At 37.1% G+C, this 66,151-nt stretch overlaps 1 long non-coding RNA gene and 1 pseudogene across 1 annotated transcript; both read left to right on the plus strand.

Moving 5' to 3' along the window:
* Window positions 1–28,531: 28,531 nt before the first annotated feature.
* On the plus strand, window positions 28,532–31,660 carry LOC131396655 (uncharacterized). The gene is made up of 3 exons (XR_009216607.1): window positions 28,532–28,635; window positions 31,148–31,227; window positions 31,528–31,660. It is a non-coding gene; the product is annotated as an uncharacterized LOC131396655 (long non-coding RNA).
* A 7,300-nt stretch (window positions 31,661–38,960) lies between these two features.
* On the plus strand, window positions 38,961–57,984 carry LOC131396627 (etoposide-induced protein 2.4 homolog; annotated as a pseudogene).
* The last annotated feature ends 8,167 nt before the right edge of the window (window positions 57,985–66,151 follow it).

Raw genomic sequence — 66,151 nt, forward strand, 5'->3', positions numbered from 1 at the left:
ATCCATCTTCTCCTGTCATCCTCAGACATTCCTGGTTCTCAGGCCTTCGGACTAATATCTGGACTTATGCCATCAGCCAATCCCCCTCCTAATTTTTGTGCCTTTGGACTTGGACTTGCACCATTGCCTTTCCTGGTTCTCAAGCTTGCAGACAGCAGATTATGGGACTTCTCTGCCTCCATAACCATGTGAGCCAATTCCTGTAATAAATCTCTATCTATCTATCTATCTATCTATCTATCTATCTATCTATCTATCTATCCTGTTTCTCCAAAGAACACTGACTAATACAGTACCTTTCTGTGTTACATAACATAGGGGTTTCAGGAGTTATCCCTGAACTAATGGAATTTGGTAATTTTCCAAAATTACCCAAACTTGTCCCATGTGAGGATACCAATTCTCTTAGGTAAGAATGAACTGTCTATCCACAAGCATATAAGAAACGAGAAACTTGAAGTTGAGGTGAGGAAAGGTATGCATTATTTCCTGCAGACTGAAGTTCTCTGATCTCTAAAAGTCCTAGAATGTCAGATGAAATGGAGCAGTTCTGGAGACTGAAACCTCAAGAGACTTATTAGGCCCTTGTGTATTCAAGCAGTGTAATGTATTTTGTGTTTAACATTGTTAACTTTCAGCAAATGGACAGCTAGTTATTTCTCCAGCAAAAATGGATTTATTTGGGATCAGCAAAGAATTGCAATTTGGGGTCTGCAACTATGGTGAGCCACTTGCAATTCCCCCAGCAGGAATGGAGGAAAAATTCTTTTACAGAGGGAAAGAGGAAGTTGGGAGGGCTATTGTAAATAAAGAGTTTGAGGTATAGTGGCTCTTCATTGGCTGAGTTGTGACAACCTCTCATTGGCTGAACTTCTTTCCAGTCAAGAAGAGGAAGTCTTTCTTCTTCCTGTTGGGCTCTGCAAATGTCATAGGGTGTGAGAGCTCCCCTTTTGGCCTCCCAATTCCAATCTAATGAGGTTTCTGTCTATTAATTTCCACATTTTCCCCTTTTGATGGAGATCCTTCTCTGAAAGCATAATTAATCAAGAGTCAGATTTTTCTGGTTTAACTGGCCTTTTGTCCCTCAATGCCAGGAAGGACCTTTCCTGGGTGTCATAGCCCACATCAGAGGGAAAGTGCACAGATTGGAAACCTATTGTGACCACATTTGAGTAACAAGGAGGGGGAGGAGGGAGAACTCTCGGGAATTTTTCTTTTCTAAAGTCCATATATTATCAAGATCATAGGCATTGGAGATCATCTGAAGTGTTAGGTAATTATCAAAGGTTTGGCAGACAAACTTCCAAGAGGCCTGGTCTGGATAGCTTGGGAAAGCTGTCTCATCAGATGTCATCTGCTTCAATTGCAGGAAATCTTTCCTTTCAGGTCACCAGATGGTGTGCAGGTCCACTCAGGGTTTGGTGCTTTCTTTAGGAGTGTCATGTGAATCCAAGAGTCTATTCCCTGGAGTTTTGTGGTGCAAGGGTTAGTTAGCAGTACCCGAAAGAGGCCTTTCCAGTGAGATTGAGGAGAGTCCATCTGGAGATGTCTTTTCCAATAGACAAAATCTCTAGGTTGCAAGATGTGATGCTTAAGGTCTTTGTCTCCCTGGAGCACATTGTGAAAAGATTCTTCTATCAAAACTTGGTTATTTTTAATAAAAAGAATTAGGTCTTTGCAATATTGGAATATATCTCCTTTTATCAGCTGTGGATCAAAAGAGGCAGGAGCCAAGTGCATCAGGTGTCCTGCGACTATCTCAAAGGGTGAGAGTTTATGAGTCCCAAAGGAGGTGGATCTGAGATTTAGAAAGACCAACAGCAATGCTTTTGGTCAAGGTATTTGGAGAATCTCTACAAAGTTTACCAATTGAGTCTTAATAATGCCATTGTTGTGTTCAACTAAACCAGAAGAGTAAGGCTTGAAAGTGCAGTGAAAGTGTTGTAAAACTAGCCAAACAGCACAGACTTGTCAAAGTATCTGACCTGTAAAATGGGTTTCTTGATCACTATGGAGCTCGAGAAGAGTTCCTCAGGTAGGGATAATCCTTTCTAAAAGGACTTAGCTACAGAAGAGGCTGTAGCCTGTCTGCAAAGGAAGGCTTCAATCCAGTGAGAAAACACACAAACCATGACTAAAACATATTTATATCCATGAGACAGTAGAAGTTGCATGAAATCCATTTGCCAAAACTTGAATGGTCTATTAGGCAATTTAAAATGTCCAGGAGCAGTATGAACAGGCTTCCCTGGATTGTAATTTGGACAGGTAGGACAAGTGAGGTAGGCACTTTTCGTGGCCTTGTTAATATTTTCCCACCAATATTTATTTATAAATGTTATAATTTTGTAGACCAATGGTTTAATGCATGTACATTGGTTATAAGTGGGAATTTTAGAGTCCCCATCAGGACTGAGTTGTTATTTGGTCCAAACCAGAGCTTTCTCTTTTTATCAAACCAACAATTGTTGAATTTCCAATCTTGTTTTTCCTTTTCTGAGACAAATTTTTGGGCTTCCATAGCCAATTTTTCTAAGTTATCGTTTGGCGAAATATCCCCTTGGACCACGACAGAAGCTTGGCTGTTGTTGCTTCCTTGAAAGGCTGCATTCCTTGTGGAAATTTCAGCAAGGTGATTTACTTTAGCTTCCAGAGAATCAAGTTTAGAAAGCCCTGGGATCTTAATAATAGCTAAAGCAGCAGGAAAAAGTGAAATATCATCTAATAATTCCTAAACATAGGGGCCATTTTTAATTTCATTTTCACTGGAAGTAAAAAAGCTATGTTGCTTCCACAACATTCCAAAAGCATGAGCTACCCTCAAAGTATATCTACTATCAGTATAAAGATTGGCAGTTTTACCCTTGGCTAAAGTACAAGCCCATGTAAGAGTATATAATTCAGCCTGTTGGGCCAAAGAAGCCAAAGGTTAAGGCGCTGCCTCAATGATATCAAAAGGAGTTACAAAAGCACACCCAGCACAATATTTGCCATTGTCGCCTTTTAAATAAAAACCATCAGTAAACCACAAGAATTCGGTGTTACCCAAAGCAGCTTCCTGCAGACCATCATGAGGATTTGTAGAGAGGAAGAGGAAGTTGGCAGGGCTGTTGTAAACAAAGAATTTGGGGTGTAGTGGCTTTTCATTGGCTGAGCTGTGACAGTCTCTCATTGGCTGAGTTGTGACAGTCTCTCATTGGCTGAGCTTTCAGGTCAAGAAAAGGAAGTGTGTCTTCTTCCTGTTGGGCTCTGCTATTGAGGTAGGGCATGAGAAATGCCCCTTTTGGCCTCCTGACTTCAATTTAATGAGGTTTCTGTTTACTAATTTCCATAACGTATTTTGTGTTGCCTGGGAATACAACTACTTTTAGATGAGCATGTTGAAATTATCATCCCACATGAAAGTTTACTTTTAGATAGGGCACAGTAGTCAGAAAATGTGTTGTTACTTAATTCTATGCTACAATTTTCTAGAGACTTATATTCTTGGTTGATGTTAGGAATCTCTAATACATAACACACCAAGCAAGAGACCCTGGTCTTTCAAATAATATTCATCCTAACTTGCAAATATTATTAGAACCATGGTACCAAAAAGTGGCATATTTCTTTAAGGATTACAGTTTTTGTTCCTCAGCTTTATTAAGGTATAATTGACATATAACATGTGTAAGTTAAAGGTATACAATGTGATGACTTGATACACACATATATTGCAAAATGATTATCACAATAAGGTTAGTTAACACATCCATCCCCCATATAGATACTTTTTGTCTGTGTGTGTGGTGAAAATATTTAAGATTTACTCAGCAACTTTCAAGTATATAATACAATATTGTTAACTACAGTCACCATAGTTACTATATTGTGAACCATAGTCACCATTGACACAGATGAGAAAAGAAGCTAACACCTAATGATTTGGGGAACAATCAGAACATGTATGCTTTAATCAAATATTCTTTGGAATATTCTTTATTTTTTATTCTTCAGAATAAAGTCATGAAAGAAGGTTGAAGAGAAACAAAAATATTTGTTTTCGTTTTGCTAAAGATTTTAACAGAATGCAGTTTGATGAGATGTAAGAATGTCACTAAGATTTCAGTTGAAGTGGTAAAGGAAACCTATTTTAGGTTAATAATGAGGCTAGCGGTTTGGATTTAGTGGATTGAGGAGCCAAAGGCCGCAAGAAAGATAACTGCAGAGGTGTCAGCTGAGATGCCATCACCTAAACTAGTTCCAACTTGAAATGGAGGAGGCTTTTAGGAAGATTAAGAGGCCAAATTTTAAGAGCAATATTTCAACTCTAAGTTTGCTTTCCAGAACTATCACAAATTACTTCTCAGGTTCCAAGGAAATTTACCCTATACAGAGGTAACTTTCTAGACTTTCCTAAAAATATTTTATTAAAGAAAAGGGTTTCAAAGTAATCGTGCTATTAACTCAAATCTCTCTCTAAGTGAGTTAGAGCAGAGAGAGTTGAGAAATTATTTACAGCAAATGTATTGAGTACAAGGGCTGCAGCACTTGAGACATTGGGAATGTCAGGAGAGAGGTCATGACCTTAAGGATGGTTCCCAGATGTGTGTCCTTGGCTCTGAGCCTTACTGCCGGACCTCTCATATGCTTGTCCTGATTCTGAGCCTCCTTTCTAGCCTTTTGCTTCATCTGTAAGCCACACAATGTTCTTCCAATAAATTCTGAAGTTAGCCAGAATCCATTGCTGGCTCTTGCAACCAAAAATATTGACCGATACAACCTCCCAATTTTTGTTTAATTTGTCTATTTTACCTTAACTATCTAATTTCTAGTTACATTCTTTTTTTAAAAAAGAACATTGGTCATACAAGTGATTACCTAGGTGTCTGTGAGTCTTATCCACATGTAACTATTATTAGTACATTTTCTAATATAAAACTCTTTCACATCCCAAATTGACTTTTCAAAGAACTTTAGCAAAGATTAGTTGTTTTTAGTTAGGAGTTCCTGAATCGTATTAGCAGGCAGAATTTTTTTAAGTTGAAGAAAGTTAATTGTACAAAAATAATTTCTTTCACAGTCAAGCTTTCCAACTATCTAACTTCCTAGCTAAGCTTTCTTCTTAAAATGTCTGTTATTATCTCAGTCAAGGAGCTATATATAGGAGCTCAAATTTTCATCAGATTGATGAAATGTCAGCTCCTTCAGAGAGTGGATTTTCAATAACCCATCTGGTAATGTTTTGAATGTTTTTTTTAACTATGAGATTTCAAAATAAAAGATGAGAGAAAAATATTTAAATCCTTTTGCCATATTATTTTGACATAGTGGTATATTTACTTAATAGAAGGTTTTCATAGCAATTATAGTTTCCATTGAGGCCATTTCTTATCCTCAAACTGCAATTAGTTTGGATTTGCTGTAGTTCACATCTCATTCCCTAGCGCTCTTACAAAGAAACTTGTGATTGGAATTTAGAACTTTCAAAATTGTCCTTGAAACTCTTCCCAAGAGAAGAAATTGGCTTTAAAATTGGTGATTTGACTAAAAGCCTAACATGAATGCAAAGTTGTGACAGATTATCTCAAGGTCATATAGCCAATCAGTAGCAAAATCAGGATTTAAATATAGGTCTTCTGCTCCAAGGTCATGTTCTATTTACCACCAAACATTGTTTTCCTTTAATTACCAGTATTTTAGAATATTTTCCTGGAAACAAATTCCTGGAACATATCATTGTAGAGAAATATCCCATTTATTTCTTCTTCCTAGTTTGAATGTGCTTGGTGATTTTGAGTTCCTTCTATGCCTACACGTTAGGGAGCTTGTGTTAGTGAATTCTGTGGCTGAGTTTTTATTTTAATATTAATATTAAAATCAATTAAAGACTCAACAATCAACACTTTTTGATAATGTTTGGGAGCTTCTTAAGAGGATTTTTACACCAACAACTGACTCTTAATACCTTTCATTTATGAAACTAATATTCTTGAGCACCAACTATGAGTCAGGCACTGTTTTGGCATTTGGGATGCCTCAGGGAACAAAAGAAACACAAACCTCTTCTCTCATGGAACTTACATTTTAGCAATTAAAGACAGATAATAAACAGAATAAGATCCTTTGCATAGTTTTAAATAGAAGAGCTACATGATCTCGCTTATATTTTAAAAATATAATTCTGAGTGTGTGTGAAAACAGACTCTAAGAAGGTGGGGGAGAACAAGGTGGAAGCAGGAAGATTAGTTGAAAACTTGTTATGGTAGTGCAGGTGAGAGACGGTGGTGGCATGGGGGAGATAAAGGTGATATGTAGGTCAGATTCAGGATGTATTTTGAGGGTAAAACAAAGAGGATTTCCTGGAAGATGGAATGTATGGTATGAGAAGAGAGGATTCAAAAATGAGTCCAGAAATTCTGAATAAACAACAGGAAGATAATGTTGCTTTCAACTGAGATGGGGAATAATGTGAGAGAAGAAAATTCAGGAAAAAGTCTTTGTGTACAACAGACTGAAAAATAGATTAAGAGCTTCAAAGGGGCCAATAGCATACAGCTCCATGTATTTCATAGAAGAGGCCACGTTGTTACTTCTGGATCTCCTTGCAGATCCAAAAAAGATGATTTGTATTGAAATCCACATGTGGGCTCTAGTAAGGAGAATCAAAATCCTCAGAGTTAGAATAAGAGATTTGGCTTTCAAAGACATTTATTCAGTGCCATTGAGAGCTTCAAACCAAAGATCTGGACTGTAGATAAAGTGAAATATAAGGTTCAATAGTCCACTCTGTAAGTAGTTTATTCGTTCATTCCCCAACTCACTGATTCACTCATTTACTCAATTGCTCATTTATGAGGGCAACAAGGACAAATAGACCACAGTCCTTTCCCTTAAGGCAGAGAAATATAGTGAAGCAAACAAAAAATAAATAAATTCCTGGGCAGGCCCCGTGGCTTAGCGGTTAAGCGCGCGCACTCCACTACTGGCGGCCCGGGTTCGGATCCCGGGCGCGCACCGACGCACCGCTTCTCCTGCCATGCTGAGGCCGCGTCCCACATACGGCAACTAGAAGGATGTGCAACTATGACATACAACTATCCACTGGGGCTTTGGGGAAAGAAAAGGAGGAGGATTGGCAATAGATGTTAGCTCAGGGCTGGTCTTCCTCAGCAAAAAGAGGAGGATTAGCATGGATGTTAGCTCAGGGCTGATCTTCCTCACAAAATAAATAAATAAATAAATAAATAAATTCCTACCTCCTATTGACTGGACCTCATGATATAGAATTCCCAAAAATCATATATAACATACTCTTGGGAGATCCATAAATTAACTACAAGTTTTTTTTTAATCTTTTTAATTATAATGTAATTGTAACCTTTAACACATTAATTCAAACCTATTCTGAATCTGCTAGCTCTCTTCTTAAATAGACTATTATCATTTGATTTCTTTGCCTGCTTTTGCATTTGAGTTCTGTGTTAGTTTCCTAGGGCTGTTGTAACAAATCACCACAAACTGGGGAGCTTCGAACAAGAGAAATTTATTGTCTCACAGTTCTGGAGGCCAGAAGTCCAAAATCAAGGTGTTGACAAGGCCATGCTCTCTCTGAGCACACTAGCGAAGGACCTGTTCCAGGTCTCTCTTCTAGCTTCTGATAATTCCTTGCCTTGTGGCACCATAACTTCAGTGCTCACACGGCGTTCTTCCTGTGTGTGTGACTGTGTCAAATTTCCCCCTTTTATAAGGACACCAGTCACATGGGATTAGGGTCCCACTCCACCCCAGTATGACTTCATCTTAACTAATGATATCTGCAGCGACTGTATTTCGACATTCTGAGGTACTGGGGGTTAGGTCTTTAACATATGAATTTTAAGGAGACACAACTCAAACCACAACACGTTTACAATACTGTTGATGCTGAGTGATCACAAAAATTGAGTGTTTCTTTATCTGAAGTCCATGGACTCCTGTATCAGCAGATTTCTTCTCTATGTTCATAAAGTCTCAAGTTTAAAAGATACAGATGTATAGAGACTTCTACTTTAGACAGAAGCCCTAGAGGTGTGATATTAGAAGGAATTCAGCTATTATAGCTATTTAATTGTGACTCCAGTCCAAGATCAAACATGCCAAAAATCAAGTAATAGAATAATCAAGCTAGCCTTCAGCTTGGGATTGGAAAAGAGCCTCTGGCATAAAGCGGAGGTAGTAAACAAGAAGTGAGACCAGGCACTCAGCAATGTCATACTACTGAGCTGGTCAAAAACTCAGGAAATAGGTGTCAGAGTGGGGTGAAACCCGATCACAAGTGGAGCTGAAATATCAGAGACTAAGGTGTTGGTGTTGTGCTTAAACTCTGGGAACTTCCAGTGGATTGTTCTTCTCTACCTGATGTTATCTCAAGGTCAAATCCTGCACCTTTGGATCCACACATCTCTTTAATAGTTGGAGCCGTGTGGAATCATCGGAGGAATGTGTGCTGAAGTGTTGAGGGTCTTGTGTGTAATTTAAATATTCTCACAATATGATAGGACTTAAAGGTCTCAGTTTGAGGACACGGTCTTCATTTTGGGAAAGAGGTGATGGCTAACAGTTGTTCTTATTTCACTGGTTAGGATTTGATGTTTAAAAATTGTTGAACTTAAACATAAGAAAATGACAAATGTTTTGGTTCACTCTGTTGTTCCCAAGGCTATTTGAAAAAAGGAATTCTTTAGATAGGTTAAAAGTCGAAGGTAAGACCAAAATGTAACAGTTACAACACTAGAAATATAATACATTCTCCAATTTGTAAGCAATGTTAGTAATCCAGGGTAAATAGAATAAAAAGGAAAACCCAATTCCATATTATTTACAAGAAACCCACTAAAAATAAGTTACCATAGAAAAGTTAAAGGGAATAACTGGGTAAAGTCATATTAAGAACAATGTTTTCTTCTGTAATAAAGAAATATTAAAGTTTTAAAAAATCTGCTCCCTATCAACAATAGTTACATAAATATTAAATTTAGAGCAGAATAATCTATTTGTTTGCCCTTTGTTAAAGGGCATTGATTGGTCAATATTAGCTATTTGCATGACTATAGTTAAAAGACAGACTTCTAAGCTAGAGAATACTTCATGTTATTATTTTTTAAGTTTAAAAATAAAATGATTGATACTCACATTCTGTAGGGAACATTTTGTTTCTAAAAATCCATTTGCCATTGCTATGAGAAGCCGTGAAAATATTAACATGGTCATCAGAGCACACTAATGATGTGCTGTCCCTCGAAGAGGAACTTGACGGCGCTGATCTAAGGTGTGAGGTCTGAGTAGCTAAAACAAATACATCTTTCTGGCCAATAGTGCATATAACATGGATTTTTGGGAGGATGATATTTAGTGGGGTTCAGGTAGAGTACATGCCCAAACTGTCAACTGTGCAGAGAGAGACATCCACGGGTATCAATAAGTGGAAAGTGTTCTGCTGTAATCTATTGAAGTCTAATATGTGTCTTCTTGAGTGTTTTCATAAGTGTAATTAGGTTAATGATTCTCACTTGTACCTCACACATACCAAAGGGGCAAAAAGGGCAACTACACTGACTGGAGGCCCTTAGGGCCAAGGGGTTGGGGCTATTCTGACTGGCAAATATCTTTCCAAACTCTGTCACTGTGCTTAGATATTTGTGCTCTTCAAGTTGAGTAGACTTTTTGATAAACCATGGGTCTGTGTGTATCAATATGTGTTTGGTCTTGGTCTTTTGCAATTCAAAGTGCAATGAATTTTAATGTTAGAGAGTATGAAAATTTTGTCAAAATGATTTCAGATTCCACTTTGTAACTAACGTTAAGGAACTACCACTTGTCTGATTTTGGTGTAGTATCAAAGATCCAACATTTAGAGAAAAATTCACTGGCCTATGACTCCATTCTCCATTTTGCAGTTAGAATGAATTTTAGAAAACACAAATCTGATCTGTGTCCTGTCCTCCCCAACACAACCAGAATAGAGACCTTCAATGGATTACCAATCAGTGGATTGCTTAGGATGCAGCCCAGACTTCTTGGTATGACTTTCAAGAACTAAGATTTCATATCTCCTCACCTCTTCAGTTTCATCTTTCGTCCTGTCTCCTTTGCATTCTACATTTGCAATTTCCCCAATGTCGCATGCTCTCAGGGAGTATTTTTATTATTATTATTATGTCTTCTAAGTCTAAAGAAAATGTTTTAATATATGGAATTCACTACTCTCATAATATTTATCATATAGAAAGTGCTTTCTTAAGTATTATTTCTTTTATTCTTACAAGAACACAATATGTGATATTACTCTGCTACAAATTTACAGTTTAAGGGACTGAGACTCATAGGGGTTAAGTAAAATCCTTCAGATCACAGTTATTAAGTGAAAAGGACTGATGCTTAAGCATCAGTCTTCTGACCTAACTTCCCTGACAGATAGTTCAGGGCATTAATGTGGTCCAAAAATGCCCGCATTTATCTAATATCTAGAGCTCTGTTACTCTTTTGCCAGTCCCAGAATTTTGAGATTTTAGCCAGTTTCAAATGATTCATCTGACTTGAATGGTTCTATATCACCCATTAATTATACCAGGTCACCAAAAAAGAAGCTCCCAGAACCTGATCAACTTTACTGGCTACATTATACCTGAAGTGCAATGTCAATTAATTCAATATGAATTATTACTTCTGTAGAGCAAATAACTCTATTAATATGATATATGTATATTTTATATTAGCTAACTTACTTAAAAATTCTTCAGCCTAGAAAATGTGAAGAAATTATGTTTCTTAGTGTTAGTTTTAATCTACAACCTGCTGATTAGTAATTAACATTTGAAGAACTCTAATGGGGGTAGACCCTCACCAGTACCTTGCATATTTAAATATCTAAATCAAAAGCCCACACTCTGCTGTGTTGACCACAAGCCTTTCAGCTACTTCCATCACCTTCAACACCAGAGGTTTACTAGTTGGCATAATAGACTGACATAATGGAGTGACTTTTCATTAGCAAAATGATCAGCGTGCATGAAGAGAATGCAAGACCTTACACAAATTATAAGGAGTGGTAATTCCTTAAGATTCCCATCTGGCTCTGGATTCAGGGATTTTAAGAGGTTTTTGTCCCTGGCCTCTGGCTAGAATCTTAGGCAAACTGGCCAATGGAATATAATCTTATCTGCTTAAAAGGGCCTTTCTTAAATGGGGATACCATGTAAATGGTTGGAACTTAAAGCTCATTAATATTGGTATGCATGGCAGGATTTGGTAAAGGGATGTCTTATTTTTTCCTATTTCTGGGTTCCCATATTATGCAGAGGAAACCTGTAACACTGACCCACTTCTAACTATTAGAAGCTACAAATATTTACCCCTCAAAAATCTGATAATTCTACGTGACCAACTTGGCTTAGGTCAGTTTTCAACAGCTCCTATCTAAATATATTATTAAGCATTATGAAAAACTTAGAATATTGCTAGTTCATAAGTAATATTGAAGTGAATAATATAGAGTTACTTGCAATTTTGCCTGTTTAAAGACTGTAGGAAATAGGATTGGCTTTCACTTTTTACTTTATGTGCTCCTGTATTCTTCAAATTATACAATTACTATTATTCTGTATAATTCAAATTATATAATTATTATTATTATTATGTAGTATTCAAATTATGCAGTGAACATGTATTACTTTTAAATAAAAAAACAAAATTAATAGAACTAAACAATAATAGAAAATAATAGAATAATAGAACTAAAATAATAAAAAAGTAAATTAATTTGATGCTAAGATTGATGTAAGACTGCAACTTCTTGCTACAACTTCTAATTTCAAATTTTTGAGCTCATCAAAATAGCATTATTTTCTTAGTAACTTATTATAATAAATGTTGTTTACTTGAACTCATATGTTATTTTCATGTATATGATAATTTCTTTTAAGATTGAATGACATAGTTCTTTTACAAAACACTGAAAGGGTCAGTTAAGATTCTTAATATCTTCACATTCCGTAAAACTGAGTTACAGTCCTCCATTGTAGAAGACTGTAGTCAGCATACCAAGAATAATCATGGATATAACAAAAGATGAAAAATTATAAAATCTGTAATGTAGTAAATTTATTTTGTTTTGTGGATGAAAGCTGAAATTAGAGACTGTATTTTATAACGTTTAAAAAATCTCTATTTCTTAGGCATAATACTGTTTACATATGTATATATATATATATATACACACACACACACACCTGATTTATTGAATGAACATATGGTTCTCATCTCAGTCAGCACCTATGTGTTGGAAAATTGGTTTAAAAAATCAACTTCCTGTATTACTATGGATTTTTTAAAAGAAGCCAAATTGTTCCTGCTAGTTTTGATGTTTTCTGTAATAATTAAAACTAAAAGATAAAGATATATAAAGTGTAACAGCAAAGATTTTTCAGTTCCTAGATTTCTAGTTTCTAGTTCTCAATTTCTAGAGGGGAAAAGCTAGACTATAAAAATAACTCTAGAATCATTTAAAATATGGAATAAACATTGCAGCTGTGAGAGAAAGAGAATATTCTCAGAGGCAACCCCCTGGGGCATAGATAATCATGTGGTAGATTCTGACCTCAGAGCTCCTATATCCTTCCCACCTCTAAGAGAGAAGAAAAGTAAGAGAGGATAAATTTCAGAAGTAGAATGACTACAAGGAACTACCATTCACTCTACTGCCTTTCGCTGTCGGCAAAAAAAAGTGCACTTCTAATATCAAAACACACCTCTTCTGCTTATCTTTTTCTTTACTACATCTGCTCTATGAATATTTAGTAGCTCAAAAAGTCTGACTTCCTGAAAAGTCAACTTTCTTACCACCTGCTTTTAATTCTCCTCATGTGGACTGCCAGGCTCGTGCCTAAAAGAACAGGAGGTACTAAAGGTGGCGTTCCATTATCAGCTTTCTTCCATTTGAAACGAAGGAATTGTTTTTTTCTAGACTCCAAGTGAATACAAAAACAATAGCTCTAAATATCCTCCACCCTCACATAACTGCTCCCACAGTTATATTTATAAAACAAATGTCTTCAAATGTTGAAATGCACACTTTCTTATCCAAGAGAGTTTTTGGACCAACGCTTCCCAACTTGAATTTAAATTTTATGTTGACGTATCAGTTAAATTTGAAAATGCTTATTTATAAATTATATGTTTTTTAGGTTAATGGTTTTACACTTGGCTAGATTTATTGCCTAAATAGCATGTGCAGTTGTAGAAAACTATAAAAATGACTTGCCTAAGGAACTGAATATTTTAAATTCTACCCGTTCTGCCTCACACTTGGAATGAATTGGCGTGAGCCTCAACAGCTTCTGGTCACACACCACAGGGGCAGAAATAACGGCTTCTAGGTTATAATCTTCTGTATATTCCACCCTTTGTCTGCATAGGATGTCGTCTGAGAAATCCATCAAAGAGAAAGGGAGAGAGATTCTCAGCTGAATTTGCTTATGGATGGAGCACTTGGGATTCCTGACTTGAGGGATCTAGGAAAGTTTTCCTTAGACCCCACACATCTTTCTGCGTACCTGATTCATGGCCTGAAATCCTACCATAAAATATTCATTTCTTCAGGTTAGTCTTTCTTCCTTAATTGAAAGGTAAATATCCTTTCCAGGTGGTAACTATACAACCATTTCCAGTTGCAATTGAGACCTAGGCTCTCAAACTCACACTTCTTCACATTGCTTAGTTATCTCTTGGTGACAAAGACTCATTTTCTTTAATAGGTAGTGAACTTTCCTATGCAAACCCTGTTCCATTTTCTGACTTTCCAAAACAAACTTTGGTGAAAAAAAAAAAGACCTTGATTTTGAGGTACCCTAAATTCTAAACTCATCATCTTATCCATAGGTGTGAGTCAGTGGCTAAAAGCCAGGGACCTCTTGTCAGAGTCTAGATCTGCCACTTACTACCTATATGACATGTCAGTCTATTTCTCATGTCTTTCATTGATAAAATAAGTATAATGGCACCTACCTTCAGGGTGGTGATAAACACTGAATGGTATCCTGCATATAAATGGAGACGGCTTAAATAGTACCCAGCACAGAGTGAGCACTCGGTACATGTTAGATAGCTATATAATTCAATTTCTCTACTTCGCTCACCAACTTCCATTAAATGTTGTCATTCTTTATGAAATCACAACTTGCATCTTCAGTCTCTTGTTTGAGTTATTTATCCTTACATTCTAATAAGTCATGCTATCAGATTACTTGCCAAGTCCTATAGCTTAGAAATTTCAAAATTGAAAGAAAAATCTGCTCCTCCAAAAAGGTAATAATAACAATGACAAAAATTGTGAAAATTAACTTTTCCATAACTCTGTAAATTAATCAAATGCTTTCAGAAATCTAATGCCCACTTATTTAGGAAAAATGGCTGACTCTCAGTAAGAAAGTGGGCTTTGTGGCATCTTCCAGAAAAGTTACTAAACAAACAAACAACAGTAACAACAAATAGCAAATAATAAACCCTAAAGGAAGAGGTCTGATTTCTAGAGTTGCAACATTATATTATCAAAATGGAATCCCAAAGGAGAGGGCAGAGAGAAAGAAGCAGAGGGAATATTTTAAGAAATAATGGCTGAAAATTTTCCAAATTTGAGGAAAAACATTAATCTACATATCCAAGAAGGTCAATGAATCCAAATAGGATAAATTCAAAGAGATCCACACCAAGACACATCATAATTAAACTGTTTAAAGCTAAAGCCAAAAGAGAATTTTGAAAGTGCCAAGAGAAAAATGACTTATATGTACAAAGGATCCTCAATAAGATTAACAGCTGAGGGCCGGACCTGTAGCTTAGCGGTTAAGTGTGCGCGCTCTGCTACTGGCGGCCCAGGTTCGGATCCTGGGCGCGCACCGACGCACCGCTTCTCCAGCCATGCTGAGGCCGTGTCCCACATACAGCAACTAGAAGGATGTGCAACTATGACATACAACTATCTACTGGGGCTTTGGGGGGAAGAAAAAAGGAGGAGGATTGGCAATAGATGTTAGCTGAGAGCTGGTCTTCCTCAGCAAAAAGAGGAGGATTAACATGGATGTTAGCTCAGGGCTGATCTTCCTCACTAAATAAATAAATAAATAAATAAATAAATAAATAAATAAATAAATAAAAGATTAACAGCTGACATCACATAAAAATCATGGAAGACAGAAGGCACTGGGATGACACTTTCAAAGTGCTGAAACAAATCCTATAGATTATAAAGAAACAATATTTTCTAGACATGTAAACTCCTGTCCCTTCCATTTTTGGGTCTTCACTGCATCTCATCTGGACAATTGCTGTAACAGCCCATTTGTTCTTCATGTCTCAGTTTTTCACTGTTTCTAATTATGGTATGTGTGCTACTGCCAAGGTAGTTTTTCTAAAGGTCTACTCATGTTATCACCACTCCTGAAAACATGCCTACTGTAAAATATCAAAACACTATAGAAGAATACAAAGTAAAACTCTAATTTCCCTCTACCCTCAATCTCACATTCCTCCCTCTCTAAAGACAGCTACTCTCAATCAGTTATCACATGCTTTCCGGACCCATGCTTATGTATACATTTAATTATAAAGATCCTGTCTGAATGCATTAAATGTAGTGCAGTACAAGTGTTAAGATCATAGGCTCTGGGACCTGATGGCTTTGGTTCAAATATTAGCTCTTACTTCTTACTTTCTATACTTAGGCAAGTTTCCTTACCATTCTGTGACTGAGTTTCTTCATATATAAAATGGAAATGAAAATTTTTTCTCCTTCATAGAGTTATTGTGAAGTTTTAAATACATTAATACATATAAAATGTTTAGAATAGTTCCAAATGCATAATAATCTTTCAATAAATGTTAATTACAGTCTAGTATCATTTTACACATTAGAAAGATTGTGATGCTCATGTTATTCTTAGGTTTGCCTTATTTTATATCATAATATATAGGGATTGTTTGAGTTCAAAACATGTAAATCTACTTTATTATTTCTAAAGTCTATATAGTCGTCTTTTATATGTATGTAACATAATTTAGCTATTCTCTCTTTGAAAGATGTTACTCTCAGTTTTTGGTATTATAAACAGTTCTACAGTAATCCATCTTTGTAATCTGAATGTGTGTCTATAGAATAGATTTCTATAAAGATAACTTATGGGTCAAAGAGCATGTAATTAAAAAAATCTTTTATTTAATGCCAATTGCCTTACAAAATGGCTAGTCCAGTTTTTACTCACTGTAATAGGGTAATGACATCTAGGAAGTTGTTATGACTGCCATTTACAGACAAGGAGACTAAAGCTTTAAGACATTAAGTAACTTTTCTGGATAGTTAACAAGTGGCATAGTCAGATTAAACCCAAGTATGTTCTTAATCTTAAATCTTGGCTTTTAAAAAAGTGATCATAATTAACATTTATTTGAGCACTTTATATGTGTTAGTCACATGATATACATTAAACATTACCATGCGGCATAGATGATATTATTTACCCTTTTCAGTGAGGATGGTGAGGCTCAAAGAGTCATACAACTACAACTGAAAAAGCTGGTGTTTGCATTCAGGCCTGACAGCTCCCCCGGCTGCCTCTAACCTTGCTGTGGTCATTCTAGTTAGTCAACATCAAATACAAGTTTCTGTGCCTCTCATATACCTTAGGATATGCCACCATACAAAACAATTCTTTGTGTACTTGTCACCTCTCCCCATAGGATTATAGATTCCTTGGAAGCTGGGACCATATCTCAATTCTTTTCAGAACCCACTATACAATCAAACCTGTTTTATAGTGCATACATTGAGAGTCCAGTGCATATTTTCTTACATTTATATTTTTATATCATATAACATGTATAATATAATGTGTTTGACCTAAAAAGAATGTACTGGTAATTTGACAGTCTAATAATAATTTTATTTGTTCAGTAATAAGAACTATTGTAATAATTTTGTCTTATTTAAATACTAAAAAAGCTTTGCAAAATAATTTGCATGAGTTAGTACTTCCTTTCTATTTTATTTGAATTAGGATTTCTTTTTCTCTCAATACATTTTCCCAAAGTTTGGACAGTATTGCATTGACTACGACAGGCTAAAAAATATATCAAGTATAATCCTAACCTTATGCTAGTTGTTTTTCAGGGACAATCATAGTCTTGATTTAAATAACAGATTAACCCTGTCTTTAAGTCTAGTGCAATACAGATCTTCCTCAACTTATGATGGGGTTACGTCCTGATCAACCCACCAAAAGTTGAAAATATTGCAAGTCAAAATGCATTTAATACACCTAAACTACTGAACATCATAGCTTAGCCTCGCCTACCTTAAACGTGCTTGGAACACTTTTGTTAGCCTACAGTCGGGCAAAATCATCTAACACAAAGCCGATTTTATAATGAAGTGTTGAATATCTTAAAGTGTTGAATCTTATGTAGTTTATTGAATACAGTACTGAAAGTGAAAAACAGAATGGTTGTGTGAGTAGAGAATGGCTGTAAATGTATTGGCTGTTTACCCTCGAGATTTTAAGTAATTTTGAGTACTATTAAGCAACAATTTCCTCTTTCCTCCCTCCATTTCCTCCTGTTGTTAGGACGCATTTCCCATACGGGTCAGCCAAGTGAGAAATATGCCACAAGATAAAAACTGCTGCAGGCTTCTTTATTTGTTTATTTATTTATTTTTGTTTATTGCAGTAACATTAGTTTATAACATTGTATGCAGCCTTCTTAATGTGTAAAGATTTTCATTTCTCTTTCTCCGCATGTCAGAGACTCTGAAGAACAGTTTTCTGGCATCCATACTGGGTGTTTTTCACCCACAAATATTGAGAGTTAAATGCACCACTAGTGTCTCCATCTGACTGTCGGGTACAGGATCACCTCCTGTCACATCAGGGGGCGTGCACAATGGAAAGCAGGTAGAGTGGGAACCACAACGTCAAGCCCAGCAGGAGGATGTTCAGGTTTCCCGGTGCTCACTTCAAGGCCCAGGGAGACTTGCTGCTCGCTTGCAAAACGAAACATCTTTGGCCTTTACTGATAACAATCTGACAAAATTTGGTGCTGAATGCCAGTTACCAATGGGAAAGCGGCAAAGGGGGCAGATGGGATCTATGCAGCATCAGTAACTCAACTCGGAACTTAAACTGGGACTCGCATCATTTCAGATCGTCTTTAGGAAACTTATGGACACTAAACACCCTCTCTTCAGAAAAATTAGACATATGGACACCCAGAGAAAAGTTTGTGTTAGGAATAGTGATACATAGATCACAGAGTCATTACGCCTAATTTAGAAAGATTAATCTGTGGCATAATTTACACGCGTGCTGCTTCCATAATGAGGAAATAAGAAAAAGCAGGTATTTGGTAAATGAACCTGATTAAAAGAATTGACTTTAAACACAGTGCATACTTCAAGCAGTTTTACAGACAAACAAACAACAATCAATCATTTAGTCAACCCGTCCAACTGTTCTTTGAGTGTCCACTGGTCTAAGCACTGGTACAACAGAATTGATTAACACAAGTCTCTACTTGGCCCAGAGAGGGAGGGAACTCAATGATGAGAAACTTCCAAGGCAGAGATGTGTGTGAAATGCAGAGAAGATAGCACTCCAGTTTACCAGACAGATCTAGTAGTGAACCATATCTGCTTCTAACTTGGAACTACTCTTTCCTTTTGCTGTTCCTCATGTGATTGATGAGCTCATCTGTTTGAGCACAGATTAGGAATTATGGGCTCTCCAGTTCCAAGCACAGAATGAGTAAATAATTAAATGAGGCAACCTAAGCCCAATCTCTAATTCTGGTCTGGTGTAGTTTAAGTACAGTCTTCCGGTGATTAGTGTCTCTAATAAGAGAAAGTCATTGCAAGGCTCTCTCTTTAAGGAAAATCAACATAGTGTTCAGTCCTGGGGCAGGGTCTCTCTGGGAAAACCTTGGTCATGGCCTCAAAGAAGTGGGCATAGATTTTGATGATGGGGATCCTGTAAGTGCTCTGAACATATTTGTGCCTAATTTTTCAGCTCATTGTAGGTACTGCTTTATGCTGGCTGTACTGAACTTAGAACCATATTAGAGAACAATCAAATTTTTTATTCAGTTCTCCCTGGCAGGACACTTACACTGCAATGCTTAGTGAATTTATACATATATTAAAAAAAAAAATGAACTCCATGGAAGAATTTGAATAAAGCCAAAGAAGTGACAAAAAACAATGACACTAAGGAGCCATGCTTTAACAGACCATGTCCATTAAAAAAGGAAACTTTTTTGTTACAAAAAATTTCAAATAAAATAAAAGAAAGAGCAGTATAATGAACTCCCATGGACCCCTATAGCCATTGCCCCAGTCATGGTCAGTATTGTTTCATAGACACCTGCCCCACCAAAATATATTTTTATTTGCAAATATTTCAGGATAGATCTTCAAAAGATAAGGACTCCTGGGGGCTGGCCCAGTGGCGTAGTGGTTGGGTTCATGCACTCCAATTTGGTGGCCTGGGGTTCGCGGGTTCAGATCTCAGGCATGAACCTACACACTGCTCATCAAGCCATGCTGTGGTGGCATCCCATATACAAAAAAAAAAAAAAATAGGGGAATCTTGGCACAGATGTTAGCTCAGGGACAATCTTCCTCACCAAAAAAATAAATAAATAAAGACTCTTTAAAAAATATAATCACAGGGGCTGGCCCCAAGGCCTAGTCGTTGGGTTTGGTGCTCTCTGATTTGGCAACCGGGGTTCGATTCCCATGTGCGGACCTACAGCACTCCTCAGTGGCCATGCTGTGGCAGTGGCCCATGTACAAAGTAGAGGAAGATTGGCACAGATGTTAACTCCAGGTGAATTTTCTTCAGAAAAAGAAACACATAGTCACAATAATATTATCATACATGCAATTTTAAATTAATGTTGATTCTTTAAAATCTTTCAATATATAGCCAGTATTCAAAATTTCCCAGTTTGTTTACATAAGATCTCAATAAGGTACATATATTGCAATTGGTTATGTCACTTAAATCTCTTTTAATTTGTAGATTCCTCTCTTTTTTTCCTGCAATTTATTTATTGAAAAAACTGATTCACTTTTCATGACTGGATTTTGATGACTGACTTCCTGTGTGTTACTTGGCATGTTCCTTCACTCAATTTTTTGTGAATCGGCATTTAGTTCTAGATATTTATCAGATTTGAGTTTGATTTTTTAACAAGACTACTTCGTGTGTGTTGCTATACAGTTCCATTGGGAGGCACATATGCGTAGTCATTTCTCCTTTTGAGATGTTAATGGCCATTGATAAACATGGCCTAGATTTATTAATTCTTCAGAAGTAGACTATTCACTAGAGGAAGACTATGACCTTTCAAGACAAAGGAAGATGTAACTCTGGGATAGAGCTAGGAGAACTTTGGCTGCTTCTTAACTAGAGCACTTCCCATCTTTCCTGGAGTATCCACTTCCCCTGGTGTTCACTGGGACATCTGCCTCATGTTTGACTGATTAAGAAGGACTCATCTCTTTGTTTATGATTTGATATTTGAATCCAAGGAAAAAAGATGACAAAAATGTAAGATTACTTATAATCATATACTTTATAATTATTTTCATATGTGTCTTGTAGTTTTGTATCTTATCTAAGCCTTTAGAATAAGTTTGACTCAGTAACATTGTGTACATGGTACAAAACTAAAATTAGATAGCATAATATGCTCCTAGCCACAAATTTTTCCCATCTGGGAACAAGCATTGTCCAAGATTGTGTATCCTTCCAGAGATAGTCTGTGATAAAGAACATATGACTATAGCGATTCATCTATAATTTTTTAACATGAGTTGCTTCAGTTTTCTTATTATAAAAATAATACTTGGTCACTGTGAAAAAATTCAAATAGGAAAATATGAAGAAGAAACTGAAAATCACCTGTATTTATACCACCTGGATATTTTCGTGAATGGAATTACCATTATAAACGTAATAAAGATACTATATATGGTTCCTCCACCTGTATTTAATGTACTCATATAACTGTAGTCCTTATTTCATAAACACTGAGGGTTTCTTGTGGGCAAGGTACCCCGCTAGGCATTGGGGATATGGGAGTGGTGGACTAAGTTCCTTAGTTAAGAAGCCTAGAAAGGTATTTGTAGAGCCACCCTTCATCCTCAATGAAGCCCCCATATTGACATATGCTCACACTTGCACACATACTCCTTCACTGTGGTCCAGGGAGGAGCAGCAGCCATGATATCTAGACAACGATCTCTGCTCTGTCAGGTAGCTTTGGACGTGGCCCCAGTGACCCTCACCTCCTGGTAAATGGACTTGGCCCCAAAGATCCTCACCTCCTGGTGAATGGATTTGGCACCCAATGATCCTCATCTCCTGGTATTCACACTCAAGTCCCTCCTATTGAGCATGGGATGAATGTAGTGACTTGTGTTTACCCATAGAATGTGACAGAGTTGAGGGGATATTAATTCCAGAATTAGTTTACAAAAGTTTATGATTTCCTTCTTACTAGCAGACTCTCTCTGTTGCCTTCTCCACTTACACACTTTGATGAAGGAAGCTTCTGTGTGGGAGAGGCCCACATGACTAGGAACGGAAAGCACTCTCCAGTCAACAGCCAGTGAGAATGGGTCTCCTGAAGGAAGTGAATCCTGCCAATAACCATGTGAGCTTGCAGTGGATCCTTTTCCAGTCAAGCCTTCAGATGAGACTGCAGACACTGAACTTTCAGCTCAAATGCTGCCAGACCCTCCTGACCCGTAGAAACTGTGAGATAAGAAATGTGTGTTGTATCAAGCTGCTAAGAGTTGTGGTAATTTGTCATGCAACAACAGATAATTAATATAAGAGCTGAGAATCTTCATCCATATTGATTTGGACCTTGTTCTCTGGAACTTCTCCAAACTCTGGTGATTGCAAGTAGAAACAGAGCATGTAATTGTTAAAGAAGACAAAACCAAAGCTTGGGGAGTTTATCTCATAATTAAGGTTTAGTGTGTGGTGATGGATTGTAATTAGTATTTGGGTGGTGAACATGAGAACATGATGTAATCCATGCAGAAATAGAAATATAATGATGTACATTTGAAATTTATATAATATTATAAACCAGTTACTGCAATAAACAAAAGATTAAAAAAATAGTTTAGTGTGATTTTCAATGACTCTTTTTTTGTCATTTTATTTTTATTTTTTTATTTTTATTATTGCAATAACATTGGTTTATAACATTGTATAAATTTCAGGTGTACATCATTATACTTCTATTTCTACATAGATTACATCATGTTCACCACCCAAATACTAATTACAGTCCGTCACCACACATACGTGCCTAATCATCCCTTTCGCCCTCCTCCCTCCCCCTTTCCGCTATGGTAACCACCAATCCAATCTCTCTCTCTGTGGTTGTTTGTTGTTGTTTTCACCTTCTACTTGTGAGGGAGGTCATATGCTACTTGACCTTCTCCCTCTGACTTATTTTACTTAGCATAATACCCTCATTGTCCATCCATGTTGTCACAAATGGCTGGACTTCATCATTTCTTATGGCTGAGTAGTATTCCATTGTGTATATATACGACATCTTCTTCATCCATTCGTCCTTTGATGGGCACTTAGGTTCCTTCCAAGTCTTGGCTATTGTGACTAATGCTGCAATGAACACAGGGGTTCATGTATCTTTATGCATTGGTGTTTCTGTGCTCTTTGGATAAATACCCAGCCGTGGAATAGCTGGATCATATGGTGTTCTATCCTTGATTTTTTGAGGAATCTCCATACTGTTTTCCATAGTGGCTGCACCAGTTTGCACTTCCACCAGCAGTATATGAGAGTTCCCTTCTCTCCACATCCTCTCCAACACTTGTTGTTTCCTGTCTCCTTAATTATGGCCATTTTGAAAGGTGTGAGGTGATATCTCATTGAAGTTTTGATTTGAATTTCCCTAAAAGTTAATGATGTTGAACATCTTTTCATGTGCCTGTTCGCCATCTGTATGTCTTCTTTGGAGAAATGTCTGTGCAGGTCTTTTGCCCATTTTTAAATAGGTTGTTAGTTTTTTTGTTGTTGAGATGTATGAGTTCTTTATATATTTTGGAGATTAACCCCTTATCAGATATATGGTTTGCAAATATCTTCTCCTAATTGTTAGGTTGTCTTTTTGTTTTGTTGATAGTTTTCTTTGTTGTGCAGAAGATTTTTAGTTAGATGTAGTCCCATTTGTTTATTTTTTCTATTATTTCTCTTGCCTGGTCAGACACGGCATTTGAAAATATGTTGCTAAGACTGATGTTGAACAGAGTACTTCCTACGTTTCTTCTAGAAGTTTCATGGTTTCAGGTCTTACATTCAAGTCTTTAATCCATTTTGAGTTAATTTTTGTGTAGGGTGTAAGATAATGGTCTACTTTCATTTTTTTGCATGTGGCTGTCCAGTTTTCCCAACACTATTTGTTGAAGAGAATTTCCTTTCTCCATTGCATGTTCTTGGCTCCTTTGTCGAAAATTAGCTGTCTATAGATGTGTGGGTTTATTTCTGGGCTCTCGATTCTGTTCCATTGATCTCTGTGTCTGTGTTTGTGCCAGGACCGTGCTGTTTCAGTTACTATAGCTTTGCAGTATATTTCAAATCAGGGAGTGTGATACTTCCAGCTTTGTTCTTTTTTCTCAGGATTCCTATGGCTAGTCAGTGTCTTTTGTTGTTCCATATAAATTTTAGGATTCTTTGTTCTATTTCTGTGAAAAATGTTGTTGGAACTTTGATAGGGATTGCATTGAATCTATAGATTGCTTCAGGAAGCATGGACATCTTAACTCTGTTTAGTCTTCAAATCCAAGAGCACAGAATATCTTTCCATTTCTTTGTGTCTTCTTCAATTCCTTCCAACAATATTTTATAGTTTTAAGTGTACAGATCATGTTTCACCTCTTTGGTTAAGTGTATTCCTAGGTATTTTATTCTTTTTCTTGCAAATGCAAATGGGGTTGTTTTCTTAATTTCTCTTTCTGCAATTTCCTTGTTAGTGTATAGAAATGCAACTGATTTTTGTGCGTTGATTTTGTACCCTGCAACTTTACTGTATTCATTTATTACTTCTAAAAGTTTTTTGGCAAATTTTTTAGAGTTTTCCATATATAAAAACATGTCTTCTGCAAATAGTGAGAGTTTCACTTCTTCCTTTCCAATTTGGATCCCTTTTATTTCTTTTTCTTGGCTGATTGCTCTGGCTAAGACTTCCAATACCATGATAAATATGAGTAGTGAGAGTGGGCATCCTTTTCTGGTTCCTGTTCTTAGACAGATAGCTTTCAGTTTTTCTCCATTGAGGATGATATTAGCTGTGGGTTTGTCATATATGGCCTTTATTATGTTGAGGTACTTTCCTTCTAAACCCATTTTATTCAAAGTTTTTATCATAAATGGATGCTATATCTTGTCAAATGCTTTCTCTGCATCTATTGAGATGATCATGTGATTTTTATTCTTCATTTTATTAATGTGGTGTATCACGTTGATTGATTTGCGGATGTTGAACCATCCCTGCATCCTTGGAATAAATCCCACCTGATCACGGTGTATAATCTTTTTAATATATTGTTGTATGCAATTTGCTAGTATTTTGTTGAAGGTTTTTGCATCAATGTTCATCAGTGATATTGGCCTGTAAGTTTCTTTTTTGTGTGTTGTCCTTGTCTGTTTTTGGTATCAGGGTAATGTTGGCTTCATAGAATGAGTTAGGGAGCTTCTCCTCCTCTTCAATTTTTTGGAAGAGTTTAAGATGGGTAGGTATTAAGTCTTCTTTGAATGTTTGGTAGAATTCACCAGGGAAGCCATCTGGTCCTGGACTCTTATTTTTTGGGAGGTTTTTGATCACTGTTTTGATCTCCTTACTGGTTATTGGTCTATTCAAATTCTCTATTTCTTCTTGATTCAGTTTTGGAAGGTTGTATGATTCCAAGAATTTATCCATTTCTTCTAGATTATCCAATTTGTTGGCATATAGCTTTTCATAGTATTCTCTTATAACCTTTTGTATTTCTGAGGTGTCTGTTGTAATTTCCCTTCTTTCATTTCTGATTTTACTTATTTGATCCTTCTGTCTTTTTTTCTTGGTGAGGCTAGCTAAAGGTTTGTCAATTTTGTTTGTCTTTTCAAAGTACCAGCTCTCGGTTTTATTAATTTCCTCTATTGTTTTTTTAGTCTCTATTTCATTTATTTCTGCTCTGATTTTTATTATTTCCCTCCTTCTACTGATTTGGGTTTTTGTTTGTTCCTCTTTTTCCAGTTCCTTTAGGTGCATTGTTAGATTGTTTATTTGAGATTTTTCTTGTTTGTTGAGATAGGCCTGTATTGCTATAAACTCCCCTCTTAGAAGCGCTTTTGCTGTATCCCATAAAGTCTGGCGTGTCGTATTTTCATTTCATTTGTGTCCAGGTATTTTTTTATTTCTCCTTTCATTTCCTCATTGACGCAATCGTTGTTCAGTAACATTTTGTTTAATCTCCACATATTTGTGGCTTTTCTGATTTTCTTCCTATAGTTGATTTCTAGTTTCATACCATTGTGGTCAGAAAAGGTGCTTGGTATTATTTCAATCTTCTTAAATTTATGGGGACTTGTTTTGTGGCCTACTATGTGATCTACCTTGGAGAATGTTCCATGTGCATTTGAAAAGAATGTATATTCTTTGGTTTTTGGATGGAATGTTCTGTATATATCTACTAGGTCCATCTGTTTTAGTGTGTCATTTAAGGCCAATGTTTCCTTATTGATCTTCTGTTTGGATGATCTATCCATTGGTGTAAGTGGAGTGTTAAAGTCCCCTACTATTATTGTGTTACTGTCTATTTCTCCTTTTATGTCTGTTAATACTTGATTTATATATTTGGGTGCTCCTATGTTGGGTACATAGACATTTACAGGTGTTATATCCTCTTGTTGGATTTTTCCCACAATCAATATGTAGTGCCCTACTTTGTCTCTTGTTACAGTTTTTGTTTTAAAGTCTATTTTGTCTGATATGTGTAGAGCTATACCGGCTTTCTTTTCATTGCCATTCATGGAGTATCTTTTCCCATCTCTTCACTTTCAGGTTGTGAGTGTCTTTAGGTCTGAAGTGTCTCTTGTATGCAGCATATATATGGGTCTTGTTTTTTTATCCTATCAGCCACCCTATGCCTTTTAATTGGAGCATTTAGTCCATTGACGTTTAAAGTAGCTATTGATAAGTATGTACTTACTGCCATTTTTTACCTTTTTTTTTTTCTCAGTGTTTTAGTAGTTCTTCTCAGTTCCTTTCTTCTTCTCTTGCTCTCTGCCCTTGTGGTTTGACGGCTTTCTTTAGTATTATGTTTGTGTTCCTTTCTCTTAGGTTTTTGTGTATCTATTATAGGTTTCTGTTTTGTGATTACCATGGGGTCCATATACTGTAACCTACATATATATGAATCTATATTAAGTTGATGGTCTCTTTAGTTTGACCTCTGTCTGAAAGCTCTACTCTTTAACTCCCCTCCTCCTGCATTTTATGTTTTTGATATCATATCTAACCTCCTTTTTATGAATTTGTATCTATTACCCTCTTATCATGGAAATAGAGAATTTTTCCTATTTGTGGTCTTCTCTTTTCCCCTTACATAAGTTCCTTTAGCATTTCTTGTAGAACTGGTTTCTTGGTGACAAACTCTTTTAATTTTTGCTTGTCTGGGAAACTTTTTATCTCTCCTTCTATTTTGAATGATAAACTTGCTGGGTAGAGTATTCTTGGCTGTAAGTTTTTTTCCTTTTAGCACTTTAAATATATCGTGCCACTCTCTTCCAGCCTGTAAGGTTTCTGCTAAGTCAGCTGATAGCCTTATGGGGTTTCCTTTGTATGTAACTTGTTGCCTTTCTCTTGCAGCTTTTAGGATTCTCTCTTTATCTTTAATTCTGTACATGTTAATTATGATGTATCTTGGTGTGGGCCTCTTTGGGTTTATATTGTTTGGTGTTCTCTGTGCTTCCTGTACCTGAATGTCTATTTCCTTCCTTAGGTTAGAGAATTTTTCAGCTATTATTTCTTCAAATAGATTCTCTTCCCCTTTGTCTCGCTCTTCTCTTTCTGGGACACCTATAACACGGATGTTAGTGCACTTGATGTTGTCCCAGAGGTCCTGTAGAGTGTCCTCACTCTTTTTAATTCTTTCCTCTTTTATCTGTTCAGCTTGGGTGATTTCATCTAGTCTTTCATCCAGCTCACAGATCCATTCTTCTGTATCCTCTACTCTGCTTTTGAGTGCCTCTAGTGAATTTTTCATTTGCAGTATTGTATTCTTCATTTCTGATTGCTTCTTTTTTATATCTTCCACTTCTTTGTTGACATTCTCACTGAGTTCATCCATTCTTCTCCCAAGATCAGTGAGCATCCTTAACACTCTTTGTTTGAACTCTCTGTCAGGTAGGTTGCTCATTTCTGTTTCATTTAGTTGCTTTTCTGGGGTTTTGTCCTGTTCCCTGTTCCCCTTGGAACATATTCTTTTGACTCCTCATTTTACCTCTTTCCCTGTGCTTGTGTCTGGGTATTATGTAGGTCAGCTACGTCCCCTGATCTTGGAAAGTTGACCTTATATAAGAGATGCTATATAAGGCCTGGCATCATGCTTTCCTCTCACCTCCAGTTCCAAATGTTCCAGGAGTGACCCCGTGTGGGCTACTTGTGCTGTCCTGTTGTGGCAGGGTTGGTCTTCCAGTAGGCGCCCAGGGATGCTAAGCTGTCCCCCTAGCTGGCTGGTTGTAGTGCTCATCTGCATGTAGTTGTTGTGGGCCCATCAGCCTCTTTATTGGGTGTGGGGAGCCCCAGCACAGTTGGATGCAAGGTCTAATAGCACATTCCTGTTGCAGTTTCTCTATTAAGTGAGTAGGCCCCCAGTGTGGCTTGTTGTTAGGCTCAAGAGCTTACAATTGCTATAAGCCTCTGGGCTATGAGGCTCTTGTCAGCTCTCTGAGGATTGCAGCTGGGTGGGGCTGGCCTCAGGCATAGGAGCACCCAATTCTTTCAGACTTTGGAAGGTGGGGCCAATCCCCTATGCGGCTCTTTGAGAAGCACAAGTCTTCTGCAGCTGACAAGCCCGGCTGCCCACAGGTCCACACACACAGTCAACACAGTCCAGCCCCCTGTGCATGCCCCGATCCCCTGAAGTGGACCCAGTCTCTCCAAGGCAGGACCCCCACACACTCCACCACCGCCCCACACTCTCCACCTTCTCCTTGCACACGCCCTGCCCCGCAGAGGTGGATACACTTGCCAGGCTGCAGAGGACCCAGTCACCAATCTATGCAGGCCCACAAGTTGCCAAAGGGCCTGTTGTTGGGTGGGGCCAGTCCCTAGGGCAGGCTGCCTGCCCTGACTGAGCTGGATTAAATCGGTGGTCTAGCGTGTGGGGTAGACCCCGGGCTAGCAGGTTACAGGGAGCACTCCAATGGCGTGTGCCTTCCTCTGTGTCAGCATGCCTGCACCAGGTCACAACAATGGCTGCTGCAATGTCCCAGTTCCTAAAGAGGTCTCACCTCTCACCGAGATGTGCTCAGAGCCTATCAGGTGAGTCTTTTTTCACCCAAGGACTGTGCACCTCTCTTTCTGGTGATTTTAGGTTGCTTTCTGAAATGGGTGAATTTGTGTGTGAGCCCTTTAAGAGCCGGCTTTAATTTCTTTGTGAACCAGCTTTTCTGAGTGTATTCCCCAATGTTTTAGTAGCAAGAAAAGTCAGATATTATGCCCTCATCTCAGTTGTGCTGGGTCCAAAAAAATGCCTGTAGCAGAGGTTCTCCCCAGCTCAGTTCCCCAACTCCTCCAGGGAAGGCTGCACACCTTTGGGCTGCTCCTGGGTGACCATGAAGCATTGCGGCTTGTGAAGGTGGCATTTTTCCTCTCCAGAAGGGAGTTTCTGCCTCTTCCACCTCAATTAGGATTGTCATTTGTTGCAGGAGTTCCTCTTATCCAGTTTTCAGTTCTCTCTCAGGGATAATTTTTCCAAGAGTAGTTGTAAATTGGCTGTGTCCGTGGGAGGAGGTGAGTTCAGAGTCTGCCTATGCCGCCATCTTGACTTCTGTGTCAGATTCTCAATGATTCTTTCAAAAGATAATTCGTATCTAAAAATAGAAATTGCCGGTTAAAATTTGAAAATGTGCTCTTTGCTGATGTAAAATCATGTCATGTGTTATTGGACATTAGGAAAAAAGTGATAGAAAAATACCAACTGGAACGTAAAGCTTTAAGCCGCAGGTGATTGGTATTTAGCTGAAACTTTTCTTTTTCTCTGCCAGCAATTCTCCATAAGTCAAAATAAAGAAATGAAGAAAGTTTACAGCAATAATCAGCTGCTTTTAAGATGCCTTGCGAAAACATTTATTTTCTTTAATGCGTGTGCAGGCCCTTAAACAAACTTCTTCATCTTTTATGTTTGTTGGTTTATTACAAGTTGGATTTTCACAATGAAATGAGATATTCATTATTCATATTTCCAAAAAGACAAACCTAAAAATGTATTTAATTGTTTATTTTTCTACTTTTCTACTTTTTCAGTAATTTATCTCTGTATGATTGAATGGTTTGTATATCCACCTATTTACTAAGATATTTGGTATTCTTTACAGTCTTAAGGTACATATTAGAGACAACATACCATTCCACACAGTGGAAAGAAGGCAGTTAATGGATATCCATTTGTTCTAGGTCAATTAGCATTAAATTTAGCATACATTTTCTGATACCCAGGCAAAAAGGGGACCATTGAATTACCTCCACCTACTAGGAATTCAGTAACAACAGGGAGCATGTTTTATTCATTGTTGTAATCTGGTTTCTGGCCCAGCCTGGCACATAGATGATATTTGCTGAATGAAGGAATGAATGAATGAGTACACCTCTGATTCCTCTTTCTGAAGCTGTGTTGCTGTCTCCAAGTTTTGATTTTTCTTAAGCTTTTAAAAATTCAGCAAATGGAATAACTAAATTCAAATTGCTTAGACATGAAAAATCAAGGGTGAATTGCAAGCTATACAAAATTTAAAGAAAGAAATTTATACCATGGCATGCTGTTATAATTCTTTAGTTGATGTCGAGATTACTTTGGGAAGTAACACTTATCTTCATAATCTCACCAATTCAGTAACATATATTTTAGATTCAGCAAAATATGAAGATCAGCTTCTGTTCGATGGGAGAGAACATTTAATCTTTTGCAAGTATCTAGCTTTAGGATGGGGATACTTAAAATAACAAAGAATCCTGTTTGTTAAGGTCCACCTATGTACCAGACACAGAAGCAAGTGGTTTATACTAATGTATTTATTTAATCTTCACAGCAATCTTGAAAGGTAAATATTATATATTTTCAAGATAAAGAAACCAAAATCAGAGAGGTTGAGTAAAGTCCTCAAGATCAAACAACTCGTAAGAACATGAACACAGGTGTATTTCAGTGCAAAGTTCTTTCAGAGCCAAAACTAATTGCGGAATTTCCTTGACTGAAAATGCCATTGGCTGTGAGATCAAGGATCAGCACTTAGTGAAAAAAAAATCAAAACAGTAAATGCATTCACAAATCATGTTCATACATAAATGATGTTATTAATTGATAATAATATTCATTTAGTCTTACAATTAAATAACTTTCTCCTGCAGAATCACACAAAAAAAAACAATGTCTAAATTTTGTTCACATTCAAAACATAAAGATCCTTTTGAATCAATTTTTGCCATTGGCAGTTAAACACAGTATTGCTATGATTAACTGATTTTCATAACTTTCACTCACAGTCTTGGCCTCTTTGGGACTATTAAAATTATCAATATAATTTCCAGGGCATACTGCAGATCACCAGGTTTTATTTATAATCCTTAATTAATTAGGTTATTAGTTTCATTTGTAGGGTTGAGGGCATTAATTTTGGATTCATGTAGATCTGTTTTTGCATCCAAGATCTACCATTATGTAAATCTGAGCAACTGTCTTATCAGTCAGGACAAGTTAAATTATGCTTTGATATCAAATAACACTGTTATAACATTTTAGTGGCTTATAACAGAGAAGGTTTATTTCTCGTTCAAGCCACATCTCCATTCCATGTTTCCCATCTGGTGGGGTCGAAAGCGACTCAGAACAAAGTGACATCTAAATCAAGACTGAAGGTGAGTGGGAAGATTGTGGGTGTGACTGGAGAAAAGTGCTCCAGTCAGAAAAACAATGTGAGCAAAGGTCCGGAGATTAGAGAGAGTTTAGAAATTAGGAGAACTAGGTTTTGATTTACCAAATATTTCTGTGACCTCAAGAAATTCACTTAAACTCTGAAACTCAAATGGGGAGAATAATGCTAACACGTTAGTGTCAAATGTCTGATTAAGATAATGCATTTTCTAGCACATTTTCTAATTTCTAACACATGGTCTGGCACATGATATACAACAGTTTTCATATATTTTCCTTTTCAGGATGTGAAATCGCGCTATCAGATGTAAATATAATGAAAATGTCAGTGAGACTCTCTCAACACCAATCTTCTTGGTCCTCAAGATGTTGTAAAATAAAAATGGGATCTAGATGCTTTGTGTTTCCAAATAAACAATTGTGATTCAAAATATCTTGTTTCCATTAATGTTTATGTTTTATAATTTTTCAGTTAAGTAAAAATCTTTTTATTACCCATATAAAAACCCTTCTCTGGGTTCTACACGAATATCAAAGCAAGTAAGACCTTGTTTCTCAAGATCTGTAGATATCAGAGAGTCTGCAGCCTAATGGGGGAGATGACTCAAACCATATTGAATTTGCTCAGCATCTGTTTGCTGAGTGGTCCTAATCTATACACAGACTGTTCCGAAATAAATTCAGGTTTTTTCAGCCATCACAGTGAATGCCTGTTGACACGATTGGTCTTGTCCAGTAAAGATAGCCAACAAAAATAAACACGTCCAATTATTTTATTTCTCTCTCATTATTTGAGTTATCATGATAACTGAATTAGGCTGATTAAAATTTGATTGACTGATTTATTTAACTAAGTTATTATGATGTCAAAAAACCCTCAATTAATTCAAATGGTTGATTTAATGATATTGTATTCTTGAGTTGACACAACCTTCCTTTAAAAAGAAAGCAGAAGACACAGAATAGGAGATTTAAAATGTTGGGCACTTACACCGAATAGAAGTCTTTTTAAATGCAGGAAAGTGTTGGCTGTAGTTAGCAGCTGCAATGAATTATAACATCTGATAAAGAAAGATAATGAAGAGCTTTTTTCCCTTCTGTGTTTAGCTTCCTAAAATAAGAAATAAAAGTCTTTTCCTTCGAAATTATTTTTTCTATATAATGCCCTTTTACTGCGGGGTTGCAAAGATTTTGTAATTCAAGAGTAAATGGAAGGACATGGTTTTTAAATACACATTTTTGGCGCCTTTGTGCTATGCTGGACTTGGGATATCAATCAGTGAAGCACAGGGAGTTCTTTATGCTTCTTTCCTTAATTGTGCGGTATCAACTATAGAGTGATGTTTTCCACTTAGCAATTTGAAATAGGAACAGGGAGAATAAATTTCAATTTGCTGATAACTCACAAGAAGTTGGACTTTCATGTTTTTGCCTCCTTTAACCTTGAATCTGGAATACATCGTTAGGTAGTGTGAAAGAGACTGCCAGTGCTCACCAAATAGCCAAGTGTTCCTCCACTGGGTTCGGGGGAGTTGAAATATGGGTGCCACCTGAGTCCTTGAGTCACTGCTTGAAGAAGAGCCAGGACCCACTTGAACTACATCTGACAGTGATGTGAGCAAGAAAAACACCTTTACCCTAGCAACTCCTTGAGGTTTAGGGTTTATTTATGACTTCTGGCTAGCCTAGCCTCTTCTGATCCCCTGGGGCTGAGACTAGTGGTGCTCACCAACACTTAGGCACTCCTTCACCCTCGCAGGTAGGTTGGGGCCATATTGCTGGGTTCTGTCAGTTCACTCACGGGACATGTATGAGCCACCTGGTCCAAGGACATTATCACTGGCGAATGCACATTATTGAGGCTCTCTCTAACAGCTTTAGTGCCACAACTGAGTGCTAACCTTTCTTTCTCTACTGTGTAACTCATGGATATTGAACACATTTTAAACAGAGAAGAATATTTCTCATGGAATATAGATTGAGTTCTGTAGGGAACACTTCTGACTCAGAACTACCGTCTTTTAAATCATATGACCTCAGAAAAGGAATTTGGCTGTATCCTCAAAAGGGTTGGAATCCTGAAACAACAGAGGCATGGTATCTAACCCATATTCATCTGAGAAGTAATATATGGCATGTGGGAAAAAGTAGATTTTATTGAGAGTAATAAAATAGTTATACTGTAATGAAGTCTGAATAATATTTTAACCACATATCCAGAGTGCTACATGATACCGCTATATGAGGCCTTACAAGAATGATTAGTAAAAGTATTATTGTAGAAGCCAATACAACTTGTGATAGTGCTGGTGTTGATGGTCAAATGCATTGGTAAATCAACACAGTCCCCTCAAGGTGTTATCCCTCTGGAGAGGAATTCCTCTGAAGATTTAGACTTGATTAATGATAAATTCATGATGGTTCTTAATCACTTCACAGATATATACCGTAAAGTCCAGACAGCTATAGATCAGAGAGAGAAAATAATTGTAAGGTGAGTACAAAAACTTGAGGAAATCTGCACGGCTATTATTGGATGGTCCTGCTGCTTGTTTAAAGCCATACTAACTCCTCACTGCTTATTTAAAATGTTTGGAATCTGTGCATATTGATTGTCTAGCTGATTATACACTATTGCAAGGCTAATAATTGCCATCAAACTAGGAGTGATTGTTTTGTCATAAGACGGCCTTAAGCATGAGTCAGGGAGGCAAGCTACGCAGGAGGGCTCCTTCCAGCAGCCCTGTGCTTGGCCAGAGATGTTTTGCTGTAGTAAGAATTTTGTCTTTATTGCACTGACTCCTGGTCAAGGAGTGAGATCTACTGATTAATAACATTGCTCTGTGGCCATGGGTCTGAGGCAACTTTCAGGTAGTGTGTACTACATGGTCAGCATTGTTTATTGATAAAAGTGAGGCTTGACACTCTGGAAGTCTCTGCCATTGGGGCTGGTTGCATAGCAAGTATATGCCTACATGCCCAGCAGGGGATGAGAAGCTCTGATGAGACTCCATCTTGGTATCCCTGGTTCTGAGGTGTTCTGTGTACACGTCAGTGGTTCCTAATCTGAGAGAGAGAAAGCATGTCCTGATATGACCCTACAGAGAGAGCAATTGGTACCCACCCCTCCTTGCTCTCCAGACTCATTCCTGTGAGGCAGCCTCTGGCTGTGATGCATATTCACACTTCAATGCTGTTGCTATGTTGGATCCTTTTCCTACAATAAACTGAATATTTGTAAGCATGGCCAGTTTGGGCCCTGTGAATCTTCTTTAGCAATTGAATCCTGTCTAACTGCCACCATTAGTTCAGTTTCTGTATCCCCATGATCTGGCAAGTTTCCAGGCCTGTAGGATGCATCTACTAAATACAAAGTGACTAAAGGATCTACATACCCTTCCTTGATAGGGAAAAAGCCAAAATGATTTAAATAAATAGCAGTCAATTTAATTGTCACGTTGGTTATCCAATAAGATAAAATTTTTCACCTTCAAAGAAAATCTATAAATACGAGTGGAAAGAAAGAACTACTCCAAGATCTGTTTATAAATAGTGGTTCATCATTTTTTCTTAATATTAATAGCTAACACTTACTGAGTACCTACTCTGTGCCAGGCACTGGGCAAAGTGCTCAATATTTATTTTTTTCATTCATCCATTCATTTATTCAACAAATATTTGTTGAGTACTTATTCGATGGCAAATACTATTTTAGATCCTAGGGATACATCTCCTTTATTCATCTCAGCCACTCATGAGTTGAGGATGCTACCTCACTTTAAAGATAACAAAATAAGCTTTATTGATGTTAACTTGAATAAGATTGGTGTCATAGAACAACTCCAGGAATCTAGTTCTAGCCCTGATTCTTGTTAGCCCTCCAAAACTATGCTTAGTCTCCCCGAGCCACAGTACCCTCCTCTGAAAAATGGGCATGATGATGTTATCCTGCCTATCTCATAAAGGAAGTGGCTAAAGGTCAATGAGGGTAATGCAGATCAAAGTGCTTTGCAAGCTGCAAAGAGTTATATAAACACATTATTATTACATGCCTAAGGAGTACTTTTGCAACATAAAATAAGTACTATATTTCTGAAATTTTTTTCATTAGTTGCTTTCCCTCCTTAAGCCTCAGAGGCAGTCTATTTGAAGGGAGTAGCATAAAGATGCTTCTTCTAAGAAGAGTAGTTTCAAGCCCCATAGCCAAAGGCATTATTATTTCAAGGCAGATGGTGTCACAGTCACAGAGCTGTGCCAAGGGTAGCATTCCTCCCGACATGCAGAAGACCAAAACTCTTGAATTGGACTTTGTTCATTACCCATGCATTTTGATTTTACATTTTGACCTTAAAAATAATGTCATGGTGGTAGGTTTTGACCAGAGTGACTCTGTCCAAAGGCAGAAAAATGGATTTAATAACTTTCTGAATTCCAACCCTTCTGACTTAGAATTCTGTTGTCTGTAAAATGCTTTCTGAACTAATTATAGCAGAACATCTACCAGGACTAAAATGATTTTCAAAAGCATAATATGACTATGTGCACCTTTTAGGCACCAAAAGGTTTCATTTCGCTGTTTTCTTTAACATATTGACTTGAATTTAGGAAAAAAAAGATAAACAATGTTTTTTTCTTAATTTAAAATAATATTTCCAAGTTATAGAGCAGCTTGAAGCATATATAATAGCAATTACTGTGTAATTAAAAGTCAGATGGTCCCTGGTCATAAATGTCGTGAAAAAGACTGCCTCTCTGATGAATTGTCTTCAGGAGCCATCACTAAGCACTGGAAATGGGTAAACAGCCTTGAGTTATAGAAGATTTTTCTCATCAGGACAAAACTCAATTAAAGAGGCAGAATGTATTGTTTTCAAAATATTTCAGGCCTTTGCATGAAGTTTCAGAAATCAGGCTAGATAACAAAGGAAGAAGGGTTAGGAAAGGAGCTGGTTAGTGGTGGTTCTGGAGTCTCATGTATATTTGCACTTGATTTTCCAAACTCCTGCTACCAGTGAGCAGTTGAGGAAGTGAACATTCTCTGTGTGTCTAATAGGAATTCAGACATAATAGCTGGTATTACCTGATATGGGATTCTTGTGGGTTGAATTCTTTCAAGTTCAAGACAACTTGAAGTCCTAACTCCCAGTACCTCAGAATGTGACCTTATTTGGAAATAGAGTCTTTATAGAGGTAGCTAAGTTAAAATAAGGTCATCAAGATGAGCCGTAACCCAATATGACTGACGTTCTTGTAAAAAGGGGAAATCTGGACACAGAGACAGGCACAGAGGGAGGACTGTGAAGACACACAAAGAGAACCATGTGAAGACGGGAGTGATGCTGCCACAAGCCAGGGAACTGTCTGGAGCTACCAGAAGCTGCAGGAGGCAAGGAAAGATCCTTCCCCTACAAGTTTCAGAGGGAGCATGGCCTTCTGACGCCTTGATTTTGGACTTCTTGCCTCCAGAACCATGAGACATCATACATTCCTGTTGTTTTAAGCTACACAATTTGTGGCACTTTGTTACAGCAGCCCTGGGAAACTAATACAAGGATATTTGTAAAGAAATAAATTTAGTGTAGTCATTAAGAGGATGGGCTTCAAAGTCAGTCATTCCTTTACACAATATTTTCTGAATTCCCTGCCTAAGGCATTGAGAATATGAAAACAATAAAGACTGGCAGTGTTTAACTTTCATGGAGCTCACACCCAGGCAGAGGAAGACAGAAAATGAACAAGTAAACAAATATATAAAGTGAGCTCAGAGTTGGTAAGTGCTATGAAGAAACAGAAGTAGGACAATGGCTAAAGAGAGTTATGGGGTGTTTTAGAAGGCATCAGGAAATACTTCTCTGAAAAGGTGACATTCAAGTATAAATGGTGAAGAGGAGCTAGTCATAAGAATAGCTGGGCAAAGAGTATTCTAGGTAAAGAGATGAGAAGTATAAAGTCCATGAAGCAGGACCAAGCCTGCTATATTCCAAGAATGGACAGAAGAGTATGGAAGGAGAGTCCCAAATTTAGAAGACAGTGAGAGGAGATGATATTCAAATGGCTTGTAGGACCTGATACGGCATGGTAAATATCTGGATTTTTAGCCTATTGGTAAAAGAAAATCACTGGAGCTTTTTATGTAAAGGATTGCTGTGACCTATTTACGTTTTTAAAAATTCTCACTGCATTGTAAAAATAAATGTTGGTGCGGACTGAAAGCAGGGAGAAATAGCAGTATAGACAAGAGAGAAAATTGTCTTGGGCTGGTGTGGTAATGAGAGGTGGAGGTGATAAGAGTGGTCAATTTAGTATATACAGTTTAGATGCAGGACTGGCTGATAAATTCAGTCTAGTTTGTGGGGAATAAAGGAAAGAAGGAATCAGTGAGATTCTTAACTTTCTGACGTTAGCAACTTAGTGGTGATGCCATTAAACGAGATGGGGAAGGGCAAGACTGGTAGTAGAGAGAGAGAGTGAAGTCAAGAATTCCATTTTGGACATGGTTCATTTACAAACGTCTGTTAAACATTTGTATGGCACTGTGGAGTAAGCAGTTGTCTCGAACTTATGGGAGACATTAGTGCTTGAGATATGAACTTGGGAATAATCAGCAAATAGGAGATATTTAAGTCCTTGGATCTATATGAAATTACCTAAGGAAAAAGTAAAGCTAGGGAAGAAGGTTGTAGAGTATAGCCTGGGGCACTCCATCATGTAGAGGTTGGGCAGAACAGGAGGAACTAGGAAAAGAGGATGTACCAAGTTTTGAGGTTGATCAAGGAAAAGACAGGACCATGAGAGGCAGTAACACACAGCAAGCTTTACTGGAAGTGTTTGGACAAGGTTGCATGAGATGGGAAGTCTCTCCCAGTAGGAGACCTTTCAGAGACATTGGTGTAGGGCCACCACCCGGAAGGGGAGAGGGCCAGGGAACTCCCAAGTGCACAGGGGTCGCATGTGTTGTGGTGATGCTGCTCAGCAGCGAGACGCAGAATCCGTGTCCGAGAGCTCTGATGGGCAGCAGAGGCTAGGGGTCTTTCATGGCCCTGAGTATGTCTTATCTACCGCTAGCAGATCTTGGGTGCAGTTTTGAAGGATATGCAAAGCAGTCCGGCTCTAAATGAATAAAAATATACTTATTTGAGCTAAATTTGAAGCAACTGGATGTGTAAGAATTTGCTTGGCATTAGTGCGCTTTGAATCAAAGGTCCTTGCCTGCTGTGAAGTAAACAACATAGGGGCCAATATACAGGGGCCATCTTTGGCCCATACATGTAACAAAGGATGAGACAGAAAGGTTCATGTGTAGGAGAAAAAAGCAAGAGAGACAGAAACAGAGTCAGAAGGAGGTAACTTCAAAAAGTATTGAAGAAAATCTCAAGAAGTAGGAAGCGGTCAAGTGCTGCTGGAGGGTTGAGTAAGATGAGGATAGAAAACTGACGTTGGAGTTGTTTGAACAAACAACTGATGACCTTGATGAGAATAGTTTCAGCTGAATAGTGGACACAAAACCTTGACTGGAGAGTGCTAAGGAATGGAAGCAGAGATGTGAATAGCAACAACTCTACCAAGGAGAACTTTCCAACTTTTTCAAGGAATATTATGCTATGGTCTGAATGTTTGTGCCCTCCCAAAATTCATGTGTTGAAATACTACCCCCAGAGTGATGGTATTCAGAGGTGGGGCCTTTGAGTGGTGATTAGGTCATGAGTGCAGTGCCCTCATGATTGGGATTAGCGCCCTTATAAAAGAGACCCCAGAGAGCCAGCTCATCCCTTCTGCCTTCTATGAACAAAGAATCTTGTCCTCATCAGACGCCACATGTGCTGGTACATTGATCCTGGACTTCCAGAACAGTAAGAAATGAATTTCTGTGGTTTATAAACCACCCAGCCTATGGTATTTTGTTTAAGCAGCTCAAACAGACTAGGACATATTGTTTGAAGGAAAGCAGAGACATGCATTAGTTGTTTTACAGTACCAGGGGACATGAGAGTGTTTCCAGAAACTTTCTAATGGGAAATATTACCACGTGCTGTGTTGGTAGTGGGTGCAAAGAGTACATCCTTTCCCAGGTTTCATATTTCTATGTAGAAAGACCTCCACCAGAGTGACAGTTTTGGTTTCTTGCCCCATGATGTACTCTTAGCTCCTCACAGGGGAGGGGGAAGTTGACTGATCCATGGGCAAAATCCACTGGTCCTTCTTCTCAAGTTCGTGGAGTTAATCTATTAAAAGTCTGAGAGTACTGGAGAATTGTTTTTTTCCCTCTTCCTCTCTGCGCCAGACCAGGATGAAGCAGCATCCTGGATAAGTGTTTCTGCCCTAAACCTAAACTTTCCTTTAGGAAGTCTTCCCAAATGTCCAAACTGAAGTAGGAGCAAAGTGTGTTAGCGAGCCCTTTGGCCAACAAATTAAAGATCTGTCTACAATAGAGTTTCAGTAATGATCATGAAATTTTTATTTCCATTAGTCTTTCTCGACGGAGTCTATCTCAAATGATTCCATACTTGGTAGGGGAATAAAAATATATTACATATGCACCTGCTAAAAACATATGGTTTGGATGTTGGAAAGAATGATTTAGTAAAATGGGGGTATAGGAGGGAGAAGGGTAAGTGGAGGAGCCAAGACATTGAGTAGGCTGGACCTTAAATATTGTCTGTCCATTGTAACCAAAAAGAAAGCAGAATATAGGGATACAGATACAGATACAGAGAGAAGGTAGACTTGGGATCAAATCTTGACTCCATCATTTAGCTAGATGGCCTTGAGAATATTACTCAGTCTCTCTGAGTTGTATTTTTCTTATTTATGAAATAGGAATAATAATAATTATCACCATAAATTTGCTATGAAGCTTACATGAGGTTTCATATGCAAAATTCTTAGCAAAGGGTCTGGTCCCTTGTAATCAGCAAATAAATGATAATATCTGTAGTCATGCAGTATAATAATAAATCTATACAGCAGGTCAAACTAAGTATAGAAAAGTGAGGGCAGGTATAGACATCCTTCCTTTTATTTAGTAAAGTTGTTTAATTTGTAGTTTGTATATCCATAAAGCCAAAGGGACCTTTCAACATAAAAACTTTTTAAGTCTTCCTTCAGTAAAAAACTCTTTTTTGGTGTTTGGTGTTCAAAAAGTCTTTCTGGTGTTCACTTCAGGCAGGATAAACACTTTGTTCTTACTTTTAGAAACTATGAGCAATCTGGAACAGATGATTGGCCAGTTTCATAGTTTCACTTCCAGGAAAATTTAACTTTACCTGAAAATGGAAAAGTTTGTAGAGTCTGAGAACAGGTTTTTTATTATAGAGAGTTTGTAGAGAATCTGAGACCAGGTGTTTTGTTGTAGAGAGCTTGTAGAGAATCTGAGAATAGGTTTTGTATCGTAGACAGTTTGTAGAGAGTCTGAGAACAGATACATTTTATTGCTTCTCCTGATTCTCTCTTTATTGATCATGTAGTTTAGACAGAGGATCTTATCAAAAGTTTCCACCAAATTGTAGTGATTTTTCTCCATCAATATGCGATGAATAACTGAAGGGGTACTTCATGAGAGCATATTGCCTATTAGTCCACACCATTATGATTTTTCTCTACTAGTAAAACTTCCTATATCAGAGAATCATGAGAGAATAAATGGAATCACGCAGTGTATAGTCTTTTCTGTCTGAATTCTGTTACATAGCACAACACTTCTGAAATTCATACATATTGTTGTATGTATAAGTAGTTTATTCTCTTTATTGCTAGTAGAATTTGAATTCATGATTTACCACAATATGTTTATTCACCCACCAGTTGATGGACATTTGAGTTGTTTCATTTTTGGCTATTATGAATAAAGTGTCTATGAACATTTGTGTTCAGGTCTTTGTGTGGATATGTGTTTCCACTTCTCTAGACGTAGAATTATCGGATCAGATGGAAAGGATATGTTTAAATTAATAAAATCTGTCAATCTGTTTTCCAAAAGGGACGTTATCATTTTGCCTTTCCATTGGCCCTATATGAGAGTTTCAGTTGTTCACATCATCCTCAATACTTGGTACTTTTAGTCTTTTTATGTGTGACCATTATAGTAGATATGAAATGATATCTCATTGTGGTTGTAATTTGCATTTCCATGATGACAAATGACAATGAATATCTTTTCATGGGTTTATTGGACATTTATATGTCTCTTTCAATGAAATCTCTGTACAATATTATTTTTCAAATTTAATTGAATTATTTGTCTTCCCATTATTGAGTTATAAGACTTCTTTATAGAATTTGGACATAGATCTTTTAACAGTTATGTGTTTTGCAAATATTTCCTTCCAATCTGTGTGTGTTTGTTACTACAAATGGGTGTTGAAGTTTGTCAATGCTTTTTATGCATTTCTTGAAATAATCACATATTTTTCCCTTTTTAGCCTGCTGAAATGATGATTTATCATGTTTGATTTTTGAATATTAAACAAATTTTGTATTCCTGGGATAAACTTCACTCAATAATGATATATTGCCCTTATGTATTGCTAAAATATATTTGCTAGGATTTTGTTTAAGATTTTTACATTTATGTCCATGAAGGCTATTGGCCTGTAATTTTCTTTTCTTATAATGTCTTTTTATGGTTTTGGTACCAGTGTATGCAACCTTTATAAAATAATTTTGGAAGTATTTATTTCTGTTCTATTTTCTGGAAGAATTTGTGTAGGATTGGTATTATTTCCTTCTTAAATGCTCGGTAGAATTTATCAATGAAGCCATCTGAGCAAAAGTGTTTTTGTGTGTGTGAGAATGTCTTTAATAGTGAATAAAATTTCTTTAATAGTAAGGGCTATTCATGTTACCTATTTTTCCACAAATGAATAAGCTTTAGTACATTTTGCCTTTCAAAAAACGTGTCCTTTTCATCTAAGCTAGAGAATATATTGACATAAAGTTGCTCATAGGATTCCTTTATTATCTTTTTAATGTCTGTAGGAACTAAAGTAAGATCTCTCCCTTCTAGGTATGGTAATTTGAGTCTTCTTTCTTTTTTTCTTGTTGGCTAGAGTTTTATGATTTTATTGATCACCTCAAAGAACCAGTTTTTTTACTTTATTGATTTTCTCTTTTGCTTTTCACTTTTTTATTTCATTAATAATTTATTTTCCCCCTTTTTCTGCTTAAGTTCAGTTTGTTCATTTTTGCTAGTTTCTTAAGGCATAGCTTAGATCAAAGGTTGGCAAATTATAGCCCATGGTCTATTTTTGTATAGCCTCAGCTAAGAATGGTTTTACATTTTAAATGGTTGTTAAAAAGAAAAACCCAAAACAAAGAACATTCAACAGAGACTATATATGATACACAAAGTCCAAAATGTTTACTGTCTGGTCATTGATTTTAAAAGTTTACCAGTTCCTGGCTTAGGTCACTGATTTGAGATTGTTTTATCTTTTCAAATATAAGCATTTAAAGCCACAAATTTGCTTTTAATCACTGCTTTTGCTGCATCCCACAACTTTGTTACATGGTGTTTTCTTCTTCATTCAGATAAAAGTATTTTCCAACTGATTTCTTCTTTGCTTTATGGATTGTTAATTAAGTGTTACTTAATTTCCAAATGTTTATGGATATGCCCTCTTCCCCCCACCTTTTTTTTTTTTTTTTTTTTTTTGGTTATTGATTTCTAGTTAAATCCTGTTTTGGTCAGAAAACATACTTTGTATGGTTTCAATCATTTTAAGTTGAATGAGAGTTGGTTTGAGGTCCAGAATAAAGGTTACCTTGGTAAATATTCTGATTAGCAGACATTTGGCCCTGTCCAAATGTCCAGAAGACACTTGGTCCACAACAAAAGGTCCTTGATATTTGGTGCTGTCCAAAATATCCACAAGACATTTGGTCTATAAGACATTTGGTCCATGCGAAAAGGTTTTGTATATTTGGTCCATGCCAAAACCATTTTGCATGGGCCAAATATGCTCATGAACATTTTAGATAGGACTGAATGTCAAGGACCTCTTGATGTGGACAAAATGTCTTATGGACCAAATGTCTTATGGATGTTTTGGACAGGACCAAATGTCCTGCAAGCCTCCTTCTGTGAACTTGGCTCCAAAAATCCCCTGTGAACACATTAGCTCTCTGATGAGTTTAACTTGACTTCTTTATAACATTTTCATCTAGTTTTTCTAGTTGTTTTCAGTAGTAGAATTGCTTCAAAACAAGATAATCAGTCAATCCTAGAATCTCTCTTTTATGCCTATTCCTTTTGACTTTGGTGTTCTTTATTTTCACCACCCCATGATTTGGGAATTATAAATGTTCTTTAACCTGTAGATTGATGTCTTTCATTCATTCTGGAACATGTACCATTATCTCCTCAAATATCACTTTCTCCAATTTTTCTCTTCTTCTGGAAAGCACATAAAACATATGTTAGACCTTCTTATTGTATTCTCCATGTCTCTTACTTTCTCTTCTGGTTTTTCCATTTTTTTATCTCTCTGAGCTACATTCTAAATAATTTCTTCCTACTTACCTTCCAGTTCAGTAATTGTCTGTTCATCTGTGTCTAATTAATGCTATATCTAGCCACCAAGCTTTCATTTGGCTATTGTATTTTTCAGTCTAGAAGTTTATTGATTGATTATTTTTCAAATATAATTTTTATTCCCTTATTCTCTTATTTTATAGTCTTGCTTATTTTCTTAAACATAGCAAATACAGTTAATTTGTTGTCTGTCTGATAGTTTTAATGTCTTAAGCCTTTCTGGCTCTGTTTTTTGTCTGTTATTTCTCCTGGTTCTTCTAAAGTATGCCTGTGTATCTTTGACCAGTTGCTGAATGTAATATTTGGAAGACGGGAATGTAAGAATAATTTGAAGCCTAGACTGATACCACTTTTCTACAGAAAACTACTTTTGTTTATTTCTGCTGGGTACTATCAATCCTTATTCAAGATCAAGGTATGAACTTCCTTAAACTATATAGGCAACATGAACCAATGTTGCAAGTTCAAGAGAAGGTTAGGATACTTTATGTTCACTCTTATTTTGATGAGATAACCTTTTGGATTCCAGCTTTAATTTGGGACTTATCCATTGCTTCACCTAGGGCTAGCCCTAGATTTTATTTTTCTACCCTTTTTCCTACAAAACTAGCACAAACTTAATTCCATTTTGTAGCTGTTTGCTTGTGACTCTGTACTCTCACCCTTTCCTAGAGTTTGGCCTGGTAATTTCTCATTAACTTGTTAGCACTTTAATACTTTTAAGAAGACTTGTTTATATTGTCAACTAGTTGACCCTAAACCCAAAGGAAAAGTATAAAATAGCCATAGAATATTTGTGGGGAATTTCAGGGCAATTTCCCTCATGTGACATAAATCTACCTCCCCATCTCCCAACATAAAGTGTGAAACCTGAAACCAAAGAAAGACACTCCCATAATCTGATCACTTGAACACTTTGGGTGTATGGCTTTAGAATCCAGCCACCTCATATTAGGTGGAGGATAAGGAGAAGAATCTAAAGACACTGGTAGCAATTTTTTCCCTAAGTAATCTGGAAATACTTTAGTGTTTCATGAATATAGCGTAATTTAGCTTAGTTGATAAAACAGTGGATACATATGTTTCTGGTAATAGACAATCTAGTGATTGTGGATAACTTTCTTACTGAATAATTTTTCATTAAAAAAATAGCAGCTAATCAGAATCATGCATTGCTTAAATAAGCATAGATTTTGCCCTTCTGGCTGTCTTAAAACATTTATTTTCAAGCTTCTAGGATCAAATTTTATTCAAACTATAAATGGTAGGAATCCCATTGGCATTAGTCTCTTGCAATATGACAGTTTGTTAGCAAGGAAAATTTCCTCAAATCTTCCTTTGAACATTGTTATCAAATTTGATAGTAATACCTACTCCAATGACCTCAGTGGGAATTCCTTAAAACAATTGGAAAGTCATATCACAAAGTCATTATTATGAATAGATGGATAAGTCAAGTAGAAATGAAGTGATTCTAAAGCTGAATAATCTTTTAAGCTCCAAAACTTAAGAGTTGAGTTTAGGTAATTTTGATTTTTCATTATCATTCTCCATGAGTCTTTCTCTTTTATTTTCCTATTCTCAGGCAATATTATTACTTTAGGAGTGTCAATTAAAAAGTAAATTGGCCAGTTATCTTAGCTGCAAAACGAGGAAAAACCAAAAAAAGTTGCAATTTGGGATATGTAGACTATAGTGGACCATTGGCAAATCCAGAGAAACAAAGGAAGAGGCTTGCTTTAATAAAGGAAAAGAGGGAGTTGGGATGTGCTGTAATAAACAAAAAGTCCATTGGAGGAAACTGGGAGTCCAAAGTGTAGAGGCTTCTCATTGGTTGTGTTGCTACAGCCTCTCATTGGCTGAGCTATTGCCAGATCTTCCTTCCTCCTATTGGGTAGTAAAGTAGAAAACATCTTCCTGTCAGAGATACAAGTGTATGGTCTCTTCCTGTCTGAGTAATTGACAATGCATGATAGGGTTTGAGAGGTCCCTCTACAGGCCTTCCCAACTTCAATTTAGTTGAGTTTTCTTTTATTAATTTCACAGAGGCAACATTATGAGAAGAGTCTCATCTTGTATATTTTTAATCTGAATGAAATTATGAAAAGGGTTATTGAAGAAGAGCCTAAAGAAAGCCAATCTAAAATCATCAGATATTTAGGCTCATTTGAGAGTATATTTGATGCTATCATATTAATTTGTGGTTATTCAATGTCACAGCACAGTTTCGTTTCTTCCACATCCAAAGTGAGTGGTGGGTTCTTTATTCAAACAGATTTTTAACACAAAAAGTAGCATATTTACTTGATTTGATTAATATTGAAATTGGAATTCCAGAAAGATGTATTCCAAAACGGCTATCTAGACTAGGATGTGAGGTCTAATAGTTAACTTTATAAATAAATTCCTATAGCTTCAGAAACCTTAGTGTGTCTGCCTCATTAATTTCCGTCATCTATAGACAGTATCAAGATGGTGGCATTGACAGGCTCTGAACTGACCTCCTCCCATGGAGACAATGAATTTACAACTACTCTTGGAACAATGACACCTAGGAGAGAACTAAAAAGTAGATAAAAAGAATCACCACAAAAAGGGACAATGCTGACTAAGGTGGAAGTGGCAGAAATTCCTTTCTGGAGAGAAAAAAGCCACCTAAGGGCACAATACATTTAAAGTGCTGAAAGGAAAAAAATTACAGCCAAGAATATTCTACTGGGCAAAGTTATGATTCAGATTGGAAGGAAAGAAAAAGAGTTTCCCAGATAAGCAAAAACTAAAGGAGTGTATAACCAAGAAACCAGCTTTAAAAGAAATGCTAAAAGGACTTATTTAAATGGAAAAGAGAAGACCACAAATAGGAATAAGAAAATTATCCAAAAAAAAGCAATAAAATCACTGGTAAAGGCAAATATACAACAAAGGTAGCAGATCAACCACCTATGAAGCTAATATGAAGGTCAAAAGGCAAAAGTACTAAAATCACCCATTTCCATGATAAGATGGTAACAGATACACAAAAAAAGAAGTTAGACATGATATCAAAAACATAAAATGTGGGAAGAGAAGAGTAAATGAGCAGAGCCTTTAGCAAGAGGTAAAACTAAAGAGACCATCAACTTAATATAGATTGCTATATATGTAAGTTATTATATATGAACCTCATGGTAATCAGAAACCAAAATCCTATAATAAATACACAAAAATGTAAGAGAAAAGAACCCAAAAATAATACTAAAGAAAGCCATCAAACCACATGGGAAGAGAGCAAGAGAAGAAAAAAGGAACAGAGAAGAACTACTAAAACACCCAGAAAAATAAGTTAAAAATGGCAACAAGTAGTCTTATCAATAGGTACTTTTAATGTCAATGGCCTAAATGCTCCAATCAAAAGGCAGAGGGTGGCTGATTGGATAAAAATACAAGACCCATGTACATGCTGCATACAAGAGACACACTTCAGACCTAAAGATACTCACAACTGAAAGTGAAGGGAAAGAAAAAGATACTCCATGCAAATGGCAATGAAAAGAAAACGGGGGTGGCAATACTCATATCAGACAAAATAGACTTTAAAACAAAAACTGTAACAAGAGACAAAGAAGAGCACTACCTAATGATCAAGGGAACAATGCAACAAGAGGATACAACACTTGTAAATACTATGCACCCAACAGAGGAACACCTAAATATGTAAAGCAGTTATTAACAGACATACAAGGAGAAATAGATAGCAACACAATAATAGTATGGGACGTTAACACTCCATTTACACTAATGGATAGATCACCAAAACAGAAGACCAATAAGGAAATATTGGCCTTAAATGACACATTTGACCAGATGGGCTTAGTAGACATATACAGAACATTCCATCCCAAAACTGCAGAATACACATTCTTTTCAAATGCACATGGAACATTCTCCAGGGTAGATCACATATTAGGCCACAAAGCAAGTCTCAATAAATTTAAGAAGATTGAAACAATACCAAGCATCTTTTCTGACCACAACAGTATGAAACTAGAAATCAACTACAAGAAGAAAACCAGGAAAGCCACAAATATGTGGAGATTAAACAGATTGCTACTGAACAACGACTAGGTCAATGAAGAAATCAAAGAACAAATCAAAATCTATGTGGAGACAAATGAAAATGAAAGTATGACATGCCAAAATTTATAGGATACAGCAAACGCAATTCTAAGAGAGAAGCTTTTAGCAATACAGGCTTACCTCAACATACAAGAAAAATCTCAAATAAACAATCCAAGAGTGCACCTAAAAGAAATAGAAAAGGAAGAACAAACAAAGCCCAAAATCAGTAAAAGGAAGAAAATAATAAAAATCAGAGCAAAAATAAATGAAATAGAGACTAAAAAAAAAAATAGGAAAAATCAAGGAAACTAAGAGCTGGTTCTCTGAAAAGATTTTTAAAAAAAATGAAAAGCCTTTAGCTAGACACACCAAGAAAAAAAGAGAGAAGGCTGAAATAAATAAAATCAGAAATAAAAGAGGAGAAATTACAACAGACACCACAGAAATACAAAGGATTATAAGAGAATACTACAAAAAGCTATACACCAACAAATTAGATAATCTGGAGGAAACGGATAAATTCTTAGAATCATACAACCTTCCGAAACTGAATCCAGAAGAAATAGAGAATTTGAATAGACCAATCACTAGGAAGGAGATAGAAACAGTAATCAATAATCTCCTCAAAAATATAAGTCCAGGATCAGACTGCTTCCCTGCTGAATTCTACCAAACACTCAAAGAGGACTTAATACCTACCCTTCTCAAACTCTTAGAAAATATTGAAGAGCAAGGGAAGATTCCTAACTCATTCTATGAAGACAACATTGCTCTAATACCAAAACCAGACAAGGACAACAGAAAAAAAGAAAATTATAGGCCAAAATCACTGATGAACATTGATGCAAAAATCCTCAACAAAATACTAGCAAATTGAATACAACTACACATTAAAAAGATCATACACCATGATCAAGTGAGATTTATTCCAGGGATGCAGGGATGGTTCAACATCCAGAAATCAAGCAACGTGATACACCACATTAATAAAATGAAGAATAAAAATCACATCCATTTATGATAAAAACCCTGAATAAAATGGATATAGAGGGAAAGTACCCCAACATAATAAAGGCTATACATGACAAACCCACAGCTAATATCATTCTTAATGGAGAAAAACTGAAAGCTATCTGTCTAAGAACAGGAACCAGACAAGGATGCCCACTTTCACCGCTCTTATTTAAGATAGTATTGGAAGTCTTAGCTAGAGCAATTAGGCAAGAAAAAGGAATAAAATGGATCCAAATTGGAAAAGAAGAAGTGAAACTCAGTATTTGCAGATGACATAATTTTATATACAGAAAACCCTAAAGAATACACCAAAAACTTTTAGAAATAATAAATGAGTACAGTAAACTTGCAGGATACAAAATCAACATACAAAAATCAGTTGCATTTCTACAGACTCACAATGAAGTAGCAGAAAGTGAAATTAAGAATACAATCCCATTTACAATTGCAACAAAAAGAATAAAATACTTAGGAATAAACTTAACCAAAGAGGTGAAAGACCTGTACCTTGAAAAGTATAAAACATTGTTGAAAGAAATAGAAGAAGACACAAAGAAATGGAAAGATATTCTGTGCTCTTGGATCAGAAGAATTAACATAGTTAAAATGTCCATAATTCCTAAAGCAATCTACAGTTTTACTGCAATTCACATCAAAGTTCCAATGACATTTTTCACAGAAATAGAAGAAAGAATCCTAAAATTTATGTAGAACAACAAAAGACTCTGAATAGCCAAGGAAATCCTGAGAAAAAAGAACAAAGCTGGAGGTATCAGCCCTGAAAAAAACCCACACATCTATGGACAGCTAATCTTCAACAAGGGAGCCAAGAACATATGATGGAGAAAAGAAAGTCTCTTAAATAAGTGGTGTTGGGTAAACTTGACAGCCACATGCAAAAGAATGAAAGTAGACCATTATGTCACACCATACACAAAAATAACTCAAAAAGGATTAAAGACTTGAATGTAAGACATGAAACTTCCAGAAGAAAATGTAGGCTGTATGATATTTGACATTGGTCTTAGCAGCATATTTTCAAGTACCATGTCTTACCAGGAAAGGGAGACAACAGAGAAAAAAAACAAATGGGACTACATCAAACTAAAAAGCTTCTGTGCAGCAAAGGAAACCATAAACAAAATGAAAAGACAACCTAACAATTGGGAGAAGATATTTGCAAACCATATATCTGATAAGGGGTTAATATCCAAAATATATAAAGAACCCATACATCTCAATGACAAAAAAGCTAACAACCCAATTAAAAAATGGGCAAAAGATCTGAACAGACATTTCTCCAAACAAGATATACAGATGGCCAACAGGCTATTGAAAACATGTTCAACATCTCTAATTATCAGAGAAACGCAAATCAAAATGACAATGAGATCTCACCTCACGCCTATACAGAATGGCTGCACTTAACAAGACAGGAAATCACAAATGTTGAAGAGAATGTGGAGAAAGGGGAACTCTCATACACTGCTGGTGGGAGTGCAAACTGGTGCAGCCATAATGGAAAACAGTATGGAGATTCCTCAAAAAATTAAGAATAGAACTACATACGATCCAGCTATTCCACTGCTGGGTATTTACCCAAAGAACATGAAAACACAAATGCATAAAGGTATATGCACCCCTGTGTTCATTGCAGCATTATTAACAATAGCCAAGGCTTGGAAGTAACCTAGGTGCCCATCAAGGGACAAATGGATAAAGAAGATGTGGTATATATACACAATGGAATACTACTCAGCCATAAAAAAGGATGATATCTGGCCATTTGTGACAATATGGATGGACCTTGAGGGTATTATGCTAAGCGAAATAAATCAGAGGGGAAAAGTCAAAAACTGTATGATTTCATTCATAAATAGAAGATAAAAACAACAACAAACAAACACATAGAGACAGACATTGGATTTGTGGTTACCAGAGGGGAAGGGGAGAGGGAGGAGGGCGAAAGGGGTGATTAGGCACATGTGTATGGTGATGGATTGAAATTAAGTCTTTGGGTGGTGAACATGATGTAATCTACACAGAAATAAAACTATAATGATGTACACCCAAAATTTATATAATGTTATAAACCAGTTACCGCAATAAAAACATAATAATTTCCATCATCTCTCTGCTGATAACATAAAAAAGGCATTTTTAAATGGAATCTACTTGGATGTTACCATAAGAAATAAATAAATTTTATGACAATTTTATGATTTCAGGCCAGAATCCCTGTCTATGCTTAGGTACTGTTCCCTTGCTTCAGAACTCAAGCAGGGCATGGAGGTGACCTTCTAAATTAAGGGTCTAGAGAGCCAGGGGCTCAGAGCTACACCATCCGGGGCCCACACTGTGGGCCTCCATGGCATTGTTCTCACTGTTTTACAGTGCACTGTGCAAGGTATTTGCTCGATGTGGAGATTTTTGAGTCTACACCACACTTAAACTAAATGTGCAGATGTCTTGGATGCTATATGTCAAATAGCATTTGCAGAGTCCTGGTCTCAGAAACTGGCAGCAGCAAGATAACGCCACTTTATTTAGGAAGTACCTCCAGCTGGCATAAGATACTTCCCTTTTTTGTTTCTGACATTGAATACAGCAAGAAAAATGTGCTGTTATCTCAAGTAGAAAATCCAAATACAATTAGCAACCATGTTTATATTATTTAAAAACTCACTGGTATCAATGAGTTTTTCACAAATATGAGTTTTGGTGATGTTGAAACCTTTTCCATTATAATTGGCAGCCTTAGCAAAAAAAGAGATGTAGACAGATGTTAAGAGTAATCTTACATCTATTATAACTGTGAAGAATAAATTATATTAAATTATTAGGAAATTATATTACTACAAGATTTGTAAACAAATGCCTTGGGGAAGTTTCTATAACTAAACATTCATATCTGAAAAATGAGTTTTCTCTTCATTGAAAAAAAAAACTTGTCAACTCAAAATTATTGAAAGGGAAATCTACTCTAGTGAAAACTGGTGACATCGTTACTAAAGTAATATATACTTACTTTCTAAATTAATACAAATGTAAACTAACAAAGAGCTCTTTCCTTATTTATCCAACAATTTTGGAAACGTTTTTATTAACCAAATAGAGTGTCTGAATTGATTAGTTATGACTTAGTAAAGAGAAGATATTAAAATAATTGATGCAAATAGTGGGCATATTTAGAACCAATTTAATTATAAATTTTCACCTTGAACACCCATCTCAATGTGTTTTAAAGAATCTGTTTGTTTCAGTAGAGATATTTCCAATTTTCCTATAATCATTCAGGGTTAAAGACTTAAGGGCAATTATTTATATTATCATCACATATAAATATTTAGTTTGCAACATTCACTTTGTTTGGCCCAGCAAATTTTAATGAAGCATTAATCCAATATAATATATAACTTTCTCCAAATAATTTCAACTTAATTCAAATTGCTCTAAACGTTTTCCTATGAAAAGATTTCTTAATAACTGCAAAAATCTAGATTATAAAAAGACCTCCAAAATCAAAAGGAAAGGAGTTCTTATTGTGCAAAGAGCATTGGGTTTAGAATCAGATAATTCAGGCTTCAATTCTGGCTTTGGGGTATGTTGCTTAGCAAGTTATTCTGTTCACTCTCCCCTAAATGAACTCTAGTTCCTATATCTGCCTCTTGATACCAAGAAGTGCACACAGGTCATATGAAGCTCGAGAGGCAGTAACACACAGCATTACAAGATTAATTTCAATCATGAAATTGAAATTGATCCATTCCATGCTCAATCCACGAACAATAACTTCTGGACCTTGAAATATCTCCCTTATACCACATCTATTTATCTCTTTATTTGGTTAGATCCCAGAGGTAAAGCACAGATTTGTCGCAAATGAGTATTTGATAAACTGTTGTTAATTTTTTGTTGTTGTAATTAAAACAATAATCTGGAGAGAGGAATTGCTGATTCTGAAATAAATCTCTTCTGATTTTGAGTAAGATTTCACAAGAATTTATATTACTTCCTTTAGATATCTTTACATAGATAATACTAAGCCTATTACCATGATGTTTTTTAATTAGGCTTTTTATTAAAAAAGCATTCCAAGAATCTCAGTTTGGGGGAAGAAAACTAAATTTATTAGAATTCTCACACAAAGCATCTGCTCTACTTGGGTTTGCACTTGTTGCCCCTCTTCTTAAAAGATTTTCTCCAAGTCTCTGTATGGATGCTCCCTCCATGCCCTCATAGCTCTATTCAAATCTCAGCTCACCTCGCCCTCTTGACGTCCTTCAAAAAGCACCCCGCCCATCTTTTTCCCTCATATTGCTCTCTTTGCTCTGTAGCACTTGTTCCTCTCTGATACCACATCATGTATCTATTTTTGTGTGTTTAGTGTCTATTTCCCTCACTAGAATGGAACTTACATAAAGTTGGAGACTTTTTTCTAATTTGTTGAATTAATTACTAATTAACGAGAAAAGCACCACATATATTTGTACTTACATCCAAGAAATTAAAAGCTTTGGATTGCCTAATTCTACTTAGGAATAACAAACAGTATAGCTTTAAGTATCAGGTGTGTCTACTCAGATAGTGGCCATTCAGTTCTCTTGCTTTTAAAACTGCATATTCTGAGGCTTGGGTACAACGAAAACCATCCAGTTTTGCTATCATAGTCAAAACTGTGGCTGTGCCTTCCAGCCTTCCTTCCTATACCAGCCCTCCTGCCGGTTGATAATCTCTCTCCACTGTACTTTGGCTGAAAGGTTTTCATGTGACCTTCAGCTCTGCCTACTGGCTTACTTTGCTCCAGCTTGTTTTTGCAATTCATCCCCGATGTGGCATGTATCAGAAGTTTGTTTCTTTTTATCACTGAGTAGTATTCCATTTTATACGAATACACAATATTTTTTCCTACATTCACCTGTTGATACATTTTTGAGTTGTTTCCAATTTAGAGCTACTATGGATAATGCTGTAATGAATATTTGCATACGCATCTTTGTGTGGACATAAAGTTTTTATTTTTCTTAAGCAAATACCTAGGAGTGGACTACTGATTCATACCGCAAGCATATGTTTTACGAGAAACTTGCAAAGTGTTTCCAAAGTGGCTGTACTTTTTGGCACTGCCACCTGCAGTGGTTGAGAGTTCCTGCTGTTCCAGATTTGGTATTGTGAGTCTTTTCAATTTTTGTCATTGTGGTGGGTATGTAACATATCACATTGCAGTTTTAATTTGCAATTCCCAGACAACTTATGATATTGAGCACTGCTGTGAATTTTTAAAATTTATTTTGTGACATGTATAAAGTAAAATTCACTTTTTTGGTGTATACATTTATGACAAATCCATCGGGTTGTGCAACCACTAGCACAATCGAGGTATAGTACGGTTCTATCTCCGCCCAAAGTTTCCCTCATGCTGTCCTTTTGTAATCAAACCCTCTCCCATATTTATTCCTAATGTAATTATCAATATGGTTCGTTTACATACACCATCTTGTTGTTTTCAATTTTTCCTGTCTGCTCTTTGTTATTTTTTTCTCTTTATGATCTTATGAATTAATCAAGCATTTTCCAATATTCAATTTTATTTCTATTATTGGTCTATTAGCTATATGTCCTTGTTGCATTCATTTAGTGGTTGCACTAGAGTTTACAATGTGCATCTTTAACTTATACAGTCTATTTTCAACTAACACTATAACTATTCACATACAAATTAAGAACATTCTAAGAGCATACTTCCATTTCTTCCCTCTCATCCGTTGACCTATTATTCCTGTACATATTATTTCTACATATGTTTTAAATCCCACAATACATTGTTATTTTTTAAGCCATCAATTGTCTAAATTTTTAACAGCTTCATTGAGCTATAATTTGCAGAGCATTCAATAAGACATAAAAATATACAAAAGAAAATCTTTTATATGTACCCAAAGGCGTACCATTTCCACTGTTCTTCATGACTTTATGTAGATCCTAATCTCCATTTGGTATCATTTTCCTTCTTCCTAAAGAACTTTCTTTAACATTTTTATAGTACAGATCTGTTATTAACATATTCTCTCAGCTTTTGTTTGTACGGAAAAGTTCTCATTCTAACTTCACCTTTTTGAAGAAAATTTTTGCAGGATACTAAGTTAGTTCTAGATTAAGAGTTATTTCTTTTCTTTGTGCATATTCTGCTTAGGTTTCACTGAGTTTATAGTTTTCCTGAAGTTTGAAAAGTTTCCAACCATTGTCTCTTCAAGCACTTTTTCTGTCGCTCCCTCTCTCCTTTCCTTCTGGGACATTCATTAAACATATGCTATGCCACCTGATACTGTCCTACAGCTCACTGAGGCTTTTTTCATTATTTTATAGTCTTTTCTTGCCTCTAAGCTTAATGTTAGATAGTTTCTATTGCTATGTTCTCAAATTCACTGATTATTTTTCTTCTGCAGTGTAGAATCTGTTAATCTTGTTCAGTAAGTATCTTATTTCATACACTCCATTTTTCCTTTCTAGTTGTTTCATTTATATACATATACACATATATCCTCAATATGTTGATGTTTTACTATAAATACTTGAGCACATTTATAAGATGTATAATTGTAGTTTTTAAATTTTTGCTTGATTCTATCATTTCCATCATTTCTGACTAATTTTCCTACTGCTTATGGGTCATAATTTGCTAATTCTTTACATGTCTAGTATTTTTTGATTGGATGCCAGACATGGTATATGTTACATTTTTAAATGTTTAGATTTTGTTATTTTACTTTAAAAGTGTGAGTTTTCTCTTGTGGCAGCAATAAAATTTCCTCCAGATTGTGTTGATACTTTGGGGGGATTATTTTAAAACCTTATTAGCGCAGTCTTAGAGTCTCCTTATCTCCAGATAATTTAGTCCTTCTCATACCTTTACTGATTTGCTCAAGTTTTCAACAAATTCTTTGTACTCTGGCTGGACAGAATTCAAATGACCATGTGAAGGGTAAGAACTGTTCACCTTATAGCTCCCAGAAATTGTTCTTTGCATGGACTTGTAGAGTTTCACCTTTCACATTCGTGGATTAATACTCCACCAAAGGCTCAAGGGGACACCTTTGCAAATTTCTGGACCACTTTTTCTGTGTAGTTCCCTCTTGTCTGGTGATTTGCCCTGATTATTTCAGGCACATCCACCTCTCTGAGCTCCCATGTGTCTCCTCAAATCAGCAAGATGACTGTGCTCTGCTTGGGATTCCCCTCGTCACTCTGAGGTCCAGACATATGCCTCCAGGCAGATGTCACCACCCACTGCAGGGCTCACCCCATTCATTTCTCTCCTCTCAGGGAGCATAGTCCTGTGCTGTCTGATTTCCAAGGTCTTGAAACAATTGCTTTACATATTTTGGCCAGTTTTCTAGTTATTTATGGTGAGGAGACAAATCTTGTCCTAGTCACTGTAGTAGAAGTAGAAGTTGAATTTTAGGAATATTTGAAAGTTAGAATCAGCATTATTTCCTGATGGATTGGATGTAGTATTGAGAGAAAAAAAAGAGGCAAGAAGTCTCCTACGTTTTTATGCTGAGAACTTGGAAGGATGAAGATATCCTCAACTGAGGTGGTAGACTGTGGGAGAAAAAAATTTTGGGGGAAAGCTCATTTTGGATATGTTAATTATGAGATATCTGTTAACTAGTCAAATGACGAAGTTGAGTAGGTAGTTAGATGTATATTCTCTGGGGTTCAGGAGAGAGGTCTGGGCTGAAGAAATAATTGTGGGCTATGAGTATATATGGTACCAGTGCACTCTATAGAACTCTACGTGATCGGGGCCTGGCCCGGTGGCCAAGTGGTTAAAGTTCTGTGTGCTCTGCTTTGGCAGCCCTGGTTCTTGGGTTTGGATCCCGGGCACGGACCTACTCCACTCACCAGCCATGCTGTGGCGGTGTCCCACGTACAAAGTGGAGGAAGACCGGCACAGATGTTAGCTCAGGGATAATCTTCCTCAAGCAAAAAAAAGAATACTTTGCTCTCCTTAAAAAAAAAAAGAAGAATTCTATGTGATCACTAGGGGCACAAGTGTAGCTAGAAAAATAAGGAAGTCCAATGACAAACCGAGAACACTGCATCATGGAAACAGAATGTGGCCCTGGGAACACCCAGACATTCGGGGCAACCAGGTGAGGAGAAGGTGAGTGGCCTGTAGTGGGTGATGCGCCAGTCTGGGGCTTCCAGGTCCTTCATTATGAGAGATTTGGAGGCCCTTCCCTTTCCTCTGTGTAGTTGATGGTTTGGGTGGTGAAGAGGCGGCTAACAGTGTCAAAACCTAACTCCAGGACCTTGCCATGGAAATGAAAGACTCCTTCTGGAGTATTTTTACCATCTCAAAGGTAGATGCCTGAATCCAGGAAAAAAGAGAGAAGCAGCATTGAAGAAGAACAAGTAGTGTCCTGGTGTGTTGGAGAGAGTGGGGTACGGAGCTGAAGCAAGAGAATGAGCCGTGTATTGTTTCTGGAAGTTTCCAGTGCTGCGCTTGGAGTGGTAGAGTATTCTGATTAGGTCTCTTCTTGTTTCATTGAGTGTTTATTCCTGTGCTTCAGTCAGTAACAGCACAAGTTATTGGTGATCCATCACTACATGGAGATGTTTGGTCATGGCTGGAATTCTTTCTTGCATTATGTCCAGTACTCATTGGTTGCTCCATGGTCTGTGTTTGGCAAAGTTGTCAATGCTTTTTGGTTTCAAGATATAGCTGATCTGGCATTTTAGGTATCAGGGAGGAAGCCTCACCCATTTCCTAGTTTCAGCAAAACAATTGTTCACATGCTCTTCAACGGTTTGCTGAAGGCTCTTTTCTTCCTTCAGGGGATGTTTGTAAGTTTCTTTCACATCCATCTTGTTGGTCATACTGCATATATCCCTCTCTACTCACCATACTACTTCAAATATCACTGGTTCAGTAAAGGAATCGAAACACACCAACCATTGTCAAACATAGAAAAGAATAGACCTTATTAGCTTGGATATGGTTTGCCCTTGGCTTTCCTCACAACAATGCATTCCTCATACATTATCAGTGGCTGCCTCTTCTCTACCCTCTTTTCTTTATTCATTATCAGCTTAATGAATGGCAAAGAGCCAGCTGCACCTCTTCTTGGTAGTCTTCTCAAGCAACAGACTCTTCTACAAGACTGTCTACCTGCTGTCTGCCCTGAGCCACTCAACAACCTCAGAGGAGTTCCCTTCATGGCACCATCTCCTGTTAACTGAAGGCTGCCGCAGAGAGGATGTGTGAGATTGGAAGGACGCGTGACAGCTCTTTTCCCCGCTCACCTTCCCCATCTGGGAGGCAGGACCCATTCTGCCAAGGGCCCTCTGCCCTATTCCCTTCTCTGAGGTGCCCCGAGGCCAGAATCTTCCTGACACTAGTATGTGGATTTTTCACACCGTGAGCTGGAAAGGACCATAGGTTCTGCTGCAGCTTTTCTTGAGCATTTGCCAGTCCTGGGCCGGGACTGATTTGATACTTTTCATCTCTGTGCCATTTACTCCCCACCTCCCCTTCCTGCCCTCCACCACCCTTGGATGAATGGATTTTGTAATTCTAGCTGTTATATTTTATAGATTTGTTATTTTTGTTGTTTTTCTGTGGAGCACATACATTGGATGTGGAGGTGAAGGAGTATTTCAGTTGCTCCATGTCACTCTCTTCACAGCCACCACTGTCTTGTTTCTTGTAACTCAGGTTAGATTTTGGTCCCTTTTGCTAGACTGGGAGAAAAAAAAAACAAATCAGCCTGAAGAGATGAGACGGGAGAAGAAGACTCATAGACAGATCTGCTGGGTTTTAAGGAGTGATTTTCTTTCTTCTCCTTGAAGGAGAAAAAGCTTTTCTCACTGTTTACAAAGTTCCCCAACCCTGGGGAAGTACCAGTTCTGGACAAGTGACACTGCAACATAGAATACTCAGAAGACCTGAACTTTTCCAACTCTGGAGATAGGAAATTCATGGTTGGCCACTGCCGGGTCTGTCTGGTATTTCAAAGAAGTATTGGGTGCTGCAAATAGGAGCTGAAGGGGTAAACTTATTAAACTCCAAATCTCTGATTGGTTAATGTTTTTCTGTTGTTTTAAGAGACTAAATGTGGAGGCATGGGGAGCAGATGTCAAAACAATTGTACAATTTTAAAATGTCACAGTTAAACATGAGCTGGTCTCTCTCCCAGCCTCCCATTGCTAAAAGTGAGTCTGCCACTAATTAGCAATGTACCCTTTGGTAACTCACTTTATCTCTGTGTCTCAGCTCCTTCATGTGTAAAATGAAGCAGACGAACTAATAATATCCAAGATCTCTTTTAGCTCTAAAATCCTCTTCTACCTTTACCACCTATACAGGCTGTTCCAATCAGACATAAAACTACAATTTTAAGAAGTTCCAAGGTCTTCCAATAATGTTCCACAAAAGTAACTTAAATAAATTAAAATATTGTAAAAACACATCAAATCAATGGCCCTGAGATTACAAGGTCTACTTCACTACTTGCTGGAAGAAAATTATAGCAAAAAAGAAAGAAGCAAGGATCAAGGCTAAAAATAAAAAAGGAGTAGGGCACAGAATATATAATTGTACAGAAGTTTGAGAAACATGCAGACTAACAAATGAGTTTAATATTAAAATGTCAAAGAAAGAGTCTGAAAGGAATAATTGAAGGTCTAGAGTAAGTCAGAGAGCCTTTGATTGAAGAAGTCATAAAAACACAGAACAGGAAGAAATATGAGAAATATAGATCTATTAAAATATGTATTTAAACAAATGAAGGCTATAAAATTTGTGATGACTAAAATAAAGAGTAGGGGAAATAATTAGCATTTACTGAATACCTATTATATGTCAGGCGTTGGACCAGGCGGTTTACGTGTCCTACGTAACTCATGAGTTCATTGAAGAATTAAAAAAAGGAACTAGGATCATTATGAATAATTATTGTTTATTATGCATAAGCATTTAGGATTCAAAGAAGTCTTGGTTGCTGGTTCTGAGCTCAGTAGGACTTCAGCACAGGCTTGTCATCTGTATTTTGAATGTTCTCGGGTTACTGTGATGCACAGCCAAGCTTGAAAACCTCTGATCTAACGCAGCACATCCTTTGCCTTGGGAAATTTGCATTCACTTGGCAAAAACAACGCACTGCTGTAATTGTACACAAGAGAGTGGAGGGCTGTGGAGGTGCGGAGAGACCCCTGGAAGAGCATGGAAACAGAAAAGAGAGAGGAAACGAAAGCAGTTCTGGGCTGGACCAGACCTGGGCTGCTCAGGAAGTCATGCTTAGACAGTGTGGATTTTAATTAGGATAAGACTAGAGAGGAAGATAATGTTGTAATCAACTAGTCTTAAATACTGGTCAGGGTAATATCATAACCGGCAAAGCAGACCTTGAGAGTTAAAGGGTCTTTAGGAGAATTGTGTAAGTTCAAATTACAACACACCAAAAGCTCCATCAGGGTTTCTAGACAAGACTCCAGGAGGCAGAAGAGCAGGCATCTCAGGCAGGTAGCAGCGTTGAGGTCTAGGCCGCTGGGCAGTACAGGGGCAGTTCTTAGGTGTGTCATGGGGAGGGAAGATGGAAGTAACAAGAATTACGCAGGTCAACAGGGTTCTAAACAAGGGGGTGGGTTCAGAACTGGGTTCTCCTAGTTACGAAGAGCTAGAGCGTATATGCGAGGGCAAGTCAGGGGCCCCTCCCACTAAACAGAGAGGCATAAGGAGGTCGGGGGGAAGCTGAAGTCCAGCAGGTACACACCCAGGAGTCTACACTAGGACCCCCGATTCCAGGCCACGCTTGTGTGAGCGACAAGCCCATGTGCTCCACAGGCAGGTAACGGTTCTGAATCCAGCTTTGACCTGCACAGTTGTGTAAACGTGGCCTGTGTGAACCTTAACTTTCTACCTGTAAGATGGGAATCAGAACAGTAACATCTACCTCACAGGGTTTTCGTTAGGATTAACTGAAGTAAGATATGTACACCTCACAATAAAGCACCACTCAAAAGAGTTAGAAAATGCTCAGAAGGACTATTTGTGCTGTTACCATGAGCTGGTGAGGAAGACGAGCCTGGCAGTGGCTGTAGAATGGGCAGAGATCTAAGGTGAGAAGAGAAACAGAAAATAAGAATGTGAACTACAGAGGTGGAAACGAAGAGAAGGTTTTAAGTCACACAATAAAGGACAGGTTAACAGGTCTTGGTGACTGGCTGTGGAGAAACAACAGCCCTGCCAGAGCTGCCTCAGAACTGAAGCCTTAGTGACTGGGATAATTATGATAACTGTTGAAACCGAGCATGAAAAGATTAAAAAATCTTCCCTGGGCTAGAAGAAGAGAGCAAAAAGTTTGAGATAAGATTCACTAACTGCAGCTGTGCATATTCACCATAATCAACTGTTGTTTACAACTAACCAGGTCTTCTGTCCCTCCTTAGGATATGAGTGAACTGTCTTTCCCAGGAAATCAAGGTCCAGACATCAAGATTCAGCCTCACAAGGCCAAACACAGGCTGAAGATGAAAACTAACCAGAAAAGTCCAGACAGTCAAGGAAAAGAAATTCAGTCTTCAAGGCCAAACGCAGGCTGGTCACGAAGATGCCAACCAGCCCGGCCAGAAGCTCCCCATCCCTTCCCTAAAACCCCAGCACATGCTCTCCCTTGCAACCTTTAAAACCCCTTGCCTCCCATCTTTCGGGGAGATGGGACAAATTTGAGAGCTCTCGTCTCCCGGCTGACATCACCCGAAGTAAAAACTCTTTCCTTGCCATAAGCCTGGTGTTCCAGTTTTATTTGGACCCTCTTGTGTGGTGGGTAAAGAACTTGTGTTTGTGTCTGGTAACACAGTGACACAAATAGGAAGTTTGCCAAGGCAAGAGGGTTTGGGAAGAAGAGGAGACTAAGACAGAGACATTGGGATTTGAAACCAAAATGTAGAGACTAGGTCAAAGCACCAGGTGGAGTTTTGAGATCCATCCAAAAAGAGCTGAGAGAGATGTTGAGGTCACGGGTTGGGGGCGGGGGGGACACAGAGAGGAAGGCTCACAGAGAGGGTGCGACAAGGGAGAGAACACGTCAAGAGTGAGCAAACTTGGGATTGGAGAGGTGGGAGCTCCAGCAGCATGGAGTACACTGGAAACCAAGGAAGGGATAAACAGCAGCACTATCAAGCCACTGAGAAGTGGGCAGACCTTCTGGAAGGATCCCCCAACTAGGCAGGAAGATGGACGCCAGCTACTGATCACGCACATCGACAGTGTGTGGAAGAAACAGCCCCACTCAAGGCCTTAACTTTCTTCTTTGGTGAAAAGGGAGTTAACGGGCGAAGCTTTAGGCCATTCCTCTTGGGAAATGCTGTGCAGAACCAGAGTGGTGGGGCAGAAACCAGGCTGTCTGAAATTATAGACACAGTGCTTTAAAAAGGAGGCAGTGAGCAAACACTGTGTTTTGCAGAATTTTTAAGGTGAAAGGAGCTTGTATAATAGCTTCAAGGACTAGCAAGGTCAAAGAAAGATGATTCAGTAACCATAGGTGCACAGTACTGCTCTGTGCTCCAGTGGAAAAATAGAACAGGCTTGAATAATGGGCACAATAGAATAAAATCAACACAAGAATCCTATGAGGGATGTACTTTCTCTCAGATAGTCCATGTGAAACATTCCGTTTCTTACAAATTGAACTGAATCCACCACAGCCTGGAGAGGTCAGAGAACCAGGATCGGGGAGAGCCATGGAAACCAAGGAAGTCCTTTTTGGAGACTATAAATATGTATTTAAATATCTTAGGGTTTTAGTTAACTGCTTATGATTTCCCAGGGACTAGTCACAAAATTACGTTCTCACATCCATATACCGTATTAACCTTGTACCTTAAATAGCATTAAGCTTGTTTCTCACCACAAGTGGGTTCATAGGCAACTGTTTCTATATGTAAAGTGTACTTGAGACTTCATATTCATGAAGCTTAAGATAAAATGAAATTTAATTGAGCAGCAAAAGCCTAGAACTGTTGTGGTGTTGGCAATGACAAAGCCAGCTGTGTCTTTAGTACAGTGATCTACTTCACTATAAAATTGTTCTGGGCGAAACTAAGCTTTGTCTAAGGGCTCTACAATACATAAAAGCTCACTTAAAGGAAAATAGTTTAGAAACAATCTCTCAGCAGATAAGCATTCAGATCATTTAGTGGACTTGGCCCTTTAACAATGAACAGAATATTTCTCCAAAGAAAAATTTTCTCAGAAAAAGAAGATTGCTTTTTCATAGACGATGATGTTATTAAGAAAATGTTTTGTGTTTGAGAATGAAAACCTTGAACTTAACAAAAACCTTTTGAATTCCAGCCCAGAAAATCTGTCTGCATTTTGATTTAACCTTTACCAAGTATATCTGACATACAAATCTAGCCAGATATTGCCAGACATAGCTCAATACTGTGAGATTAGTTTCTGAACTTACTTCTTCCCCTTAGGTCACACAGACTTTAGTTTTAAGCATAGTTTCCTTCCAAAAGGCAATCATTGGCCCTAGACAGACTTGAATTTATCATTAAACAATGACAATAGGGAGTCTTAATTTTGGTATTCAGGAAAGTTTCTTGGTTGCTAATCCACAGATCATCATTTAGCAAGTTAGTAATAACTAATTTTCGTGCGGAACTTGATCATTTACAAATCATTTTATCTCATCATCTCTTTATAACCATCCTGAGAGGTCGTTAGCATCTTCATTTTCAAGGTGAGAAAGACATGTTCAATTAGTAAACGGTTGTTCAATTAGTAAACGGTTCAGAATATAGGTCTGCTGCTGCCATAGCACCATGCATTTTCTACTTCAGATAATCATTCATTTGTTCTTTCATTTATTCAGCAAACATTTGTTGAGTGCAAAAATAGGGAATACCAAGAGGCATGTCTTGGTCACAAGTATATGAGCCCCTTCTATACGAATAGCCTGAATTTTCTTAGTCTTAATCCTCCAAAAGTGACCCCTAATATCTCTAGCAAACTAAATGATAGCCTGTAAGTATGGCATTATAGTTCTGGGACTGGTTTTACTGAAAAACTGAATGGAAATAAATATAAGTCAATGTTAAGAAATATTTTCTGGATTCTTCAGGTGATCTGAGGTGGGAGATGGACTCAAAAGAGTCCCAGTGACTGAGAAATTAAGAGAGAAGACAACATGACGGGAAGAGCAGGAGACAGGCAGGTAGAAAGCACCTAAGGATCTGCAGCTTCCCAGGGTCTTTTTCTACCAGGATCCAGGTCTGGTCCAGAAGAGTGACCACCTTCTACTAATCTATAAGCATGATACCTAATCTGAAATTTAGAATGGAGACCATCATGGACAAGTTCAGGACATGTGGTTAACATAAACATGTAGCTGACTCTCCAGAGTTTAATTCAACATTGAACCAATGGACTTTTAGTTGGTTGGCCCTTTGGAATTTGTCCATGGTCTTTAGACTCACAGGAGTTAATATAATGAGGCATGGATCTTTTTTTATTTGTGATTTTAATATGTTTAAAACGAAAACCATACTAATGTTCTAGAAGAACTGTTGGTTCTCAAAATTTAAGTGTGCATTCTCCATACTAAAATGATTGTAAGAACCACTCCATTTTATTCTATTTGTTTATTTATTAGACAAGTCTTTTTTGAGCACCTGCTAAGTGCAAGGCACTTTGCCAGGTTCTATGGAGAAAATAAAGATGAATATGACCTAAGTTTTTTAATTATTGCTTGTTAACCCTGAAAATGTAAATGTGAAGTACTTATGTAAAACAAGACTCTTCACTGAAATTACTTGAGCCTTTAGATTCCTATACCTAATAATTGATGTATTCATTAGGGCAAAATAAGCGCATTTAATATTCAAGCCACAAAGTTGAACATCTCAGCTCAACAAGTACTTGTCACACACATTCTATAAATTAAATACTATGCTAGTCTTTGAGGATATGCAGATAGATAAACACTTCTTTTGTCATTAAACTCATTAAGACCCAGAGCCGTGGTTATTAACACTACTACACTGTAGAATTTTCTGTGGTGTTTTAGAAACACAAGGACCTCCCACTGTACCCTTCAGTGGTGGTTTGTGACAGGGTTTGGTATCTATTATTTTTATGTCCCATGGAGGATTCTGATACCTAGCCAGTGAAAAGAATCACTAGCCTCACAGAAATCCTTTTGCTTATGACCTCTTTTTTTTTCCAAAGGATCATTTATATGCATTTTCTCATAAAACGAAATGTACACCTATACCATAGCCCAGCAATTTTATCTAGATAGTTACTCAAAACAAATAAATAACATATATCCACAAAAGGACATATACAAGAATGTTTATGACACTTGATTAATAATAACTCATGTGTCCAACAAAAGAAAAATGGAAAAAAACTCTCTGATATACTCTTATGATGGAATACCACTCCGCAATTAAAAGGAATGAATTACTGATATGCACACGATGTGAATAAATCTCAAAAACATTACACTAAATGAAAGAAGCATTACACAAAAAATTGCATACTGTATCGTCCTGTTTATGTTAACTTCTAGAACAGGCAAAAGTAATTTATGGTGGAAAATAATCAGAATAGTGATTGTCTTGAGGGGGATGGTGGTTGGGAAAGGCCGAGAGGAAACTTTCTATGGTGATAGCAATATTCTGTTAATAGAGATTTGATTACTCTGGTGCATGCATTTATCACAACTCGTAATATGCAACACTTAAGATTTGTGCATTTGGTTTTATTTAACATTTACCTCAAAAGAAAAAACCATAAACAGATATTGAACTCTAATTGATGATATGTATATTGAAGTATTTAGGAGGAAAATGTACTAAGGAACTCACTTTGAACAAATGAAATAGATTGATGTATGGAGAGCAGGATGGATAGATAGATAGAAATGTAATAAAGTAAATAGAATGAAGTATTAACGAGGAATCCAGGTGGTGGGTATATGGTTGTTCACTATAAAATTGGTTCAATTTTTTCATATATTTGAAAATTTACATAGTTACATGTAAGGAAAAAATTTAAAAGCATGTCTGTGATGTTTAAGGTACCTAGTATTATTCCAAGTGCTTTATACATGTTAACTCATTTATTTTGCAAAAGTTTTGTGACAGAGAGAGGTCAGCTGTCCACCAAGCCTACTCCCTCTTCTTCCTGGTCACACAACTATTTTCTAACCAATCATGTGCTTAAATGTGGTCACATGACTGAGTTCTGA

The sequence above is a fragment of the Diceros bicornis genome, chromosome 33 (genome assembly GCF_020826845.1).
Source record: "Diceros bicornis minor isolate mBicDic1 chromosome 33, mDicBic1.mat.cur, whole genome shotgun sequence".
NCBI classification, from domain to species: Eukaryota; Metazoa; Chordata; class Mammalia; order Perissodactyla; family Rhinocerotidae; genus Diceros; species Diceros bicornis.